Source organism: Microcebus murinus, chromosome 4 (genome assembly GCF_040939455.1).
Source record: "Microcebus murinus isolate Inina chromosome 4, M.murinus_Inina_mat1.0, whole genome shotgun sequence".
NCBI lineage: Eukaryota > Metazoa > Chordata > Mammalia > Primates > Cheirogaleidae > Microcebus > Microcebus murinus.
In genome coordinates this window covers 10969832-11032756 of record NC_134107.1, presented here as the reverse complement: position 1 = coordinate 11032756, position 62925 = coordinate 10969832, and the positions used below count along the sequence as shown (strand labels likewise).

The window sequence follows — 62925 nt, the reverse complement described above, 5'->3', positions numbered from 1 at the left end:
TCGGGAGGCTGAGGCAGGAGGATTGCTTGAGCCCAGGAGTTTGAGGTTGCTGTGAGCTAGGCTTACTCCATAGTACTCTAGCTTGGGCAACAAAGTGAGACTCTGTCTCAAAAAAAAAAAAAAAAAAAAAGATTGAAATGAAAAGGATAGGCATTGTATATGACAATGGGTCTAATGTGTTAAAAAAAGTTATGCTATCAAGGAGAAAAATTGGGTGTGTGTGAAAGCTGCCCAAGGTTTTGTTAGAGACAAAACAACTAAATATGAAAAGCAACTATAAAAGCAATTTGGGATAATTGGAAAATTTTGAATATGAACTGGGCATTCAAGAATATTAAGGAATTATTAATAAGTTGTGATAGTGGCATTGGGCTTATGTAAACACATTCCCTTATTTAAAAAAATAGATACAGATAAAGCAAATATGGCAAAATAATATGTTTTTAATTGAGGCAGTGGCTATATGGTAGGTGAGTAGTCATTGTACAGTCCTGGAGTTTTTAGTGCTTTATGTATGTTAAAACGTTTACATAGCAAACATCTTTAACAATATCTGAAGTTTGAACTTGAAAGTTTAAATAAAAGAAGACTTTTGAATCTACTTTAATAAATCATATGATATTTAAAAATCTGAAGAATAAAAAGATATGCTAGACAAATACGAACTCAAAATTGCTGTACTAAAAGTTGGTATAACCCTATTGATGTCAGAAACTACAGGCTTTAAAGCAAAAGTTATTGCTAGACAGAAAGAGAATAAAAGGGATCTGATAAAAGTTTTAACTCACTATAATATATAATAATTCCAAACTTGCTTTTATCTAATAATAGTCTCAAAATAGATAATGAAAATTTTGGCCAACTGCAAGGAGAAATTAATAAATTTACCATCTGTCTTAGTTTGTTTTCTGTTGCTTATAACAGAATACCTGAAAATGGGTAATTTCTAAGAAGTGAAATTTATTTCTTACAGTTCTGAGGCTGGGAAGTCCAAGGTCAAGGGAGTATTTCTGGTGAGAGTCTTCTTGTTGGTGGGGACTTTCTGAAGAGTTCTGAGTCAGCACAGCATCACGTGGTGAGGATACTGAGTATGCTAGCTCAGGCCTTCCTTTCTCTTCTCCTTTTTTTGAGACTGAGTCTCATGCTGTTGCCCAAGCTAGAGTGCAGTGGCATCATCATAGCTCACTGCAACCTGGAACTCCGGGGCTCCAGTGATCCTCTTGCCTCAGCCTTCTGAGTAGCTGGGACTACAGATGCGTGTCACCACGCCCAGCTAATTTTTTCTATTTTTAGTAGAGATAGGTTTAGCTATTGCTCAGACTGGTCTCAAACTCTGGGGCTCAAGTGATCCCCCTGCCCTTGACCTCACAGAATGCTAGGATTGCAGGCGTGAACCACCCACTTCACCTGGCCTTCCTCTTCTTATAAAGTCACCAGTCCCACTCCCATGATAACCTATGAATCCATTAATTCATGAGTGAATTAATCCATTTCTAAGGGCAGCACCCTCATGACCCAATCACCTGTTAGAGGTCCCACCTTTCAATACTGCCAAATTCAGATTAAGTTTCAACAAGAATTTTGCAGGGAACAAACATCATCATAGTGGGAATTCTAAATACACCTTTCTAAGAAACTGATGAATAGAGAGAATGGAAAAGTCATTAAAAATACAGAAAATTTGAAGAATACATCAACGAGCTTATTGAATGGACATACATAGTATAATTGTGGATACAGATTCTTTTCAAGCACACAAAGGAACATTTATGAAAATTGGCCATATCTTGGGCCTTAAAACAAGTCTCAAAAATTCAGGGGATTAGTAACATTCAGATTCTTTTCTTTTCTTTTTTTTTTTTTTTTTGAGACAGAGTCTCACTTTGTTGTCCAGGCTAGAGTGAGTGCCATGGCGTCAGCCTACCTCACAGCAACCTCAAACTCCTGGGCTCAAGCTATCCTCCTGCCTCAGCCTCCCGAGTAGCTGGGACTACAGGCATGCGCCACCATGCCCGGCTAATTTTTTATATATATATATCAGTTGGCCAATTAATTTCTTTCTATTTATAGTAGAGGCGGGGTCTTGCTCTTGCTCAGGCTGGTTTTGAACTCCTGACCTCGAGCAATCCACCCGCCTCGGCCTCCCAGAGAGCTAGGATTACAGGCGTGAGCCACCGCGCCCGGCCCTAGATTCTTTTCTTTAGCCATAATGCAATTAAGTCAGGAATCAACAACGAAGAGATAGGTAGAAAAACTTTATGCTTGCTGAAATTTTAGAATATACTTCTAGATAAGTTGAGTCAAAGAAGAAAGCATAATGGAAGTTAGAGAATATTTAGAACTGATGATAAAAATATTAGGTATCAATATTTGCACAATGTAGCTAAAGGGATACTTAGAAAGGAATCTGTAGCATAAATCTCTACATTAAGAAAGAAAAAGGTAAAAATTAATGAGTTAGTCATCCAATTTAAGAAGATGGAAAAAATAAAAGGAAAAAGATATGAGCAACAACAAACACATATAAGAGACTGCACAAGCAAAGATTTTAGGAATTAAAAAAAGAACATAACTACAGATGCCAAGGAGATTAAACAAAGAATAAGAAATATTCATAAATAATTTTATGACAAAAAATTGGAAATTTTTGATTTGATTTATACATCCTAAGAAAAATGTTATCAAAGTTGAACCAAGAATAAGTTAAAAAATCTAAGCAAAAAAAAAAAAAAAATCTAAGCAGTCCTGTAATCATTAAAGGAATTAAATCAATAGCTAAAAATCTTCCCACTAAGAAAAGGAATGACATGTCTAGATGGTTTTATAGTTGAATTTTACCAAACATTCAAGCCACAGATGAGAAGACCTCATATATAGAGTGAGATATATTATTCATGGATAGGAAACTTCAATATCATAAATATGTTAATTTTTCCCCCAAAATCCATCTATATATTCAGTGTGATTCCAAACCAAATCTCAACTAGGTCTTTCTTGGACATGGCCACCGGATTCTAAAATGTGTATGGAAAAAGAAAGAGGCAGTATTAGCTATTTCATTAGCAAAGAACACCAGGCAGGGAGACTTGCACTACTAAATATTAAGGCTTATTATAAATTATGATTGTGATCAAGATACTGTATTTTTGACCCTTATATGTGAGGCTCAAGGGAGCTCCCTTCTGCCACTTCTGCCATGTGATGACGCAGTAAGAAGGCACCACCTAGGACAGCAGGCCCCAATCCCTGGCTGCTGACCGTGACCTGTTAGGAACCCAACCAGTGAGCAATCAAAACTGCTTCTGTATTTACAGCTGCTGCCCACAGCTCGCATCACTGCCTGAGCTCCGTCTTTCCCCCCAACCTCTCCTACCCTGTCCGTGGAAAAGTTATCTTCCATGAAACTGGTCCCTGCTGCCAAAAACGTTGGGGACCACTGATCTAGGAAGAACAGGCCCTCACCAGACATGGAGTCTGCTGGCGCCTTGATCTTGGACTTCCTAGCCTCCAGAAATGCGAGACATAAATTTTTCTTGCATATAAATTATCCAAAGGTATTTCGTTATAGCAGCCTTAATGGACTAAGACATATAGTATATTGCTTATAAATGTTCTTTCATTGCCCAAAACCAGATTTGCAATGCCAAAGACAGCTGTTGATGTTGGGCACAATCTCCGAGAGATCATTATCAAAGATACTGGATCATTCCAGACTATGCTGAAAGGCAAAGATAATTAACTTTGATCAGTAATTCCAAACCTTTTCAAGTATAATGTGCTTTTTATAATGGCAAAAATATGGCGTTGGGCTGGGAGTGGTGGCTCATGCCTATAATCCCAGCACTTTGGGAGGCCGAGGCAGGAGGGTCCCACCGCCTGCTGTCTGCAAGCTGGAGACCCTAGAGACCTAGGGAAGCCAGTCGTGACATTCAGCCTGAGCCCAGAGAGCTGAGAGAACCAGGGGAGCAGATGGCGTAAGTCCCGGTCCGTGGGCAGGGGAACAGGGGATGAGATGTTCCAGGTCAAGCTGAGAGGCAGGAAAAAAGGGGCAAATTCCTCCTTCCTCTGCCCGCCGCACAGGGGAGGCACCTGCTCTGCTCAGTCCCCTCATGCATGCCCTAATCTCATGAGAAATACTCTCGAGGACACACCCAGAAATAATGTTTAATCTGGGTGCTCCACGGCCAGTCAAGTTGACACGTAAAATTAACCACCACAGCTGCTCTGAGCATGAGTGTGCAAGATTTTGTGTGACACAGGCTTATCTGAGATATTGGTTATTTTCTATTTCTTCAACAGCTTGTTGGTACATGGATTTTTTTTATTATAATTTCTTATATCTTACTCTTATACTACAAATATTCTTCTATAGAGATGTAGGATTTAACAAAACTGATTAAAAAGCACGTGTAGTCCAAGATATTCCTGGAGTATACCCAGAACTGACCATGGCGCCTCTGTGGGGACTGGATGGCCGTAGCTGGCAGTGGGGAGCATGGAGGCTTCTCTTTCGTCTTACGGCCTCTTGTGCAATGACACACAAGCGCGCGAGCACACACATGGCATATCTGGCCAAGCACATGGGCATTCCGGGCGGTCCCGGTGCTCTCCAGCGGGCCGTGTGTGTGGCCTGCCCTGCCCCATCCTCTGCCCAGGTAGGAGGCTTGGGCCCTCTGTCCAGCTCAGCGTGGACCGTAGGGACGCCGGCAAAATTCTCATGCTCTTCCTTCCGTGTGCTCCTGGGCCTGATTTCTGGCACTCTGGACAGACTGGCTTAGGCGAAAGCCTCAAGCTCCGGTGTGAGGACAATGACACTTCTCCCTGCACAGTCGAGTCAGTCACTGCGCCAGCCCCACCTGAGATGCCCTCTCGGACAAAGCCCAGAAGTCCTCCTGCTCGGGGAAGCAGGAACGTGAGGTCGTTGCGAGGGGATGGCACCAACAGGACGCACCCATGGGCAGGCCCTGGGAAGGTGTCAGCGTGCCTGAGGGGAGGCCAGCCCTAAGGGCTCCGGGGCAGCGGTCCAGAGCCAAGCCAACTCACTGTCCCCTCCAGAGTGGGGACTGAGGGTGGTCCTGCTGCAACCCGAGGAGGGAGTGGCGATGCAGAGAGAGGTGAGTCTCCGTGGGAGCGGCTGGCTGTGGTTCCAGAATAGTTTTCCAGGTCCAGTTCACCTGCGTCCTCACATGGAAGCTCTGTTTAATTTTTATTCCGCCCCCCGCCCCCCACCAGAGCCTGAAGAAAAGGTAAGTGACAGATTCTTGCTTCCCGCTCATTCCCCTCACAAAAGCATGCCAAGTGCCTCCCCCCTCTGGCCCCCTTCCCACCCACACCCCCACAAAAGCATGCCAAGTGCCTCCCCCTCCCCCCTCCCACCCCCTTCCCACCCACACCCCCACAAAAGCATGCCAAGTGCCTCCCCCCTCCCCCCTCCTGCCCCCTTCCCACCCACACCCCCACAAAAGCATGCCAAGTGCCTACCCCCTCCCACCCCCTTCCCACCCACACCCCCACAAAAGCATGCCAAGTGCCTCCCCCCTCCCGCCCCTTCCCACCCACACCCCCACAAAAGCATGCCAAGCGCCTCCCCTGTTGTGCCCCTTCCCGCCCACGCCCCCTCAGGGAGGCCGCTAAGCTCCTCCCGGCCCCTTTTTGTCTGTTTGCCCAGGATGTGACAGCTCTAAGTGATGTCAGAAGACAGATACTCATTTGGGGTCTGGGTGGGGCAACATGCAGCGGCTTCGAGCATGTCAGAGAGGCTGCACACCCAGGCAGTGGCGGATTTTGGTTTCCATTTGGTTCAGTGTTTCTGAACCATGTGTGGGAGGAGGAAAGTATGTGGTTTCCTTCTAGACCCCTGCCCGAGCAGGCCCGCTGTGTTCCAGTGTGGGCGAGTGTGCCTCCGATGCCATGTTGCACCCAGCTCCCTGGGGTTTGAACTTGGTGGCAATGTTCGCGTGGGCTGGCACCGGGCAGTCCCAGTTTGGGGACAGGGGTCTCGGTCTCTTGGGTCTCCTCCCTCCTTCACTTGCAGCTCTTCCCCCTGGCCTCGGTCTCCTCCTCCTGCCCCCCACCCACCGGATCTTTCCTGTCCCCTACCCTTTTCCTCTCCGCCTGAAACTGTGTCCCTTGCACACCTGCCACCAAGTCCTTCTGAATCTACAGCTTGAGCTTGGACTTCCTTCTCTCTGCTGATTTCCACACCTCATTGTATGTGCCCCGCCTCTGCTTGAAGATAGAGCACTTTTTCTTTTTTTTTTGAGACAAGAGTCTCACTGTGTTGCCCGGGCTAGAGTGACGTGGTGTCAGCTTAGCTCACAGCAACCTCAGACTCCTGGGCTCAAGCAATCCTTCTGCCTCAGCCTCCCGGGTAGCTGGGACTACAGGCATGCACCAGCATGCCAGGCTAATTTTTTCTATATATATTTTTAGTTGTGCAGATAATTTGTTTCCAGATTATTTTTAGTAGAGACGGTGTCTCACTGTTGCTCAGGCTGGTCTCGAACTCCTGAGCTCAAGTGATCCTCTTGCCTCGGCCTCCCAGAGTGCTAGGATTGCAGGCGTGAGCCACCGCCCCCGGCCTAGAGCACATTTTTAATGAACCTTGATTTCAGTCTTCAAATGTTTGCATGCCTTGGTGAAGTCACAGGGAAAACGAAACTCAGAGGTCATTTAAGGCGGGACACACAGGCAGCAGCGCAAGAGACATCATTGTGCTGGAAGGATGGCCTTGGTAAGTCCCCAGAAAGGGTTTTACAGCTTTTGCGTGAATGACAGCAGCCCTGTCCGTGGTGACTGTGTGCGTCTTCCTCGTTGGCCCACAGCTCCTGCACAGGGCAGCTCGGGCACACACCGAGGTCTCAGGGTCTGCCTCTCAGACGCAGCGGGAGGGGACCAGGATGGTGGCTGTGAGCCCAGACAAGTCCCAGCCTTGGCTGCTGCGTGGGCTCTGGTTTCACAGAGCCCAAAGGCCAAGGAGCGACACGCCCTGGGGTTTGGGTCTGTGCCTTTCCACGGCCTACTCAGGCCTCACCGGCAGCGGCCCTGCCGGGCCTCCCGGGGCAGGAGTGGCGGCTGCGGGCGGCAGCACCCGCTCCACCGCCCAGGCCTCCCTTGTCACACTGTCCTGGGTGGGTGGGCGAGCTGGGGAGCGGGTGCTCAGCAAAGTGACCCGTAGTGGTGTGTGTGGGGGGGCATCAGAAAGGCTTCTGTCCCCCTCACTTCCAAACAGGGCCGGTCCTACTTTCCCCTCCTTCCTCCACCCCTTTGTAGGCTCCTTCTTCCTTCAGGCCCGGTAGCAGACCCATGTCCCCAGTACCTGCCGCAGCGCGACACCACGCCAGAGGCTTTCGTTTCAGCAACTCCGGGTTGACATACAGCCCTGGGAAGTAGGAATAATGGCTCCCAACGTTACAGATGTGGGGAGAGATACTCTGGGAAATACCACAGAGGGGATTTGAACTTGGGTGGGTCTGGCTCCAAAGCCTTTATTAAAAAAAAAGAAAAGAAACGAATTTCTTTAATCCCACAAGGAATATGTGAATACATTCACCGAGTTTAAAAAACCAAAACCAAAACTATTAGCATGAAGGCTAAGCCCTCTTTCAGCATCCTCCCCACTGGCGACCCTTCCCCTCCGTGCAGCCTGCGTGTGCGATTCCAGACATTCGCTGTGCTTTCGCACACATGGATACAGCTGCCTTGCAAGTATTGGCCGGTGGCTTTGGGTTTTGTTGTAGTTTTTAATTCAGTTGCCTGAGTACAGCTCATTTAGGATATGCTTGAATCTTTTCCTTTATTTACCAGTTTCAAGGATGAGACGGAGGTTCCTTTCCATCCTCCGGAGATAACTAGTGAGTTTAAAAAATATCATTATGAGTTTTAACATATTTTATGTGTTTCACTCTGTGCAATTATTATTATTATTGATGCTGAAATTGTTCCCTCTTTGGTCAAATTGACTTTTGACTGCTGTAGTCAAAAAGGCTTCGTTTTTTTAACTAAAGCCCCCACCAGACTCGCAGTCAGCTGGCATCGTCACCTCTCTCGGCAGCAGCCCAGCTCCCTGCTTGGGGTGGCCTGGCCCCTTGTGGCCTGGCTCAGCTGAGGTAGGGCAAGGAGGAGTGCGGGCTGGCCTCGGAGGTTCCCAAAATAGAACTCCTATGGCCAGGACTATCTCTCATTCTAGGTGTGGCCAGGGCAACATGCCTCCTGCTCACGGAAACTCTGCAAAGGCCCTGCCCCGCCACCAACTCCAGCCACACCTGTCGTCCCTCGCCCAATTTGGCTTGGAGCATAGACTCCAGCAGCCCCAGGCTTGCCCGGCATGTTCCGGGACGGCTAAGGACATTAATGTTGGAAACATTCAAATCCATATTTCCATCTTGTCCTTCTGCTCACTGGGCAAGTCATCGGAATTCCTGAGACTCCATCTGCTTATCTGTCCAGCGGGGTAATGGAAATTGGATAACGTGGGTCAATGTCCAAGCGCAGCCTCTGCCACGTCAGGCTTTGGGAGGCGGAGCTCTATGAGTCACAAGAATCTCTTGGGCGTGGGCAGGAGGCAGGTGGCCCTCAAAGAGGCATTTTAGACTCCCCTGGAATCGTACAGTCACTTGCTGACACAAACATGCTCTGTGCATAGAGTGCACTCTCATCCAGCTTGTGCACACCCCTCCACCACATTCCTGTGCTCACACCACCCCCCCACACCCCTGCCTCCCCTCCTTGTCTCCTGAGCCTGTTTCCAGCCCGGCAACCCCAGCAAGTGGAGGGGCTTCCCACCGGTGTGAGGAAGGCGCCTGCCTCCTCGTTTGCTGTAGGTGATGAATAAAGAGAGTCTCCAGGCTGGGCTGGGGCTCCACGCGGGTCAGATTCTAGAATGTTCCCTGAGAGGGCTCACTCTGCCTCTCTCTGATTTTTCTGTTGCAGGCCAGACCAAAACTCGGAGACCTGATTGAGATTTTTCGCTTTGGCTATGAGCACTGGGCCATCTACGTGGGAGATGGCTATGTGGTCCACCTGGCTCCCCCAAGTAAGGACACGTTCTCTTTTTAAGCACAAGGGTTCAGATCAAGCCAGGGAACGGATGCACAATTATGTGCATCCTAGGAAGTAGGCCCTCAGTACGTGTCTGCTGAATGGATCATGCTCTTCCCTGCAGGTGTATCAGCTGCTCTTCCATAGCGGGAAGTTGGTGGAGAGACTGTTGACCTTTATTCCATGATAGAGTAGGGTTCAGTCCTAACAAACCCACTGGACTTGGTGAGCATCCCTCCACGGGTCCCATTGCGTATCTATTTGTTGTTCTGGAGGTAGGAATAAGAGTAGGAATCAGTTTTTCCTTTGAATGGTTTACAACTGGCTGCATGGTGCAATGGATGGAGCATGGGCCTCCCAGCTCAACAGAACCTGTTTGGAATCCTGGCTCCTCTGCTTACTGACCAGGTGGCCTGAACTTAGCGATTTGCACCCTCTGCAGAGCAGGGATAAGGACCCCTACCTTCCGGGTCGTGTAGGGAGGCAATGAAGACATACATGGGAAAGCCCAGGTGCAGGGCCTGGCCCAGGGCTGGAGCAACCTCCTTTTCTTCTGAAGCATCATGGCATCCAAGAAAATGCCCAAACGCTGGAAACCACTCAAGTGCACAGCAGCAGGGAATGGGTCAAATAAAATAGATGTATCTGCCTATAGCAGAATGCTACACATACAGTCACTAAAAGCAGTTGTACAGCAGGTGTATATAGACACATATATGTGTACATAAATGATATCAGATCAAGTTAGAGAAATTTAAAAGTTTTGTTGTGCACACAAAAGAACAGTTTACAAACTAAGGGACTTTGAACCAAAAATGGCAAGAAGCTTAGCTCATGGCAGTGACGGCTCAGCTTATAAAGCACGAGTGGGGAAGTACATTGTCTTCTGCTGCGGTTGGCTACTAGAGACCCACATTCCTTTGAGGTAGTCGTTCTGCAGACACTTGTTTGCAGCTGATTGGCGGGGAAGCTATAAGGTCGTGCTGATGTGAGCAAAGCTGGGAATATTCAAACTGGCCTCTGTTTTGGTTCCTCTTTCACAATTCCCCTCTTTTGGTCATTCTCTCAGTTGGACTGAGCGTTAATCTTGGGCATCAGGTGCTGTTCATCCTTTCATGGCCATCTTAAGATCACAAACCAAGATTTCAGTAGATTCTCCTGACAACTCAAGTGTATGTCATCTTTGTTGTTTAATTCTCATAGAGATCATCTGCTGAGTCAGTGCTGTTGACGGGCATGCAAGACTGTTGAAGGGCACAGTGCATAAGGGCTGTATCAATGTGACTAATAGAAGGATCATAACCAGTGTTTGAAAATTATTCCAAAGACAAGGTCTGCAAGAGCCAAGATTTAACCAACTAAATAGATCAACTGATTTTGTGTCCCTATCAGGTGAAATACGTGGATTTGATCCTTTAGATATTTAAGATTCTAGAATATTTAAGATTCTGGGCTACAATTCTTGATTTATTGACATAGAAGCAGCACTTGAGCACTAGCTCCTTCTCATTGAGCGGTGAGGGTATCAAGAATGCTTCTGTTTTGGAGGACTGTTGAAGCTAAACTGCTTATCCTGGCTCGGATCATTTGAGGAGTGTTTAAGGCATCATGAAAACTCTTTTCAAGAGTTGTAGAAATATTGAAAAGCGATTTTTCTAATTCAGAGACTCCCAGTTGAGGGATGAGGGCTCTCACAAAATAGTGAAATCCAGAGCTTCTTTGTGTAATTGGGGTCGGAAGCTTGCAAGAAACTCATTTATGGAGGGTTGTTTTATGTTTAAATGATCCCAGGTTAAGATTTTATTGGCATTTAGAAAGTTATACTTGCTTATTCGGGGTGAGAGATATCCCAGCCTGTATCTTCCAGACTGTTTGGATTGGAAAGCTTTGTGTATCTTATTACCACAAAGAATGAACAATCCAGTATTATGGAGGGAGAGAGTTGAGGTGAATCCCATCACCCATCAATCAGAAGTGATATAAATAATCATGATTATTTTTGTCACTTTGGCATCTGCACATTGCCAGTTTATTTAGTTTAATTTTAAAATTTCAGAATGTTATGGGGGTACAAACATTTTGGTTATATATATTGCCTTTGCACCCCCCCAAGCCAGAGCTGCAAACATGTCCATCCCCCAGACAGTGCACTCCTTATACATTAGTTGTGAATTTACCCATCCCCTCTACCCTCTCCCACTGGCCCAGCACCTGATGAATATTACTTCCATGTGTGCATCTAAGTGTCAATCAGTTAGTACCAATTTGATGGTGAGTGCATGTGTTGCTCGTTTTTCCATTCTTGTGATACTTCACTTCGGAGAATGGGTTCTAGCTCCATCTAGGATAATACAAGTGGTGCTAGTTCACCATTGTTTTTTGTGGCTGAGTAGTAATCCACAGTATACATATACCACATTTTATTAATCTATTCATGTATTGATGAGGACTTGGGTTATTTTCACATCTTTGCAGTTGTGAATTGTGCTGCTATAAACATTTGAGTGCAGATTGTCTTTATTATAGAATGACTTCTTTTCCTTTGGGTAGATGCCCAGTAGTGGGGTTGCTGGATCAAATGGTATTTCTATTTTTAGCTCTTTAAGTTATCTCCAAATTACTTTTGACAGGGCTTATACTAATTTGCAGATCTGCTAGCAGTGTAAGAATGTTCCTATCTTTCCACACCCACACCAGCATTTGTTGTTTTGGGACTTTTTGATAAAAGCCATTCTCACTGGAGTTAAGTGATATCTCATTGTGGCTTTGATTTGCATTTCCCTGATAATTAGAAATGTTGAGCAATTTTGTATATGTTTGTTGGCCATTGTTCTGTCTTTTTTTGAAAAGTGTCTGTTCATGTCCTTTGCCCACTTTTTAATGGGGTTGTTTGATTTTTTTCTTGTTAATTTTCCTAAGTTTTATATAGATTCTAGTTATCAGCCCTTTATCAGATGTGTAGCATGCAAATATTTTCCCCCATTCTGTATATTGTCTATTTGCTCTAATGATAGTTTCCTTGGCTGTGCAGAAGCTTTTTTTTTTATTTATTTTTTTTATTTTGGCATATTGTGGGGGCACAGATTTTAAGGTTTCAATAAATGCCCATTTTCCCCCCTCCCCCCAAAAGTCTGAGTCTCCATCATGACCATCCCCAGATGGTGCACATCTCACTCATTATGTATGTATATACCAGCCCCCTCCCCCCTCCCACCTACCCAATACCCTATTACTGTAGTACCTATGTGTCCACTTAGGTGCTACTCAGTTAATACCAGTTTGTTGGAGAATATATCTGGTGCTTGTTTCTCCATTCTTGGGATACTTCACTTAGTAGTATGGGTTCCATCTCTAACCAGGAAAATATAAGATGTGCTATATCGCCATTGTTTCTTAGAGCTGAATAGTACTCCATGGTATACATATACCACATTTTATTAATCCATTCTTGGATTGATGGGCACTTGGGCTGTTTCCACAGCCTTGCAATTATGAATTGTGCTGCTATAAACATTCGAGTGCAGGTGTCTTTTTTGTAGAGTGTCACTGGATCATTTGGGTAGATGCCCAGCAATGGGATTGCTGGATCAAATGGTAGATTCACTTGTATCGCTTTAAGGTATCTCCATATTGCTTTCCACAGAGGTTGAACTAGTTTGCAGTCCCACCAGCAGTGTAGGAGTGTTCCTCTCTCTCTGCAACCACGCCAGCATTTATTGTTTGGAGATTTTTTGATAAAGGCCATTTTCACTGGGGTTAAGTGATATCTCATTGTGGTTTTGATTTGCATTTCCCTGATGATTAGAGATGTTGAGCATTTCTTCATATGTTTGTTGGCCATTCTTCTGTCTTCTTTAGAAAAATTTCTGTTCAAGTCCTTTGCCCACTTTTTAATGGGGTTATTTGATTTTTTCTTCCTAATTTTCGTGAGTTCTAAGTATATTCTAGTTATCAGTCCCTTATCGGATGCATAGAATGCAAAAATTTTCTCCCATTCTGTAGGTTGTCTGTTTACTTTCATGACTATTTCTTTGGCTGTGCAGAAGCTTTGTAGTTTGATCATGTCCCATTTATTTATTTTTGTTGCTGCTGTGATTGCCTTTGGGGACTTCTTCATAAACTCTTTGCCCAGGCCGATGTCTAGGAGAGTGTTTCCAACTTTTTCCTCTAGAGTTCTAATAGTTTCATACCTTAGGTTTAAGTCTGTTATCCAGCGTGAGTTGGTTTTTGTGAGAGGTGAAAGGTGTGGGTCCTGTTTTAGCCTTCTACAGGTGGCTATCCAGTTTTCCCAGCACCATTTATTGAAGATGGATTCTTTTCCCCAGCGTATGTTTTTGTCTGCTTTGTCAAAGATTAGATGGCTATATGAGGATGGTTTTATATCAGGATTCTCACATCTGTTCCACTGGTCAATATTCCTATTTTTGTGCCAATACCATATTGTTTTAATGACTACAGCTTTGTAGTATAGTTTGATATCTGGCATATTAATGCCTCCCATTTTGTTTTTGTTGCCTAGAATTGCTCTTGATATTCGGGGTCTTCTTTGGTTCCATACGAAGCGTAAAATTATTTTTTCTATATCTGTGAAGAATGCTGATGGGATTTTAATAGGTATTGCATTGAATCTGTAGATCAGTTTGGGTAGTATAGACATTTTGATGATATTGAGTCTGCCGATCCATGAGCATGGTATGGATTTCCATCTGTTTACATCCTCTGCTATTTCCTTCCTCAGTGTTTCATAGTTCTCCCTGTAGAGGTCTTTTACGTCCTTGGTTAAGTATATTCCTAGGTACTTTAATTTCTTTGTTGCTATTGTGAAGGGAATTGAGTCTTTGATTTGGTTCTCAATTAGATTGTTGTTGGCGTATATGAATGCCTCTGATTTCTGTGTATTGATTTTGTATCCTGAGACTTTACTAAATTCATTGATCAGTTCCAGGAGTTTCTTGGTTGAATCCTTGGGGTTTTCTAGATACAATATCATATCATCAGCAAACAGTGAAAGTTTGATCTCTTCTGCCCCTATTTGGATACCTTTGATTCCATTTTCCTGTCTGATTGCTGTAGCCAAGACTTCCAGCACTATGTTGAACAGAAGTGGAGGTAGTGGGCAGCCTTGTCTGGTTCCAGTTCTAAGTGGGAATGATTTCAATTTTTCCCCATTCAGTATGATGTTGGCTATGGGTCTGTCATATATGGCTTGTATCATTTTTAGGTATGTCCCTTCTATGCCTATTTTCTTAAGTGTTCGTATCATGAAAGGGTGTTGAATTTTGTCAAAAGCTTTTTCTGCATCTATTGAAAGAATCATGTGGTCTTTGTTTTTGCTTCTGTTTATGTGGTGAATTGCATTTATAGATTTCCGTATGTTGAACCATCTCTGCATCCCTGGGATGAAGCCCACTTGGTCGTGGTGGATTATTTTTTTGATAAGTGTCTGGATTCGGTTAGCTAAGATTTTGTTGAAAATTTTTGCATCTATATTCATTAGGGATATTGGTCTGTAGTTTTCTTTTTTTGTTGCATCCTTTCCTGGTTTTGGTATCAGAGTAATATTCGCTTCATAAAAGGTGTCGGGAGGTTTCCATTCTTCTCGATGTTGTGGAATAGTTTCTGCAAGATAGGTACTAGTTCTTCTTTGTAAGTATGGTAAAATTCAGGTGTGAAGCCATCTGGACCGGGACTTTTCTTTTTAGGGAGATTTTTAATTGCTGTTTCTATTTCAGCTGTTGAGATTGGTCTGTTCAGGGAATCTATTTCTTCCTGGTTGAGCCTAGGGAGGCTGTGTGTTTCTAGCAATTTGTCCATTTCCTCCACATTTTCCAGTTTGTGTGCATAAAGATTTTTGTAGTATTCATAAACTGTATCTTGTATCTCTTTGGGATCAGTTGTGATATCTCCTTTTTTATTCCTGATGGAGCTTATTAGAGATTTCTCTTTTATGCTTTTCGTTAGCTTAGCCAATGGTGTGTCAATTTTGTTTATTTTTTCAAAGAACCAACTTTTTGTTTTATTAATCTCCTGAATAGCTTCCCTGTTTTCAATTTCATTTAGTTCTGATTTGATCTTGTTGATTTCACTTCTTCTGCTGGGTTTGGGGTTGGTCTGTTCTTCTTTTTCTAGCTCTTTGAGTCGTTTCATTAGATTGTCTATTTGTGATCTTCTTGTCTTTTGGTTATAGGCATTTATGGAGATAAACTTTCCTCTCAGAACTGCTTTAGCTGTGTCCCAGAGGAGTTGATAACTTGTCTCTCCATTGTCGTTTTCTTCATAGAACTTTTTTATTTCCGTCTTGATTTCTTCATTTACGAAGTAATCATTTAGTAGGAGGTTGTTTAATTTCCACGATTTTGTGTAGAAATGTGAGTTTCTGTAGGGGTTGATTTCTAGTTTTATTCCACTGTGATCTGAGAAGGTACATGGTATGATTTCTATTTTTTTAAATTTCTTGAGATTTTCTTTGTGTCCTAGGATATGGTCAATCTTAGAGAATGTCCCGTGAGCTGATGAGAAGAACGTATATTCAGTGGATTTTGGGTAGAATGTTCTGTAGATGTCTGTCAGACCCAATTGTTCTAGAGTTTTGTTTAAGTCCATTATTTCTTTATTAATTTTCTGTTTGGAGGATCTGTCTCGTGCCGTCAGTGGGGTGTTGAAATCTCCGGCGATTATGGAGTTGCTATTAATCCATTTGCTTAGCTCCAGTAAGGTTTGCTTTATGAATCTGGGTGCACCTAAGTTGGGTGCATATATATTTAAAATTGTTATCTCTTCTTGTTGGACTGTGCCCTTCACCATTATATAATGACCCTCTTTGTCTTTTACTACTTTTGTTGGTTTAAAAACTAAATCATCTGAAATTAGAACTGCCACACCAGCCTTCTTTTGGCTTCTATTTGCTTGGAATATTGATCTCCACCCTTTTATTTTTAGTCTATATGCATCCTTGCAGGTTAGATGTGTTTCCTGAAGACAGCATATACTTGGCCTGTATTTTCTTATCCATTCAGCCAGCCTATGTCTCTTGAGTGGAGAGTTTAAGCCATTCACATTTATTGAGAGAACTGATAGGTAAGGTAGATTACTGATCATTCTGTTGGGTTGGATGTTGTTGCTATGATTTCTGTCTTGAGCCATTGTAATATCTGGCCTTTAATATCTTTGGGTTTTGGTTGTTTTTATATCCGTGGATTATTATTATGATGTTCCGTGCATAATGCTGTTTTAAGTACTTCTTGTAGGGCTGGTCTTGTCTTGGTGAATTCTCTGAGCCTTTGCTTGTCTGAGAATGTTTTTATTTCTCCTTCATATACGAAACTTAGTTTTGCAGGGAACAATATTCTAGGCTGGGCATTGTTTTGTTTCAAAAGAGTGAGAATGGGGCCCCAGTCTCTCCTTGCTTGTAAAGTCTCATTAGAGAAGTCTGATGTTATTCGAATTGGCTTTCCCTTGTATGTTACTTGCTTCTTTTGTCTTACAGCTCTTAGAAGGGCCTCTTTAGTTGATACTTTGGTCAGTCTGATGACTGCATGTCGTGACGTCTTCCTGTTTGCATTGAATCTCCCAGGGGTCCTCTGGGCTTCTTGAACTTGTATATCGAGATTTTGAGCAAGGCCTGGGAAATTTTCCTCTATTATATCTTCAAAAAGCTTGTCCAGCCCTTGAGTGTTGTCTTCCTCCCCTTCGGCTAACCCTATGACCCTCACGTTAGGTTTTTTCACATAATCTCACAGCTCTTGTAGGCTTTGGTCTTTTCTCTTGTTTCTCTGCTGTATTTCTGTGACTGATTTATTTAATTGGAAGGTGTTATCTTCAAGCTCTGAGATTCTTTCTTCTGCTTGATCTACCCTGTTCTTGAGACTTTCCACAGTATTTTGTAGTTCCCTGAGTTGATTCTTCATCTCCAAGACTTCAGTTAAAGTTTTCTTCACTGTGTCAATCTCTTTGTTGAACCTTTGTTCCATTTCCTGGAGGCTTTTTGTGGTTTCTTGGTGTTGGTTATTGAGTTGTTGTTGCAGGTCAGTGAGTGTTCTTATGATCCACATACGAAATTCCTCTTCTGTCATATTGGTTGCCTGATTTTGGTTGGTGTCTGTTTCTAGGGGACTGGGGCTCCTCTTTGGGGGTGTGTTTTCCGTTTGGTTCTTCATATTTCCTGAGTTCTTTCGCTGATTTCTTCCCATGTCGATCAGTTGTTGTTTCTTTCCTTAGGTTATTGTTTGGGTATTCACACACCTTGTTTAGTTTCTGAGGTGTTAGGTGGTGTCTGTGGGTGAAATTGGACCACTCCCTGTATATTGAGTCGGTGGGTGCCGTGGAAAGGCTGTGCAAGATGCCGTCCCTGTCAGTAGGTGGCGTTTGCTTGGAGGGACAGGCTATACTGTTGATTTTGTGTCCTGTTAACAGCTCTTGTTCTGGGCGGAGCTGGGTTGGGTAAGCCTGCCCTCAGGCCGTTAGCAGGGGTCAAAGTTCTGTTCTCTGCTTCCAGGGAAAGCTGTCAGGGCGGGGCTGGAATGGTCCCGCTCAGCCAGAAAGTCTGTGTGTGGGAGTGGGGCTGTCTGAGACCCACAGTCTGGATCGGGCCTCGCTTCTTTCCACCCTCCCCAAGTCCGCAGCTACTCCTGGGCCTCTGCCAGCAGGCCAGACCACAAGCCACCAGGCCTCCCCGGACTGTGATGCCGGCGGGGAGGTTCCCTGCACAGGAACGCCACCTGGGTTGGGCGCACGGCCTCCTCCTGGGAGGAGGGTTGCTCTCTAGGACGCCGATCCGCCCCTGGAGGCACACACACCTCAGTAGGCTGTTCACGTATAACCTTTCTGTGCCCCGGGCAATGCTAGCCCTCGGTGCAGGGGATCTGGTCTGCAGGTCCGACCTCTGGGTCCCAGAGTTCAAACTGTATCCCCACCAGGGAGAGGATTTCCGGTCCCGATTCACCCACCGGGAGCCCAAGCTGGGTCTATGTCTCTCAGCCTCTGAGTCGGCACCGTTCTCCTGGGAACACGGTGCCAGCAGCACCTGGGAGGGCGGGCGGGGTCCCAAACGGGAAGGTCCCGTTCCCTGGAGGTGCCTCCGGCTGGTGGCTGTATTGTCTCTCTGGGCAGCCGCGGGTAGGGTCGGGGGAGGGGAGGAGGAGGCAATATGGCGCCTGCTGCGCGGCTCGGGTCTGTGCACCCGGAGGTGCCCGGAGGAACTTGGGAACCTGGTGCCACGTCTGCTACAGGCTCACCGTTGGCAGGCGGCGGCGGTCTCTGGGTTGGTGTCCGCAGGTCTCTCCACCCGCTGGGGAGCCCACCAGCAGTCCCGAATGCAGGGGAGGGGAAACAGCAAATCCACCTACCCTTGCCGCTGGTCTCCGGGCTGCTCCGGTGGTCTCAGCCTCCAGTTCTCCTCCGCAGCCTCCTCCCGTGGAGTCTCCCGGGGTCTCAGGTACCCCTCCTTCCGGCCCTTGTCGGCTGTATGCTCGTCTTCTTGCTTCTTTCCTCTAATTTCTGCTAGAATCTGTCTTTTCTGCAGAGACACTCTGTCTGGCGGTGTTATTCGTCCGCCATCTATGTGCAGAAGCTTTTTAATTTGATCAGGTCCTATTTATTAGTTTTTGTTGCTGCTGTGATTGCTTTGGGGTCTTATTAGTAAATTCTTTCCCTAGACTGATGTCTATAAGAGTTTTCCCAACATTTTCTTCTAGAATTCTTATGGTTTCCTATCTTAAATCAGACTTCCTGATTTAAGTCTGTTATCCATTGTAAGTTGATTTTTGTGAGAGGTGAGAGATATGAATCCAACTTCTTCTGCATGTGGCTATCCAAATTTTCCAGCACCATTTATTGAATAGGGATTCTTTTCCCCAATGTATATTTTTGTCTGCTTTGTCAAAGATTAGATGACAATTTGAGGATGGTTTTATGTCTGGGTTCTCAGTCCTGTTCCAAAAGGTCTATATCTCTGTTCTTGTACCAGTTTCATGCTGTTTTGGTTACTATAGCCCTGTAGTATAGCTTGAAGTCTGGTAGATTGATGCCTCCCAATTTGTTCTTTTTGCTTAAGATTGCTTTGGCTATAAGGGGTCTTCTCTGGTTCCATGTAATTATTTTTTCTAGATTTGTGAGAAATGATGCTGGTATTTTGATAGGAATTGCATTGATTCTGTAGATCACTTTGGGTAATATAGACATTTTAACAATATTGATTCTGCCGATCCATGAACATGGTAGGGTTTTCCATCTGTTTACATGCTCTGCAATTTTTTTTCTCAGTGTTTTGTAGTTATCCCTCTTTAGGTCTCTCACCTCCTTAGTTAAATAGATTTCTAAATATTTAATTTTTTTGATGCTATTGTGAATGGTGTTAAATCTTTGATTTGATTTTTGGCTTGGCTGTTATTGGCATATATGAATGCTACTGATTTATGTGCATTGATTTTGTATCCTGAGACTTTGCTGAATTCATTTATTAATTCCAGGAGTTTCTTGGTTGAATCTTTGTTTTGTTTTGTTTTGTTTTTTAAATAATATATAATCAGCAAAGAGTGAAAGTTTGACCTTTCTGCCCCCATTTTGATACCCTTGATTCCCCACTCTTGTTTGATTGCTCTGGCAAGGCTCTAGAATCCAGAATACATAAAGAACTCTTGGGCTGGGTATGGTGTCTCACACCTGTAATCCTAGCACTCTGGGAGGCCGAGGTGGGAGGATAGCTTGAGGTCAGGAGTTCGAGACCAGACAGAGCAAGAGTGAGATCTAGTCTCTATTAAAAACAGAAAAAATTATCCAGGTGTGGTGGCATGCACCTGTAGTCCCAGCTACTTGGGAGGCCAAGGCAAGAGGATTGCTTGAGCCCAGGAATTTGAGGTTGCTGTGAGCTAGGCTGACACCACAGCACTCTTCCCAGGGCAACAGAGTGAGACTGTCTCAGAAAAAAGAATTCTAGGTTGGCCATTATTCTGTTTTAGAAGACTGAGGATGGGCCCCCAATTCTTTCTTGCATGTAAAGTTTCAGTTGAGAAGTTTGCAGTTAGTCTGATAGGTTTTCCTTTGTAGGTTACCTGCTGTTTTTGCCTTACTGCTCAAAGGAGTACCTCTTTCATGTTTACTTTGGCCAGCCTAATAACTATGTGACGTGGTGATTGCCTTTTCTCATTCAGTCTCCCAGGAGTCCTGTGTGCTTCTCATACCTTGCTATCTAGATTTCTGGTTAGGCCAGGTATGTTTTCCTCCATTATTCCTAGAAATAGATTTTCCAGCCCTTGTGTATTTTCTTCTTCACACTCAGAGATCTCTATGATTCTTATATTTGGTCTCTTTACATAATCCCACATTTCTTGTATACATTTCTTGATTGTATACATACAAGCATACAAGCAAGATATGTAACATTTCTTGTTCCTGTCTCTTGCTTCTGTGTTCTTTTTTTTCATCAGATTTGTTTAGCACATAGGCGTTATCTTCAAGCTCTGAGATTCTTTCCTCTGTGTGATACAGCCTATTCTTAAGGCTTTCCACTGTATTTTATATTTCTTTGAATGCCTCTTTCATTTCCAGTATTTCTGTTTGGTTCTTTGTAATACTTCAATTTCTTTAGAGAATTTTTCATTCATTTCCTGCATTATTCTTGTGGCTTCTTTGTTTTGGGTTTCTATTTTCTCTTGAATTCCATTGAGCTTTCTTACAACCCATAGTCAAAATTCTTCATCTTTCATTTTAACCATTTTATTTAAGTTGGTTTCCATTGCTGAAGAGCTAATTATTTCTTTTGGGGTGTGACTTTTCACTCTGATTTTTCATATGTCCTGAGTACTTTCACTGATTCTTTCTTATCTGGCTTCTTGGTGGAGAACTGGGGGTGCTAAGGCTGATTTATGGCCCTGTCTCCACGTCCCTAAGGGTCGTTCAGTGACAGTGCCAGGGAGAGGAGCACTGGTCCTGTATTGCCTTAGGGATGTTTTAGCAAGTTTGGTGAATCTGTTGGGCTACCTCTGACCTGATGTCTTCACCTCTTCCCAGTGGACTGTAGTGAGTTTGGTCCCCCAGCTTAAGCTCCAAGCTGGTGGATTGTACTTGTGAATATGAATCTACTGCTCACTAATAGCTTGAGATGGAAGGCACTATGTTTAGCTATGGGGATGTAGCATCTGTCATTGATTATAGTTTGCACAGAGGATTCAGTTACTGAGGCAATCTGCTGTCCTTGTGGTAGGCTCTGGTTTCCTAGGTGGGGTATATGAATGCCTAGAGCTTTGGGAGGGGTATTGTAGCTCCCAGGTGTTGCTTGGACCCTGTTCCCCCACCAGGTGTGGTTAGGAACTAGATAGATGGCAGCTGGAGAGCAGAAGCCTGGGTGTAGGCTTCTGTGGTTGCTTATCCTGCGACTAGAGGGAGCCGCTGACAAGGATTTCATGGCTGTTGCTCCAAGCCTGGAGGGCTGCTCCTGATGGGCGGGACCAACCCTTGTGATTGCTGAGGTCTCTGGTCTTAGGCCAAAGTAATCCCATAGTTTTAGTTAATTTTGCCAATTTCAAATTTATTTCATTTCATTTTATTTTTTTGAGACAGAGTCTCGCTTTTGTTGCCCATGCTAGAGTGAGTGCTGTGGCATCAGCCTAGCTCACAGCAACCTCAAACTCCTGGGCTCAAGAAATCTTACTGCCTCAGCCTCCCGAGTAGCTGAGACTACAGGCATGCACCACCAGACCCGGCTATTTTTTTTAATATATATATTAGTTGGCCAATTAATTTCTTTCTATTTATAGTAGAGACAGGGCTCTTGCTCTTGCTCAGGTTGGTTTCAAACTCCTGACCTTGAGCAATGTGCCCGCCTCGGCCTCCCAGAGTGCTAGGATTACAGGTGTGAGCCACCAATTTCAATTTTAAAATGCTACTGATACATTCAACTTTTCCTGAAAACTGAGGATAAGAGGGACAGTGGTACTCTCCAAATGTTTGCATAATCTTGTTTAATTATTTTATAACTTGTCAATTAAAAGAATCTATCACCTGACATTTCAGTGGGATTCTCCAAATTAAAAAAAAGTTTTCCAACAACTTTTTGGCTACAGTAATTGAATTAGCCTTTCAGCCCAGAAAATCATCTGTCCATTTAGAAGACATACATACTATTCCAAGCATGTGTTGACGGTACCTACAGGTGAGTAACGGAAGGAAGGCCATCTGCAAGAGTTCAAATGGTCCTGATGGTGGGGGAACTGTTCCTGAGGCCACTTAAAATTCTGTTTGAAATAGAGTCTCACTGTGTCTCCCAGGTTGGACTGCAGTGGCCAGTATTTTATTAGTCTGATTGTTCCTCTTTTGTTCTAATGTTTTTTCAAAATATTCCCTTAGGTGATTTAGTTTTGTAAGGGGAGTTACCTCCAATTCCAATTTATGTTTCTTCAGTAAATCACTTATTTCTGTGTGTAGTCCATCAACAAAAGGGTTAGGGAGTTGTCTTCAGATCTCACTTCTGACACCAGAAACTGTTAAAAATAAAATTATATCAAGTCAGAGAAATTTAAAAGCTTTGTCGTGCATGTGAAAGAAGAGTTCACAAACCAGGGGGCTTCAAACTGAAAATGTCAAGAAGCTTGGCTCAAGCAGTTATGGCTCAGTTTATGCAGCATGAATGAGAAAGTATGTTGTTCTCTGTTGTCATTGGCCACTAGAGATGACATGTTCTTCAGGTAGTCGTGCTGCATGAGCTTACCTGTGTGTACCTGATTGGCTAGGAAGCTGTGAGGTCGTGTTGACATGAGGATAGCTTATGCCCCCAAACCATCCTGAGATGGGGCTAGTTAGGATTCCAAAGAAAGCAATACTACATGCCAAGCTGACCTGTCCAGAGCATTTATTAGGGGACTTAAATACAGAGGGTGGGAGTGTCTTCTTGATGGACAACAGGAGAGAAGACGTTCTACACAGGCATGTCTGCAATGAGCAGGGTGGGTTATGAAGTTTATATGAGGGTCTAAGCAATTTGGTTCAGGGCTGGGGCTAGTTTCTTTCTCCCCTTCCTCTCCTCTCCCCTCGCCTTCTCTTCCTTTTTCCTTTCCTTTCCTGTTGCGGTACTAAAGCAACCCAGGGCTAGTTTTTACATGTTTAGCAACATGTTGATCTTTCAGCGTTTCATGCAACAACCTAAACAACTTTATCAGAGCCTGGGAATGTTCAAGGCTCCTGTGGTGTCACACCTGCAGGGGAAAACATGCAGCCGGCTAGCTCACACAGTGGTCGAGGCATTCTGTGTTTCTTAGGACAAAGAAAAAAAAAGTAGGGGAACCAGGGGCCCCTACACCTCATCCCCTAAAGTTCCCCTATGCTCCTTTGATGTCAACTTCCTCACACCACTGACACCTCCGGCTCTTGGCAACCTACGATCTTTCTTCTGACTCTACAGATTTGTCTTTTAGATAATGTCATACAAATGGAACCCTACAGAATGTAGTCTTTTGTGCCTAGTTGCCTTAACTTAGCACAATGCCTTTGAGGGTCATTTTTGTTGTAGCATGTGTCAGTACTTTGTTCCTTTTAGTTGCTGAATAGTATTCCATTGCATGGGTGTGCCACCATCTGTTTATCCATTCACCAGCTGAAGGACATTGTGGGTGATTTTCACTTTTTAACAATAATGATTAGATCTACTGTAAATATTCCCATACAGGGTATTTTTTTTTTTGTACACGTGAACATAGATTTTCATTTCTTTTTGGTAAATGCCTAGGAGTGGGATTGTGGGGCTACATGGTAAGTGAATATTTAATTTAATAAGAAACTGCCGAACTGTTGTCCAAAGTACGTCACCAGCAATATAGGAAAGGGCACCTTCTACTGGGGGACAGGAGGAAACCGTCCCCGAGCTGGGAGACCGAGGGGCAGAGATGGGAGAGTGAGAGGAAAAGAGATGGGGAGAACGGCTGGGGGATGGGGCAGAGACAGGAAGACTAGAAGTCCAGAAGGAGAGACATTGGTTTGGGGATGGAGGGGGAGAGGTGGAGGGACAATGTCTTTTCCTCACGGAAGAGAATAAATTCCTGGTGACATGGTTTTATGCTGATGTGAATCCTGTTTCCTCCAGCCTCCCTTCTTTGGGATCTGTAGCCCGGCGAGCCTGGGCGCCGACTCTCCCGTGTTTCTCCTGCCCCGTTCTTGCTCCTGCAGCGGGAGGAGCAAGAAATGAGAAGACCGGGGCCCCAAGAGGAGAAGGGACTTGCCTGAGTGAGGCCAGGACCTGGGCCCTGGAATCCGGGGTCAGGCTTTTGTCTGGCTGGTTCCTTTCCTACTGTTCCAAAAAACCAGCCTAGCCCCCGAGGCTCCCACAGTGCTGGCTCAGGGAGGTTGAGTGGCTTTTCCTAAGCCACGAGCCGGTGAGGGGCAGCTGGGACTAGGACCTGGGGACCTTCTGCCTCCTCTCTTTGCCCAGCACACTCTGCCTCCACCTCGACTCTTTCAGGAACACCTGTACTCACCTGGTCCTTTAGAGCAGGGGTCCCCATCCCAGGGTGAGTTGTGTAATTATTTCATTATATATTACAATGTGATCATAAAGAAATAAACTGGACAATAAATGTAATGCACTTGAATCATCCCCAAACCATCCCTTCTGCCCCTCCCCGTCCATGGAAAAATTGTCTTCCATGAAAATGGTCCCTGGTGCCAAAAAGGTTGGGGACAGGCTGCTTTAGAGCTCAGGTTCTTTACTTTAGAAACGAGGAAACCAGAGCCCAGGGACCCCGGGTAACTCCTCCTCCAGGCTTAGGTCTGACCCGTGTTCGAGCCTGAGGCCAGGCGGGACGCGCAGGTCCTCCCGCCGCTCATCCTTCTTGGTGGTGCCAAGGGCAGTGAGGCTGCCGGCCCGGGCCAGCTCTGGGCCTCGGTGGCCCTGCCCAGGACGGAACTCCCTCTTCCCACAGGTGAAATTGCTGGAGTTGGTGCGGCCAGTGTCCTGTCCGCCCTGGCCGACAAAGCCAAAGTGAAGAAGGAACTGCTGTCCGTGGTGGCCGGGGGAGACAGGTACCGGGTGAATAACAAACACGATGACAAGTATCCGCCACTGCCTTCCAACAAAATCGTCCGGCGGGCGGAAGAGGCGGTGGGGAAGGAGTTGCGCTATTCGCTGACCGGAGATAACTGCGAGCACTTTGTGAACGAGCTGCGCTACGGGGTGTCCCGCAGCGACCAGGTGCGTGCTCAGCCGGGGGCCCTTCCCCAGGAACCCACAGTCCCCTCAGCCGACTGCGGCTGGGCATCAGTGTGGGTGGAGACAGAGGCAGGAACAGGCAAAAAAGCAGAGACAGAATTCCTGCCTGGAGGACGCTGCCGTGGGGGTGGGACGAGGGCGGGGGACAGACAGCAGGTGGGCAGCGCAGATCCGCGCAGTCGGGGCGGTGGCCAACGGAGGGGCCTCGGCCCTGAGGGTCGCCCTGCTGCCGAGCCCTCCCTGGCCCCCGCCCCGAGGTGGCCCCTGACAGCCCTAGAGGTAGATTTTATGATCCCCACCTTACACATAGGGAAACTGAGGCTCACAGAGCTTAAGTAACTTGTTCAAACTCATTCAGCTGCTACCATGTTTCCCTGAAAATAAGACCTACCCATAAAATAAGCCCTAGCAGGATTTCTAAGCATTTGTGAAATATAAGCCCCACCCCTGAAAATAAGACCTAGTGATGGGCGTGGCCATGCACAACCCATGCATTTCCTCCTGGAAGGGTAAAGAAGACAAGCAGCCCTTCTCATCTGCCTCATGAGAGCTCTATTGCTCCACATGAGAGATTGAGGCCAACGGTTCTAAAGGAAATAGAGTTGCAAGAAACTCAGGATGACATTCGGGATGTGGAGAGTTAGGATGATGTTCCAGAAGAAGACGACTTAACTATATTTGAATAAATGTAGATTGTTGTACTGTACTTAATAAAAATAACACATCCCCTCAAAATAAGCCCTAGGGGGTCTTCTTGAGGAAAAATAAATATAAGACCCTGTCTTATTTTTGGGGAAACATGGTAGGCATTGAGTGTCTAGTTCACATCAGCCACCGTGCTGAGGTGGGAGTTGACCCTGGGGCGATCTGTTCAAGGGAGGTTCACACCTGAGCTGAGCCTTGTTTTACTATTTTGATTAATCTGAAAGTAGAACATGAGCTGGAGATGACCAGGGAATCGGACGATGGGAAGTACAGGCAGAGGGAACCGGGAGCCAGGAGGGGGAAAAGCCTGGGCCATGCTGGGCAAATTTGCTCTGAAAAAGGCCACATAGTAAATATTTTAGATTTTGTGGGCCAGGTGGTCTCTCCCTTGTAACTCTTCGGCTGGAACTTTGTAGCATGAGAGCACAGACTGCATGTAAGCAAACAGGCAGAGCTGTGTTTAAATACAAGTTTATTTTAAATTTATTTATTCATTTTTTACAAAGATAGGTTGCAGGCTGGATTTGACCCAAGAAGCATAGTTTGCCTTTTTTAAAAAAACAAGCTTGAGAAACCACATACCCCCTCATATATTTTTAGGTGACATCAAACATTTTAAAAAATCATAAATGTAAAAAATGTTCAAAGGATGGAATTTTTGGTATATCGCATACTGCATATGTGATTTATGTACATATTTTATTCACAATTTGGGAACTGCACATTTAATTCATTCTGTTAATGAAAAATGTCTTCCATGTAATGTAAATAGCCAAGCCAGGTGTTTTTGTCAAACCAATCAGTCAAATCAGACTTAATTTTGACTTTCAGGAAAACACTGACAATTTTTTAATTCAAATATCTGTGTACCATTTTAGAACGTTCGTTCTAAAATAGTAGACAGATCAGGCAGGGAGCCTCCCTCAACATGGTTGCATGCGTATTTTGCACCGTTAGGAGCAAGGCACTCTCAAATCCTTTCTTACCGGTGTCCAGAGGCGCGTAGACGTTAGCTTATGCACCAGAGATTCAGGGTGGGGAGGATTCAACTCTTCTGTTGTTAGACAGGAGAAGGGGAGGTGGTGAGAAGGGGAGGTGGGCAAGCAGGATCCACACCTTCTGGAATTGAGAACGCCCAAGGATGGAGCCAGGGAACCTGCCCGCACTGCCAGGAAGTGCTCTGTGGTGCCCAGTAGGGGTCCTGGTGATGGAGTCTCCCCTCCTTTTTTTTTTTTTTTTTTTTTTTTTGAGATAGAGTCTCATTCTGTTGCCGGGGCTAGAGTGCCATGGCGTCAGCCTAGCTCACAGTAACCTCAAACTCCTGGGCTCAGGTGATCCTCCTGCCTCAGCCTCCTGAGTAGCTGGGACTACAGGCATTCGCCACCATGCCCGGCTAATTTTTCCTATATATTTTTAGTTGTCCAATTAATTTCTTTCTATTTTTAGTAGAGACGGGGTCTTGCTCTTGCTCAGGCTGGTTTCGACCTTGAGCGATCCTCCCTCCTCGGCCTCCCAGAAAGCTAAGATTACAGGTGTGAGCCACAGCACCCGGCCTGAGTGTCTCCTCCTTTGAGGGCAGTCAGGCAGAGGGTGGAGTGGGCTGCCTTATCATGCATCTAAGAGCACTTCTAAAGGCCATCCGGAAGCCACAAGGACCAATCTGGGAGACCCCAATGTTAGGGGCTGGTTGGCTTCTGCTGTGCTTCTGAGGGGTCAGAACTCAAGCGAGCAGGGAAGAGGCTTCTATTAGTTTGTCCCTTGCCCTGGAGCCTTTCGTCTTGCACCTTGTCTCCTGCAGGTAACCCATTAAGTTGCTTTCCTTTCTCCCTCTAGCTCCTTCCTTCCCTTCTGACTCTGTCTCTCTAGAAAGACCCTCCCCCCGTCTGTCTGTAGCTCTGTCTCTCTCTCTGTAAGAAAGTGGGCTTGTGAGGACCGCAGAACTCTCTGCACACAAAGACTCCATCCACACTGCCTGCACCAACAGGTGGCCAAACTCTAGTGCAGCTTTTAGGAACAAAAGGCTGTGTCCCTGGGATGACCCCAGCTGCCCATGAAATGCTTGCTGAGAAATCTCTACGCTGCCAGGAGAATTTACTATATGTTCTATCCAACACCTAACATACAGCCCTGGCCTCCTTTTCTTAGAGTATTTACTAAAAAGGTATTAGAATTATGAACCACTCCCCTGTATTTGCATGTAACCTGTGCACAGCCTCCTGGACACTATAAATTATTTCTCGATGACTTATAATACCCAGTACGAAGTAAATACTATGCAAACAGGTGTCATGCAATATTTTTCAAATTTGTGTTTTGTATTGTTGTATTGTTCTATTTTTTTTTCTGAATATTTTTGATCCATGGTTGGTTGAATCCATGTATGTGAAATCCATGGAAATCAACCAGGTGCAATGGCTCACACCTGTAATTCTAGCACTCTGGGAGGTCGAGGTGGGAGGATCACTTGAGCTCAGGAGTTCAAGACCAGCCTGAGCAAGAGCGAGACCCCGTGTCTACTAAAAATAGAAAGACATTAATTGACCAACTAAAAAATATATATAGAAAAAGTTAGCCAGGCATGGTGGTGCATGCCTGTAGTCCCAGCTACTCGGGAGGCTGAGGCAGAAGGATCGCTTGAGCCCAAGAGTTTGAGGTTGCTGTGAGCTAGGCTGACGCCACGGCACTCTGGCCGGGGCAACAGATTGAGACTCTGTCTCAAAAAAAAAAAAAAAAAAGAAAAAAGAAAAAATAAATTCATGGAAATAAAGGGCGGGTTATATATCTCTTATAACCCAGAAGCATCTTTCTCAAGGACCTGAAGCCTTGAAATGCCATCAGCAGGAAGGAAGGGCCTCTAGTCTCTGTGAGGGCAGAGTCCTAACTCTGACAGTTGCCAGCTAGCAGACACAGCTGGCCTTGTCACATGGACACTGACCAGCCCTCTGTCATTGTTCACCTCCCTGACTCTACTGAGCCCCACTCACCCCTCCCTACCCTCTCATCTCCCTTAAAACGCTCAGTCACCTCCGCACGAATCAGAATGGAGCTCAGCTCTGTCCCCCAGTGTCATCTGTTTTCACCCTTAACTAATGTCATGCTCTGTTTATTTTTGACTCTGGAAACAGTTCTGAGTGTCTTTGAATAAAACAGTGTGTTTTTTTCCTTCTCTTCCGCTGCCACTCCCATGGTTCAAGTTCACTGATACTCCACAGAAATCTGCTCTTTCGTCCCTGTTTTAAATATTTGCTTCCCTGGCTGTGAAGGGCTTCGGCGCATCTACTGGAAGTCAGGCAGATCTGAGGCTACAAGCCTCCTGTGTGGCTTTGTGTGAGTTCTCCACACTGTCCATCCTCAGTCTTCTCTGGACAGCGGGAATGACAGTGCCTACTCCCAGGGTTGCCAGGCGGAGGAAGCACAGTGCTGACACCCGGGAGGCAGCCGTCCTCCGCCTCCAGTCCCTCCTCCCCTGGTCTCTCAAACACAGTGGCGCAGGCAGGGCTGGGCCCACGGGATCACAGTGGGTCGTCTCGGGGGGCTCACACCAGCTCTGCCGAGTACGCCAACCCTCAGGGGTCAGCCTCGCAGCTCTACCGCTTTTTCGGAGTATCCGCTTCCTTTTGAGGAACCTCTATCCCATCAGCGCACGGCCAGGCACTCGGTCCGCAGGTACTCACGAGCGCCTGCTCTGTGCCCGGCAGTGGCTGAGCACCCGGGACACTGAGAACAATCCAGATGAGGTCCAAGCCCTGGAGCCCTGGGCAGTGAGAGTTCCCGGGGGCCATCTCCCCAACTTTACATCTGCTTCGAGGCTCCCAGTGGCCAGCCCTGAGCTAGCACATCCTGGCACTGCCCCTCTGTGCTTTCCACAGCCACCCCGTGGGGCTTTGTTTTGCTTTAAATACCCACAGGATGTATCTAGTTTCCCTCCAGGTGAGTCACCGTATTTCACACCTGTGGCTCTGTTCTTTCGGTCTTTTCTTAACAGGCACCTCCTCTTCTCTTTCCTCGCTGGCCTGACCTGGGATCCCGTCCCTCCGTGAAGGAGGCTGGAGTGGACAGGGCCACGTGGGTCTGTCCTGAGCTGCAGGTTCCTGGTGTATGTCTCTGTCTCTGCTCCAACCCCTGATGTTGAGTGTGACCCTCCTTGTCTTCTGCTGCAGGTCACTGATGCGGTCATGACAGCAGGTGTGACAGTAGGTGTCCTGGGAATCCTGGCTGTCGCAGGCGTCACGTGGGCGCTGGTGCCCAAAAGCAAGCAGGAAAAAGAATAATCCAAGGAACTGGCCTGATGGCAGTTAGTGAGGATGGGTGTTGCTTAGCCAGGGGGAATGGGGGTTGGCTTACCGATTTTGTGATCAGGAATGCTTATTTCAGTGGAGTCAAATAACAGCATAGAAGATTTTATTTGGGATAAATGTATCTTGGAGTGACTTCTATTAAAGACATGATTGGGTTCTGCTATGGACTGAATGTTTGTGTCCTCTCCACCCCAAACTCATAAGTTGAAGCTTAACCCACCTGTGTGATGGTTCTTGGAGGTGGGGCCACTGGGAGGTAACTAGGTTCAGATGAGGTTGTGAGATTAGGGCTCCTATGATGGGATTAGTGTCCAGATAGGAAGAGGAAGAGAGACCAGAGCTCTCTCCCTGCACCATGTGAGGACGTAGTGAGAAGAGGCCAGCTGTCAGGCAGGAAGAGTGACCTCACCAGACAGCTAATCTGTCCCCACTTTGATCTTGGACTTCCCAGCCTCTGGAAGTGCCAGAAATTAAGGCCTGTTGTTTGGGCCGTCCCGGCTAGGCTTGTCGTGGAGCTGACTCACACAGGCTCCTCCCAGGGACACGGACTTCTGTCCGGCTGTTGACTGTGCCTCTCCGTTTTCTCCTGGAGGGCCATGTTGCTTTACGGTGTGAGGATACAGGAAGGGCAGAGGGGCGTCCATCAGACCTGGACCGGAGCCATCGGTCTGCTAGCGCCTTGCGGCTGAAATCATGTGGACGGTCTCGGCCGTGAACGTCACCAGGGCTCCCGGTTCCTTTTGCCACTCCCTGCTCCCCTTGATGCCAGTAACAATGAGTATCATTCTTTCCCTCTGCTCTCCACGTCTCCTCTGCCATGTCACTTCCACCCGCCAGCACCCCTGCCTCCTCACCACTTCTGCTTGCTGGAACCCCGGGTCTCTGAGCTCACATAGTCATCTGCTCTTCTCTTCCCGCCACCATCAAGCCCACCGAGGGCCTGGAGCTACACTCTCTGCTCAAGTGCACAGGAGAAAATCTGATTGGCTTAGCTCACACAGAGCTCTGCCTAACGATTGGCTGCTCTGGGGTCACATGATCCCACCAGGCCAATCAGCTCTGCCTGATGGGGTCCTGGTCACGTGATTTCAACATGCCTGCAGAGGCAGTTCCACTTGTAGGGCATAATGGATGTGCCCAGCTCCGTGATTGACACCCCTGGGACAGGGTCAGCCCAGGAGGGGACAGGGGTGAAGCTAGCTCCATCCTTTGGACCCTGAAGAGCTGTGAGGAGCCTGGAGCTTGTCCAAGGGCAGATTCATTGACTGGAATTAGAGGCTGGAGCTCACATATCGCATTAGATCTGATTTTCCAATCTACCACTACTGTTTGTAAAATAAAATGTTTGAAGCCAAACCTTTATTTATTTTTTCATTTCTCAAGTGCCCATTTCATTGGAAGGCATCGGGGTGGTAGGAGAGAAGCAAGAGTGCTCTGTCCCTTCCAGCCCTCCCCTCTCCTGGCCAGACCCCCTTGTCTGTGCTGAGGGCCCATGGTATGAAGAGGAAGAAGGCCAGTACTTGTGAGGGGCCCACTGTGGTTACAACACCGTTTCTGTGCCCCAGAGCCTGTCACCCACTGTGGCAAGTTGAGCTATGGCAGGGTCATACCCAGCTCCTGAGTTTCTGTTTGGCAAATAAACATAACCACTGACAAGTTAGAATGAATTCACTTTAGCGGTTCCGCCAAACCTACCCTCAGATTATATTGAAAGCAAATCTCAGAGCCGATTCCATCACACACTGAGATATGTGTGAAGCATGAGTTTACCGAGCTGGCACAGAGTTACTCATCCATCCTGTTCTGAAAGCTGAATGAGGACGCAATCCTCCACCAAACCTTGCCTCAGAGGTTCGCTAAAGTCCGGCTTTCATTGTTCGACTGTCAGCATCAGGCAAGCAGAAATCCATCCCAGAGGCTGGCCATGCCAGGGACACTCAGGCTACATCCGTGACGACACAGGCTCCAGGCCGCTTTCTCATACTCTGTCCGGGCAGGGGTGGGGAGGGGCTCCACATTTCAGCCCATTCACATGTCAAGAATGGCATTAGTTTCACCTGTGAGAGATCATTTCTAACCTCCAGTTATAAGTTTTGGAAAGAAAATCAGTATGCTAATTAGGAAGATATCTGGTGAGTGGAAGTGACAAGTGTTTATGGCAGCCACTTCTTGCAGATACAGCGCCAGGTGACTGCCCCTGAGGTGTGTTTTCCTGACTGGAAAGCTGCCAGAGCTGGGGAGCTTGCGGGGCCTGAGCTGAGCCTCTATCCCTTTTGTTTTTCGGGCACCAGGGTGAAAGGATAGTTTTACTAACTGGCTAACAAGACAAAAATAAATTTCTAACTGGCAGGCTCTTAGAGTGGTATGAACTCTGTTCTAAGATTAGTAACATGAATGTCTGTCCTCCAGAGATGTTTCCCTAGCGATGAAAATAACACAGGAAAGAGGAAATCCTGCCTAACATTCCCCAGAGCTGCTCAGTTCCCATTCCGAAGGGGAAAGCCCACTGCAGGGGAGGCAGGAGGAAAGGGGAAACAGTCTGAGCCACTGTCACTTTAGAGTCACTACCTAGAGACAAGAAGTTTCTCTGAGTTTGCTTAGACAGCCTTGGTGAGTGCTGGGGGACAGCCCAGGCAAGAGCTCCCCCGCCTCTTCAAGGAGACACGGCCCAGCTGTCTCCCGCCAGCAAGAAGAAAGAAGAAACCGATTCCCGAGATCCACCTGCCATGTGAGAGAAGGCAAAGGAGGAACTCAGCAGTTTGCCAGCTGCCCTCTCCCAATGGGGCTGGTCACAGGTCTCCCCTCCCCCCCCAGCTGCCCTGGTGAGGAGTGAAGGATCTTTGGCCTCAGGGCCAGCGCCTCTCGTTATTTCAGTGCTGTGTCCTCTTGCTCTTCCCAGAAAGAGTAAAATAAACATGGTCTTTCCTTCTATCCTAAACTCTGAGAATTGTCTGTCGCCCACGTAGGGACTTCACACCCTAACCAGGTGGCTGTGTGCAGGGACTGAGCATGCTCTGTTCTGGAACAGTCCAGGGAGAGAAACCTGCGGGAGCCGCCCAGGGAGCAAAGCAAACGGGGAGGGTGCACAGTTTGCTGGTGCCAGCGCCAGCCCTGAGGGGCGGGCCACGAGGAAAGGTGAGGGGCTCCCCACGACCCTGGCCTCTTGTCTCCACTGTGGGCCGGCCCCTCCGTGAGGTGGTCATGGCGCCCCTGCCTCCTTTGCCTTCCCAGAGCTCCCAGGTCCTGGCTGTCACCCAGTGCTGCTGGGGACCATGCAGGGGCTCCCATGGGAACGGTGGCTGGGCTTGGTCTTCAGGTCCCCCCACCCGTCAGTTCGGCCTCCCTCTTTCCTGACTGCCTGCTGCCTCCCTCACTCCTTCACCCTGACCACCTGCCTCAGCCCCCCCACCCGGCGACACGGTTCTGCCCTACACACACCCTCACGCACACACGCTCACCGAGACTTCACCTTCCCAGGCCCATCCTGCCATGTCCTACCAGGGAGCTGAGGCCATGACACGACTAACGTCTACTAAAATACCAATGGCTGAAAAGAGATTCAATGCCAACATGTGTGGGAAGGCACACAAAATGCTAAAACCCAAAGATCAAATTCAATATGGCAAATTTCTGGCACCAGAGTAGGGAGATAGCACTGGACTAGGATTAGGGGGTCATGTCCTCAAAGCCTGCAGGGACTGATGAGAGTATGCAGTGGTGACCCTGGTGGGTCTCCAGGTGACCCATACACAGGGGATGGAATAATGGCCCCTTCTCTGCAGTGGGGGGACTGCCAAAAGTCTCCAGGTACTCTGAGCACTACTGTCACCCTGGCAAGTGGCTGTCCTGCTCACTTGCACCCTCCCTCCCCCTCTGCCCTGGCAGCACAGGTTTCCGGCCTGGGCAAGGCTGTGCAGCAGCTCCGTCTGTGCCTGGCCACGCTGTTCCTTCACAGTCCTCCTCGCCCTCTGCCCTGGTCTCCATCTTGCACCCTGTGATGGCTCTCCAAGGCCTCACAAAGCCTGCAGGGGCATCAGAGGAACCGTCTCAGCATGGCAGGGGGTGGCTGGTGCCCAAAGAGGGCTCATCTGAGTGTAAGATACTGGGCTATTAGGACAACGGACACCTTCCAGCTTCTGTTTACTGCTTGCTTGCTAACCGCAAGGCATTATGGGTACATTATGGGATGCAGAGGAGAAAGACAAAGAACTCGGAAACCGGAGTCTCTCAGCTAGGACCCGGAACAGGTTGGAGCCTATCAGGGGCAGGATGAAGTAAGAATCACTGTGGGGGCGGATGCATGATCAGTGTGTAAACAGCTTAGGTATAAAAGGCTCACTAGCACACAAGGGGGGTCCCTGCCCAAAAAATAGGCCACTGCACTGGCACTCTGGGGGCTCGGACCCTAGCTTGAGCTAGACAATAAAACTCCTTTTAATAATTACAGCCTCGGTGACTCTGTCTCTCTGTCCCGTGGCCATGCGAATCTAGACTATAACATGAGAACACTCCAGGGGCCTGGGCTACAGAACTGACTTTTGGGTCAAATAGACTCGCAGGGGATCCAGAGCCTCTGCTTAGTGTCTGTGGGACCTGGGGTCAATGGGTTAGACATTATGAGCCTAGTTTCCCTTTCTGTCAACACATTATTGTTATTTTAGGAACAAGGCTTGCTGTGTCGCCCAGGCTGGAGTGCAGTGGCACAGTCATAGCTCGCTGTGGCCTCTGACTCCTCCGTTCAAGCGATCTTCCAGCCTCAGCCTCTGGAGTACTAGGAGTCCAGCTCTAGCCGCCACGCTTGGCTAAATTCACTTTTTCTTTTTGTATAGACAGAGTCTCGCTGGTTTCTACCCAGGGACCATCTGCCCAGGCTCATCTTGAACTCCTCGTCTCAATGACCCTCCTGCCTCTGCCTCCCAATCTGCTGGGATTGCAGGTGTGAGCCGCGCGCCGGCCTTGACAGGTTATTAAAACTGTCCCGCTTCCAGGGGCTGCGGAGATTATGCAGTGTGAGGATGCGGCTGGTGGTTCCGTCTTCAGCGTGTGTGCACGCTGCGCAGCTGTTGTCCTTCAGTTTGGGCGCTTTGGCCAAAAGAGAGGCAGCAGGAACGCTGCGTGTGACATTCTGCTGTGCAGAGCCTGCGTTCCTGTCCCTGGTCCTCGTCCCTCCACGTGGCACTCACCGCGGCCCCCGCTCCTGCAGCGTCTGAGGCCGGGGCTGCGCAGGAGGGCAGGGCCACTCCAAAAGGTGCGGGTGGATTCAGGCAGGAACTCAGACTCGCCCCACCAATGCCTCAGGTGAACTTTATTTTCTCTTACTCCAAAAGGAGACTTTCAGCCACCGAGAGAGGGAAAGAGGAGGAAGGGGAGAGACGGATCCAGCTGGCGGCACTGAGCGCTCCCCTCCTTCTACGTCCCGGTCGTCCCAGGTCCCAGCCTCCTTCAGAGCATCTGGGGACCCTGGTGGAGGCGCACAGGGACACCCCAATGTCCACGGTGCAGGAGGCCAGTGCTGGGGCTTCCCTGTGTCCTGCCAGCTGTCCCACAGCTCTTGGGGGGGGGATGCCATCTTACAAGAGTGACAGACAACGTCATAAGGAAGTCCTGACCCCACGTGACCCAGGATTCCTGAGTCTCCAGCACCAATCATTCCTCTTAAATTTTTCTTGGGTTGAGAAACAGCCTGTGGAAAGCATGCACACCTGCTCAGCAACCTGTGATCCTAACACAAGGTTTTGCCGAGACCAAGGATTGTCCAGAAGTGGTGCAACCATTTTATGAGCTTATTATGAAAAAATAAAGGATAGTTCTGTTACCCACTTATTTTTTTCCTGCATTTTAGTGGGATCTAGTTCATGGAAGTCAATCTGCAGGGGCCTGGAATTGGTTCCCTGTCTCTTTAAATGTTGCAGAAAGCCACCCCCTGCTGGGTGTCACCCTTCACAGTGGTGGCTACAGCCCTTCTCTGTATCAAAGTCCTTTTCACAAGCAGAGGAAAGACTGGTCATGTTTTCCTATATATTAGTTAATAACTTTATTAACTAAGGAAACCACTATCTACTGAGTGTTTACAGTAAGGTAGGCACTGTGCTAGACACCAGGGTCCCAGTGGTACCCAAAGTGGACTGTCCCTGCAATTCTGTTGAGAAGATACATGATAGGAAAGTATTAATAACCCCCTGGTCAGTGTTCAATTGCAACTGTGAAAATCACCCCTAAGAGAAGGTAGGTGGACCCCTGAGACTCCCAAGAGGGATTTGCCCTGGTTAGGGGGTCAAGGTCACCCTGGAAGGGCCCCGGTGGCCCCAGTGTCCATCATGCTGGATCAGTTGATCCTGAACAGGAAACGAGGCCTGGCGAGGCGAGCCCGAGTCGCCAGAAGTGAGGCGGCCCCCTCCCCTCGCTGGGCTTCTGGCTATTGGGCCTGGACTCCGGGTGGGGCGGCGGGGCCTTCTGACCCGCAGGCAGCCCTGGCAGGGCGGGCAGGGGCGCTCTGCTGCCCCCAGTGGAGCTTGGCATTTCAGCCTGGGAATTTGAACACTTAAAACTTAGAATTGCTGACTGCGCCAGTGATGAGTTATAATTGCTGATTGTGGCAGTTACAGTGGTTCTCTTTGTTCTTCAGTCTTCTGATAGCGCTGAGCTTCTAGGGAAGTCTTGTTTCTACTGTGCTGGGGAGTCAAGGGACCAATCGGAGTTGCCAGGTGTGGGAAAACACAGGGGACCGTGACGTTCCCGCTCCTGCAGCCATCGTGGTGGTGACTGCGCTGACCCCCAGACAACGGTCAAATGCGGTGGCCATTCAGGAGGGTCCTTGGTGGCAGCGGCCGGGGTGAGGAAGCACAAAGACATGGGACCTGGGCACTTGTGGGGCCTCCCCCGGGCAAGCCCCAGGGAATGGCGAGGTCTCCAGGGCGGCTGATGCTCAGCGTGTGATTCGGGGCGGCGCGGGCCGTGGCGGCTGGGCGTGGAAAGAGAGTGTTGCTCCATCCGGCAGTCACAGCGGGGCTGACCGGACCTTTGAGTTAAGGAGAAAAACTTTCTAAACAGGAGGGAAACGGGAGGGTGACTGGAAAGTGTTGGAGGTGTGATGTGTTGTCAGGGGAGGCGGGGACCCCATGGTGTGACCACACTGGGAGGTAGTTAAGGGTTTTCACCTCCCGAGAGGGAGAGTGACGATGCGCAGCTGTGCCAACGTGACATCTGTGTAACGTGATGGGGTTGATGCGCTGGGCACCTGCCGTGTTCCAGACGTGGTGCCGGGTGTCCTACGTGCACTGTCACATGTGAGGCTTCCGACGTCACCCGATGAGGGTCGTCACCCCATCCTGCAGATGAGGGAACCGAGTCTCGGAGAGTCAAGGGCTTCCTCCAAGGTCACACAGCCAGAAATGGCTGGAACTACCGGCCCGTGTCCCACCAATGTGACTTTCCTGCTCTCAGGTTCAGAATCTACAAAACATTGTAGAGGTCCCTTCTGAAGCGACAGGTAGGCACGTTTATTGATTCTCGAGTCTTGTGACAGTGAGACCATCCTTTAGCCCATGAGAGGGGACAGTGAGAGGGGAAAGGCAATAGAGAGAGGATGACACAGAGACTGATGTCTCGTCCCTCTCCTGGGGACCCTCACAGCTGCTTCTTGTAAGTTTTGTGGTGTCAGAAGAAGAGTAATGAGGCCGAATAGATGCTAACAAACACAGCATTTATTGAAAGCGCTCCCGGGCGAGGTTCAAGGGTCCCAGAGCAGGGGCCCCAAAAGTCGCTCCGCCCAGGATTGCAAGTTAGCTTTTATAGGGGGCTAGCTGTTGTTGTCTGTCTCCCGGGGTCAAGGCAGGATGTTTTGCACCTGGGGCTTCTTCCTGCTTTGCCTTGACAGGGGGTCCGGGCCAGGCGAGATGTTCTGTCGTTAGCGGGATGCAGTTAGGGCAGCTGTAGTGCAAGGTCTGCAGGCTTTGCAATGCCGTGAGGATGGGGGAACAGGGCAGGGGGACCCAGCCACCAGCCTTACACGGCTAACATGGATTCTGTGGCTGCTTCAGGCTGTCACAGGTGTAGGATTATCTTAGTCAAAGCACTGAACCCAGCCACAGCAAGTGCTCCAAAGAAGACAGTACTGCTTGTTTCCTCCAAGTCCTGCTTGGCTCTTTCCACCTGCAAAGCAAGCAGCGCTTGTTGAGACGTCACAGCACGCCCAGGCCGGCTCTTTCTCAATCCCCGGATCTGGAACTCCCCTCTCTGTCTCCTCTGTCCCTTGCCCTCCCCTGTGGTCTGGCCTCTTCTCCTCGTCCCTCCCAGGGGCCAGCCCTGAGTCCTCTCCCAGGGGGACTGCTGGCTGTGTCCCCAGGGACCCCGTTTCCGGGATGTGACTACTTCTTAGTGGTGGGCTTGTCCTGACAAGGGGCTGATGGGGTCCTTTTGAGAGAGCGTCCTGGGTGGGTGGGCAGGAAGAGGGTTTGTGCCCGGGTTCCTGGGGTCAGAGCTCAGGGTCCAGACTGGGTGTGCATGGGGTCTGGATTCTCGCTGAGCTACATCCTTGCGCGGGGTGGTGGGGCCATGGCAGAAGCTGTGGGGGACATGGGGAGGCCCTGACCACAGGCAGAGCCCTTCGGGTCTCTGTGCCCTGCTCGCCGGTGCAGGCGGGAACCTCCATCCCAGCCCCCCTCAGCCTGAGCCCCAACTCTGCTCCTCATCTCCCCAGGGACCCTCACACATCACAGACTCACCAGACTCCCGCCTCCCTGCTGCGACCTGTCCCCACTGCCGGCCCCCAGCCGTGCCACTGCGCAGGCCAGGGCCACAGGTGCTGCAGGTCGCCTAACAGGCAGAGACTCTAGAAAGGATGGTGGGGTTGTGTTTTTTTGAGACAGGGTCTCGCTCTGTCACCTAGGCTACAGTGCAGTGGTGTCATCGTAGCTCACTGCAGTCTCCAACCCCTGGGCTCCAGCGACCCCCTGTATCAGCTTCCCGAGTAGCTGGGACTGCAGGTGCGCACCACGACGCCCAGCTAAGATTTTCTACTTTTTCTAGAGGCAGAGTCTCACTCTTGCTCAGGCTGGTGGTGAACTCCTGGCTTCAAGCCATCTTGCTGCCTTGGCCTCCCAGAGTACTTGGATCACAGGCGTGAGCCAGTGTGCGCGGATTTGATCTGGTTCTGTCACTAATTCACTGTGTGTTTGGGGGCAACAAACCCGGAAGACCGTGAGCGGACACGGGGTGGGGGCTGTGCCCAGACCTCAGGGACAAACACCCTGAGCTCTCACGGAGGCCCAGAGGCCCTCAGCGTCCCTGCCTGAGAGCTCTTCAGCAGGGCAGGGGACCTGTCATGGCCTGGCTGGCCCAGGCTGTCCTGATGGCCCAGGGCTGCAGGAACTGTCGTCAGGTGGGTCTCGAGGTGAAGGATCCCGGCAGAGCTGGCCAAGGCCCCGGAGGTCCCTCGTCCTCGCCCTCTGTGTGCAGGGGAGAGCGGGCTCCCAGCCAGCGGGGCTGGGACAGGCTGCACTCGCGACCTTCACAGAGATTCCCCCTCGGGCCGCACAGCCCGCTGGCCGTGCCCCGAGCAGCCCTCCCCCAGGCCAGGGACCCTCCAGAGACCCCTCACCTGCAGGCAGCGGGCCTCGCCGTATCTCAAATTGGTGACAAAGTGCTCACAGTTGTTTGTCACAAGACTATACTTCATTTCCTTGCCCACCATCTCCCTCGCAGACTTGATGATGTCCCGCACAGGCCGAGGTCTGTACGTGCGGTCCAGTTGGTTGTTGACCCGGTAGTCACAGCCCTCCACCACGTGCTCCAGGCGCTCCAGCTTCACCACCGCCCTCCTGGTCAGGAGCGAGAGGGAGCTGGAGCTGCCAGTCCCGGCGTACTCGCCTGCAAGGGAGACACTGTCACCGGGGCTGACGGGGGTGGGTGGGGCGAGGACAGGAGGAGAGGAGGCCGAGTGGAGCTGTCGTGTGGACCTTTCACGCGCGTTCGCAGGGGTCGCCCATCTGCTCTTGTTTCACGGGTGTGAGTGTTCCAGTCCGAGAGCGTCACGCGTAGCAACGGCTGCCACCATTCCGCTCTAGGCGCGGACATCGGGTGTTGGCCGATCCCCTATGGTCAGTCATTTAAAGGTATTCGAAATTTTCTCCTTGATAAACAAGGACAGTGAAGCCTACGTGTTCCTTGTCCCACTCTGCACCCCTGCGTGTTCCAGAAAGATCCCATTCGCTTTCGCACCCTGTGTCTCAGCGACTTCGTTGTGCTCCTTCGTGTGTCGCCTCATCTCATCTCCTTTGTAACTGTCCAGGCAAACGTTCTGCTCCCCATGTCACAGGCGACGCTGGGCAGAGAGCCGTCAGCACACGCCTCCGTGCTGTGAGAAGTGCTAGCGGTGGAAGTCTAGCGTAACCGCAGGCCCTTCCGCCCCTGAGCCAAACCCTCGGGAATCCTTCACGGAAGATTCCTCTGTCCCCTGACCTGGCACAGTGCTAGGCACACGGACAGGGGCTCAGAAGAGCTCACAACCAGCGGTCCAAATTCATTGCATCGCGAGTGCGGGAGTTATCCTTATTTTTACTAAAAGACACAGTAGGGAGTGAGCACTAGTGTTAGGTATGTCTTCTCCGGTCCTCCCATTTCTAATCTCAAGGGTGATGTTTGCAATTAGCTCCCTCTTAAGAAAGTCGTCTTAGGATAACAGTGCACACCTTGGGAGCTAGGCACAAGGGGGACCGGGTGTCCTCACTGTCACGGGCTGTCTGGATTAAGTGGGCTTGGTTTGCTATTTATGGTCAGTTCAGACTTTTTTTTTTTCTTTTTTTTTTTAACTCTGCCAAGGGACCTGATAGTCTGTAGAAAACTGCCAAGATGCAGACGCATTTTTCTGATACTGGTGAAAATGATTTCTGTCCAGGTGCATGCAAACGCTGAGCCACAAGAGAACATCAAAAGCTCCGGTGGCATTGCTCTGGAGGACACACACCTGTGGCATTGCTCTGGAGGACACACACCGGTGGCATTGCTCTGGAGGACACACACCGGTGGCATTGCTCTGGAGGACACACACCTGTGGCATTGCTCTGGAGGACACACACCTGTGGGCATCTAATCTGTCAGTCCTGTTCCAGCGTCCCTTTCACTGACTATCCACACACCTGTTTCCTGCAATCTCCTTCCTACTGGCTTTGTCATCTTGCTGGTTCTGTCATTAATTAAATAAATCATTGACTTGTGCTCACTGTGCATTTGTATGACAGCTTTTAAAAATGTGTAAACCTGTGGGGACTGCTTCTGTTAAGGAACCTAAAGCACATGATGTGAGGACACCTTGTTCTGTGCAACCGTGTGACACAAAGGACACAGCGGGGAGCAACATTCTTCTGTATGAGACGCCTTCTTTAGGACCGTAGACCTTGAGAAGCACAGTCCTATCAGACTCTGCACGGCAGGGCACTGGCTGTGAGCGGGACAGACCCCAGTGCCGCAGCAGCCAGCGTCCCTGTGGGGTCAGGGCCTCTCCTGCTCTGGGATGCAGGGACCCAGGGGACACTCATGTATACGACCTCCTGGAGCTTTCTCCATGCAGAGTGTGTCTCCCAACTCCAGCGTCCCTTGCTCAACTCTCTTTCAGTGGTTCTCACTGTCTTATTAACAAATATTTTGAACATTGAATTTTCAATAGTCCTTACTTGGAGGAGCCAGGTGGACCACGTAACCGCCGCCCACATAGATGGCCCAGTGCTCGTACACTTTGCGAAAAATCTCGATCAGGTCTCCAGGCTCGGGCTCTTGGCGTGACTGCAACAGAAAAACCAGAGACGGTGTAGCTGGCCTTCTAGGCACCAGCAGAACCCTTGGCTGGGGGGCTGCAGCCTGGCCTGGGACCCCTTACTGATGGTCGTCACCTGGTGAGACCCTGGGGGGAGAGAGCTTCTGTCCCCGTGAGACCCCAGACCTGCTGCCACTTTTAGAGGCTCCCTCAGAGGGGCACGGGGAGCTGGGAGCCTGGACAGGGACCTCGTGCATGGGAGGGAGGGGGTTCGTCCGGGCGAGTGTGGGGTGTGCGTGCGTGGGTGTGCGTGCAGGCTGAGGGTGCAGGGGTGCACGCACAAGCGCGGGCTGCACGTGCTCCGGAGCAGGCCGACGCCAGCCCTGCACCTACACGCGCCTTCACGGAGGTGAGAGCAGCGCCTGGAAGGCCAGTCTGGGGCCCTCTGCCCTTGGCAGGCTGCCCTCAGCGCCTCATGTCGCCCCCTGCCGGCTGCCCGTCCCCAAGAGGGACCTCCTCCTCACACCCTGCGCCATCCAGCCTTGGACACCCGTGCCTTGCAGATGACGACCTGCAAGATGCGGGTGACAGCACCCTGATGGGGCCTGAGCCTCAGGGTGGGACTGGTGGAGCCCCTGGCCCCCAGCCCCGAGGGGCAGCTGCACTCACAGGGTGCCTCTGCTGGCCCTCGCTCGCCCTGCGATGACACAGCCCCAGACGTGGGCAGCGCGGCCATCGCCCCCGTGGGGACACTAGGTCAGCAGAGGTGGAGGGACTTGCCCGAGAACACTCGGCCGCGGGAGACCGAGGTGGACTCCTCTGCCCACTCCTCCCTGCGCCTCGACTGGCCCTGTTCCCCTCCCTCTTCCTCCCCCACAGGCAGCGATCTGAGGGTTGGAGCGTTTCCCAGTTTTCTCGTCTTTGTGCCTGTCCTCCGTGGGTGACAAGCTTCCCCCACCCTCATCCCAGCAGAGACCAGGGCTCAGCCCACCTTTGCCCTCTTCCCACCAACGCCAGTCCAGAAGTTTCTCCTGGTGGCTTCCTGGTCCATCTCCCAGCACTGACTTGGCCGGGCAGCCCCGTCCCTGCCTGCGTGAGCCCCACGGCCCCTGGCCGGCCCTGCCTCCCATCCCTGCCACTCCACACGCAGCCCAGGACCCACGGAGGCCTCCCCGGCACCTCTGGCCGGGACCTTCCTCTGGACTCGGGGTGCAGGACACACCTGCGGGCAGCGGCAGGCCCTTCCTGACCGGCTTCCCTCCCCCTCCTCGCCTTCCGTGGGCTCTGCCCCCAAGGCCGACTGAGCCACTGGGGCACCCACCGCAGCGCTGGCCCTGGCCTCTGCTGCCCTCTCGCCCAGGGTCTCTCTGTCCCCAGCCCCCCACACCCACTCCTCCCCTCATCCCAGACACCCCACACCTGAGGGGCTGCCAGGACGGCCCCAGCTTGGCTCAGCGGCCCCTCCCTGAGCCCCAGATCCCCAGGACACCCCTCCCTGCAGGACCAGGCTGTGCTGCAGTTCCCTGGGCCCGGGCTGTGCGCTCCACACGGGCAGGGTGCTGTGCGCTCCCTCCCTCCCGGCATCCAGGGTCCAGCAGGGCCTGGCTGGGAAGGGGCAGAGGAAACAGACAAGGAAGAGGGATGGGCTCTCAGCCCCGCCAGCAAGTGAAAGTGCCCTTCATAAATAAAGGGGTGCAAGTGAGAACTAGGCCAAGGGCTGGCTAAAAATAATCTTAATGATTGGCCGCTGTCCCCTTGTTTGCTTCTCCATAATCGCCACTCTGAAGCCACAGACCTGGTGGTCATAGAGACTGGCAGCCTGCTCCATAGGTAAGGACCCTAAAGCTAGTGTTGCAGGTACCTCCAGGGCCTGCATTCCAGTGGACTGCCCACCCTCCCAGGCGGGCCCCAAACCAAAGACTGATGGTTCAGCCCAAACCCAGCCCATTAGCAATCCTAGTGGCCTACTCCTTTGCCTGCCAGCCAAACTACTCTAACACCCTGTCTTCCAGATTCTCAGGGAGGTGGATTCCAGACGTCCCTCCCTGCTTAGAGCTATCTGGGATTTAACTCTTTGTGCTGCTGGCTCAGCAATGGCCTCCCCTTGGGCAGTGGGCAAGGGACCTGGCTGGGTGGCAACAGCCGCCTGCCCAGCTCCTCCTCTGTCCTGCCACAGGCCCGCACAGCCGCCGGCGCCCGCAGGGCAGAGATGGTCTCTGTCTGGGGATAACCAGGACTTTTCATTCTAATGCCAGATGTCTACTAGCAAGGTCAAGGCAGCGTTGCCAGCAGCTGTGGCTAATGCAATGTGAGCCTCAGCCCCTGCCTGAATAAGGACATGGTCTCAGGTTAACAGAGCCCTGACTGCTGTGGCAGGGATGAGGCCCCTCCCAGAGTCAGGGGGTGCTGGGAGTGGACCCCCCCCTTTGGCACTTGCAGGACCTTCCCGGAATTGCTTCGTTTCTAGCAAGAGCCTGAGTGAGCTGCACACCAGGGAGCTCAGCCAGCTCCGGCCACTCTGCACATCTGCGCCGGTGCCAGCCCGGCGGGGCGGGTTTCAGAGTTCGGATCCCGTGAGTCTGCCTCCCAAGGGGGCCCTGGCGTCCCCCCACTGTGCCACACTCGCCCAGACACCAGCAGGACAGGTGGATTTTAAAAGACATAATATAGGCCCACCATGGTGTCTCACGCCTGTAATCCTAACACTCTGCGAGGCCGCTGGGGGGGGTGGAGGGCTCAAGGTCAGGAGTTCAAAACCAGCCTGTGCAAGAGCCAGTCCCCATCTCTACTAAAAATAGAAAGAAATTAGTTGGACAACTAAAAATATGTTGAAAAAATTAGCCGGGCATGGTTGTGCATGCCCGTAGTCTTAGCTACTCTGGAGGCTGTGGCAGGAGGATCGCTAGACCCCAGGAATTTGAGGTTGCTGTGAGCTAGGCTGACTCCAGGGCACTCTAGCCCGGGCAACAGAGTCAGACTCTGTCTCAAAAACCAAAAAACTAAATAAATAAAGATAAGCTCTGGAGTTCAGTGTGCCCAAGGTCAGGAAGCCAGAATGAGGCCTTGGCAAGGGGGGAGCTGCCCACCCTCCATAGACTCAGCAGGGAAGTTCCCGGGGACTCACCGAAGCCATCTGGACAGCAAGGCAGGGGCTGGTGCTCTGCTGCTTCCTGGGGACACAGGTTTTATACACAAGTTTAGAGTTCCCTTTCACTTTCCTTCTCACAGTTTTAATATAGTGCTTAAATACTAAATATAGTTTAATTGAAACTGAGATGACTATAATCTTTAAAAATTAGGTATTTTCTCTAATTGGAAAGGCTAATGATTTCTTGCACAAAAACATGGAAACATCGATGCTTTATCTTTGTCATTTAAACATTTAAAAAAAATTTTTTTTAGCATGTATTCCTGGGGTCAAGTGCAATGTGGCGGCATGGACATGTTGCACTGCCGTGAGGTCGGGCCGGCAGTGCACCCGTCCCGAGCAGTGCACGTCGTTCCCGCCTAGCAACTGTCCGTCATCCAACGCCCCAGCCCCTCCTCCCCACCTAGTAGTGTCTTGTCTGCCTTTTTCTTTCCATCTGGCAATTTCTGTCGTGTGAATCTGAGTCCTCCTACGTTGGGTGCATTTGTATTTAGGGTTGTTATACCCTCCTGCTGAACTCATGCCTTTATCATGACATAAAGCCCTTCTTCGTTTTTCTTTCTTTCTTTCTTCTGTTTCTTTTTTATTTTCTTTTTTTTTTTTTTACTGTTTTTTATGTAAAGTCTGTTTTTATCTGACATAAGTATAGCTACTGCTTTTTGGTTCCTGTGTGCGTGGAATGTCTTTCTCCATCCCTTTACTTTCAGGCTGTGTTTCTACAGGTAAGGGGAGTTTCTCGTGAACTGCATGTACTAGGAGGATTTTTTTGATCCATTCTACCAGTCTATACTTTTAAACTTATATACTTTTAACCCATTTACATGGGTTAGCATTGACAAGGTTGCAAGGTTAGCATTGACATGTGAGTCTTTATTCCTGTCATATTGCTAATTGTTTCTAGTTGTATCAATCCTTTCTTTCTTTTTCTCTGTCTTTTTGTCTTTGTGGTTTGGTGAAATTCTGTCATGTTGCCATTTGAGTCCTTTTCTTCCTCTTCAAGGTGATTGTTGTCAACGGAAGAAAAAGTCAAACTCTGCAAAATAATTTTAAAGAGATTTACTTTGAGCCCAATTTGAGGACCATGACACAGAGCCACTCCCAAGAAGCCTTGAGCAAGTCGACTCTATGTGGCTGGGTTACAGTTTGGTTTTATACATTTCAGGGAGACAGGGGTTACGGGTAAAGTCATAAATCAATACGCGGGAGGCATGCATTGGTTTGGCCCAAAAAGGAGGATCATCTTGAAGGGGGGGAGGGAAGGCTTACAGGTTATAGATGGGTTTAAAGATTCTTTGGCTTGTAATTGGTTAAAGACATGAAGCTTTGTCTAAACTTTAGACTCTAAAGGCTCAGAATGTTTGAACATAAGGAGCTCTTGGTAGGCATAAGCCAGGGGACATAGATTTGTTGTGTAGATTGAGGACCTGCAGGTTTGTCTTGCATACCCTTAGGCCTGTTAATGGGTTACAAAGGAAGTCTCCAAGAAGGGAGGGTGGCATGAAAAAGCATGTGTGACACCTTTCTCCAGGCAGGAAGATTCGTTTTAGGATATTCCTTTGTCCATGAGGGGGTCCATTTAGTCAGCTGGTGTGGGGAGGTGAGCCTTAAAATTTTATTTTGGTTCACATTGTTTTATAAGACCCGTGAGTTTTGCGTTTTCCTGTGTTTTCTTGATGGTGAATGTGGACCTGTCATTCCCATGGGTAGGATCTCTTTGAGCATTTCCTGCAGGGCCACGCTAGGGGTGACCAGTTCCCTCAGTGTTTGCTTGTCTGGGAAAGACTTTATTTCTCCCTCATTTGTGAAGCTCATTCAGGCAGGATGTACAATCCTTGGCTTACCGTTTTGTTTTGTTTTTTTCTGCACTTTGAAAATGGCATCCATTCTCTTGGGGCCTGTGAGCTTTCTGAGTTGAAGTGTCTGTTAGTCTGATGAGTTTCCCTTTATAACCTTTCGTCTTGCTAATTTAAGAATTCCCCTTTTCACTTTCACTTTAGATGTCCTGAATCTAATATGCCATGGTGATGTCCCTAGTAATTTCCCTGGGAATTACGGGGCCCTTTGTTTTGAGATATCTAAATCTCTTGCTATGTTTGGGAAGTTTTCATTGATTATTTCCTTAAATAGCTTTTCTAAACTTTTTAATCGCTCTTCCCCCTCAGGAATATTAATACTTAATTTATGTAGACCAAGAAGTTTCAAAGCCTTTGTTCACTCTTTTTTATTCTTTCTTTCTTATTGTTGTTAGATGTTTTTTTTTTAAGGTGATACCTATTTCCTTTGTAAATTTCTCATTCATATCCTGAATTCATTTTTTCAATGTCTTTGTAATAGATTTAGGATTTCTCTTGCATCTACCGAGCTTCTTAATAAGCCATATGTTGAATGCTTCATGTGGCATTTTGGGGAGTTCGTTTTGTTTGGCACCTGTTGCCGGACAATTGCTGTTGTCCTTTGTGGTGTCCTATTTCTTTGTGCATTTTCACGTTTCCTGTGTCCTTCTGTTGATATTTGTGCACCTGGTGTAGCAATCACGTCTTCCAATGTTTTGAAATTACTTTCAGAGGAGAGAATTTTTTCCTGAAGGAGTATATACACCGTTGATTCAACAGGAAACTTTGGCTTCGATTTTGGTGCGTGCGGTGGTGTGATGTTCACGTGATTTCTCCAGCAGCTCACGGGTCAGGGATGTCTGTGATCTCTTCGGTGGCTTAGCGTGGGGTCTGCAGGTGAGGCTGTGGTGAAGCTGTGCTGGGGTCTTAGGTGCCAGCTGAGCTGCTCTCTGGGCCCTGTGGAGGCAGCAGTGGGCTGGAGTCCCTGGTTTTAGGCCCCAGAGCAGCTTACATGGCACTGGGGTTGGGGGGTCCTGGAGGGCCCTTCTCGGGCTTTCACGTGGCTTTCTCTAAGCTAGTGGTGGCAGCAGTGGGCTGGGCGTGTGGGCCGGTTCTCAGTCCCCGGAGGGGCTGGCGGGACGAGGGTGGCGGCAGGAGCAGTGGGGAGCAGCACCCGGGACGTGAATGGTGGGTGTCGGTGCTGCTGATGCCCGTGACGGGTCGGGCGTGCCCTTCTCCCGTCCCACGGCCACCTGGAGCACTAGGGTGGGTTGACGCTAGTGTGCGTAGGAAAGCTGGCTGTCCCCGTCCCTCCCACATCAGGTGGCTGCAGACGGCCATCTTCTCCTGGTGTCTTCACCTGGTTGTCCCTCCATGCGCATCTTGTCCAAATGTCCTCTTCTCGTAAGAACAACAGTCACGTTGGTTAAGGACTCACCCTAATGACCTGGTTTTAGCATCATTACGTCTTTAAGGCCCTGTCACCAAACACAGTCACATTCTGAGGTTCTAGAGATCAGAAGTTCAACGTATGAGTTGACGTTGGGAGGACAGAGTTCACCCATAACACGGAGCCCCAGGCTCCCTGTGAGACTGACTAGGGAGACAGAAGTGAAGAAGGAGCAGGTTTTTGCTTTGAGCAATGGCAGGAAGGGGCTGAGATGCAGATGCCGAGGCTGGAAGAGGTTTGGGAAGATCAGGAGTCCAGTTTGGAAGAGCTGGGTTTGACAGACCTATCAGACACACTATAGGGATATGGCGGGGGGTGGGGGGGAGCAGTGCAGCTGGTCTTGAGGTCTGGGGTTCAGGAGGGAGGTCAGGCTGGGGACGGATAAGCCATGAGCCTGCATGAGGCCAGCAAGGGAGCCGTGAAGCCAGAAGCTCTGAGGGGTCTGAGATGCTGCTTTCGAGCTCGTGTAGCAGCCGTGGCACCTTGACACTGGTCCCCAGCCCGGTACCCAGCCCAGTCCCCACGCGGCAGTGGGGTGAGAACCAGATGTCACCTGGGCATGTGGGGAGGATGCGTCTCAGGGGAGGAAACTCCAAATCCTGATGCTGAAAGCTTTGTTAGGGAGACTGGGGCATTGCCCACTCCCACCCTCTGCAGAGAAAGAAAGAGACCTTGTGTTTACTCTGGAATGGAAACAATCTTCTTGGGAGGTGTGTTGGGGTCCCCGAGACCAGCCCCAGGTTTGATGACTCAGTATGAGGACTCCCAGGACTCAGCAGAAATGCCCACTGACTCTGTGGTCTCAGGCCTGCCCCGAGGCGAGATGTTCTTTTCTCAAATTACATAGATGAAGATTCTCGCCAAGACTCCCTGAAAGAGGGTGTGCTGTGCACTGTTTTGTGAAATGTCGTCAGGAGGGTCTGAAGTGCAGCCAGGTGAGGACCTCTGCTTCGGGTCACTCAGAACCCGGGGTGTGCCCGGGCCCCTCCACATGGGTCACTGTCCCTGGGCAGTCCCCACCCACAGCTAGCTCCGCCCCTGGGGAGGATACAGGCCAGCCCGCTGAGAGCTGGGGTCTGAACAGCCGGGTCCACATAGGAGTGGACAGAGGACAGGATGAGGTGCTGGGGTCACCCCAAATTAGGGAGCAGGAACCTGGTGCATCCCGGGGCAGGTGGCCAGTGCCGACTGTGCAGGATGCATGGTGATAGGAGCTATGCTGATGAGCCTTGAGAATATCACACACCCTCTCTGAGCTCCTGTAGCACTAGGTGAGAGATACTTGCTCTCATCTCCCTGCCAGAGTTGAGGGAGGGGCGACTGTGAAAACAGCAGCTCAGGTGTGAACAGAGCTCCCCAGTGTCCACCCCACCCTCCCTCCCATGAGATTACCAGGGTATGTAGACCAGACGGGGCCACCTGCCCCATTTTCCTGGTGGGGGAAACAGTCTCAGCAGGGTGCACTGGTGTGGAGAGGGTCTCTCAGCTGCCATGGTCACTGTGGGAACCCGACTGGACGTGTGGCCTTCAGAGCAACAGGTCCCCACCCGTGTCCCACTCTGATGTTGCCTTGGAATGGTTTTGCAGACTGAGACGTGCTCTACAAGGACGTGACACGCCTGGGTTCACTCCTGACGTGACGCTGGACAAGTTGGACAAGTTCCCTCAACTCTGCGGGCCCAGGTCCCCACGTGCAGATGGGGGATCAATCAGGCTCCCTGTCAGGAGGTAAAGAGCGAGGCCCTCTGACATGCTGGGTGCTGCAGTATTAATATGAGAATGCTATTAATACTCTAGTATTGATACTGTGGCATTAACATGGAGTATTGCTGTGAGAAATGCCATGGCAGCTCCACTGCTGGGTCCCCAAGCCCCACCTGTGCCTGTCCCTCAGTCACTGCAGCCAGAAACTGTGGCCTTGTCCTCATTTCCCTTCCTCAGGTCCCCTGTGCAGGCTCTACCCCCGACCCCAGAGCTCTCACCTGCAATCCCTGTCCCTAGTCAGCCTAGGTGTTCCCACTGTCACCACCTGGAGGGGACATTAAACAGCTCTGTGCTGGGCACCCACATCCCTGTCCCCAATCTGCCTAGGTGTTCCCACTGTCACCACCTGGTGGGGACATTAAACAGCTCTGTGCTGGGCACCAACATCCCTGGCCCCAATCTGCCTAGGTGTTCCCACTGTCACCACCTGGAGGGGACATTAAACAGCTCTGTGCTGGTCACCCACATCCCTGACCCCAATCTGCCTAGGTGTTCCCACTGTCACCGCCTGGAGGGGACATTAAACAGCTCTGTGCTGGGCACCCACATCCCTGTCCCCAGTCAGCCTTGGTGTTCCCACTGTCACCACCTGGAGGGGACATTAAACAGCTCTGTGCTGGGCACCCACATCCCTGTCCCCAATCTGCCTAGGTGTTCCCACTGTCACCACCTGGTGGGGACATTAAATAGCTCTGTGCTGGGCACCCACATCCCTGGCCCCAATCAGCCTAGGTGTTCCCACTGTCACCACCTGGAGGGGACATTAAACAGCTCTGTGCTGGTCACCCACATCCCTGTCCTCAATCAGCCTAGGTGTTCCCACTGTCACCACCTGGAGGGGACATTAAACAGCTCTGTGCTGGGCACCCACATCCCTGTCCCCAATCTGCCTAGGTGTTCCCACTGTCACCACCTGGAGGGGACATTAAACAGCTCTGTGCTGGGCACCCACATCCCTGTCCCCAATCTGCCTAGGTGTTCCCACTGTCACCACCTGGAGGGGACACTAAACAGCTCTGTGCTGGGCACCCACATCCCTGTCCCCAATCTGCCTAGGTGTTCCCACTGTCACCACCTGGAGGGGACATTAAACAGCTCTGTGCTGGGCACCCACATCCCTGTCCCCAATCTGCCTAGGTGTTCCCACTGTCACCACCTGGTGGGGACATTAAATAGCTCTGTGCTGGGCACCCACATCCCTGGCCCCAATCAGCCTAGGTGTTCCCACTGTCACCACCTGGAGGGGACATTAAACAGCTCTGTGCTGGTCACCCACATCCCTGTCCTCAATCAGCCTAGGTGTTCCCACTGTCACCACCTGGAGGGGACATTAAACAGCTCTGTGCTGGGCACCCACATCCCTGTCCCCAATCTGCCTAGGTGTTCCCACTGTCACCACCTGGAGGGGACATTAAACAGCTCTGTGCTGGGCACCCACATCCCTGTCCCCAATCTGCCTAGGTGTTCCCACTGTCACCACCTGGAGGGGACACTAAACAGCTCTGTGCTGGGCACCCACATCCCTGTCCCCAGTCAGCCTTGGTGTTCCCACTGTCACCACCTGGTGGGGACATTAAACAGCTCTGTGCTGGGCACCCACATCCCTGTCCCCAATCAGCCTAGGTGTTCCCACTGTCACCACCTGGTGGGGACATTAAACAGCTCTGTGCTGGGCACCCACATCCCTGTCCCCAATCAGCCTAGGTGTTCCCACTGTCACCACCTGGAGGGGACATTAAACAGCTCTGTGCTGGGCACCCACATCCCTGTGCACTTCCCCAACCCTGACCGTGTCCGTACAGAAACCGCTGTGGCTGACATAGGACAGTGACACCCTATGCTGGGAGCCGCTGTAAGTCCCAGTGGTCGTTGGATTCGCACAGGAAGGAACTCAGGAGCAGCTGCCCGCGCAGAGTGAAGTGAGACGTTAGCCTCGGAGCCCAGACGGAGACTCACGAAGCCTCCCGTGAGGCCAAATGCTGTTTATTTCCCAGCTCTGGGTGTGGATGTGGGAGCCTGAAAAAGGCGTCCACATGAGAAAAGGGAAGAGCCTTGGGTTTCATAGAAGGCTTTCCTGGGAGGAGAAAGTACATTCTTTTCAAACAACCAGGAGGGATGAGCGTCCTACTTTCAGGGGGGCGGAGGAAGTGAGCGCCCTTAGCTCCCTGGGGTCCGGCAAACGCTCCCTGCCTAGCACAGCCCTGGCACGGGGACAGCGGTGGGCTTGAGAGGAGGTTTGGGTGGAAGACGGGGAGGGGGGGTTCTGTAAGCCCAGCAGAGATCTGCTCAGAAACGCGGGGAGCCTGCTCCGCAGCAGAGCAGAAGTGCCGCTCCCTGCAGAGGAGGCCTGAGCCGGGTTCCTCCAGGGCCTCTATTGGATCAGCTTGACCACAGGCTAAACAAGGGGAGAAATATTCATGCCATTTCTTGGAAAGGGCAGGTGTTCCTGGAATCAGTGTGACTGTGTCCTTTCAGTGGAACAGGAAGTGTCCTGGGGTCAGGCAGGAAGTGGCTGGTTTTGCTAAAAAGCTTAAGGAAGCTGTGAGGGCCAGAGCCGGCCCATTTCTCTAGATTTTCATTGTAAACAGTTGGAATTTGTCCTGCCTCGAGCTGTCTGGTTTTCATCAGGAAGCTCAAGCTTTGTTTTGAAACATCCTGAATCACTTATAGCCTGCACAGTTAGCAATGCCCAGAGCAGTGTCTGCCAGTTCCCAGCTCATCACCAGGGGACCCTCTGATTATGGGTGTGTGAGAGGGGTCACCGTTAGATCCCCCTGTGAGCAGGTGACTAGGAACATCACGATGCTGGTGCACAAGGACAGTGACTTTATCACCATCATTATCATGAATGCCCAGGGTGGGGAACTCTTTCTGGAATGTGGAATATTTCCAGATAGGAAATATTTTAGGCGCTGCAGGCTGCCTGGGAAGCTTAGCACGTTCAGCCCCACCCCCCCACATCCTCCAGAAAGGGCAGAGGGGCTGGAGCCTGGGTTGGTAAGTCAGGCCTATGTCAGGAAACCTCCAGAAAAGCCCTGAACTACTCAGTTCACAGAGCTTTTGGGCTGCTGAGCAGGTGGGGGTGCCTGGAGGAGGCAGGGTGGCCTCCAGCCTTCCACACTGCCGGCCCGTGCGTCTCGTCCGACTGCTGCTCCCTGCACCCTCGGTCGTGCGCTTTCTGATAGACCAGGACATGGAAGGAAACCGTTTCCTGAGTGCCGGGACCACCGGAGAAGGGGTGTGGGAAGCCCTGATTTATAGCTACGTGGTCAGCAGTTCCAGGGACCCAGACTTGTCATTGGCATTTGAAGCAGGGACAGTGTTGTGGGACTCAACCTTTTACCTGTGGGATCTGATGCCAACGCAGTGAGGGTGAGTCCTGAGCAGAGGACAGTATGAGTGTCACTAAGCTGGGGGACAAGATCCGCCTTCAGCGTGGTCGGGACCACCCAATCCCCTTGAGGAGTGGGGAGAACACAGAGAAACGCAGACGTGTCCATGTCCCTGCTGGAGCTGGGACATTCCCTTTGTCCCTTGTCCTGGGACAACAGTGCCAGGCTCCCCAGCCTGCGGACTCCAGGGCACACACCAGTGGTCCCCTGTGTGCTCAGGGTTTGGCCACAGACTGGGGACAGCACGGGCTTCCCTCGCTCTGAGCCAGTGGACTTGGACAGAGCCCTGCTGCCAGTATCCCAGGGTCTGTGGCTCGAAGACGGCCTGTCCTGATAGTTGTCATCCTCCCTCAGCTGAGAGCCCTTCCCCCTCACATACATCCCTCTCCTGTCTCTGCCTGTCCCTGTCCCCACCTGTCCAGCTTGTTGCTTGTGTCTCTGCAGAGCCCCGACTCACATGGGCAGCAGAGGTGCCAATGAGGAGGGACGTTGGGACAGGGGGACTCGCTCTGCCCGCCCAGCCCACAGAGGGTGGTCCACAGGGCTCAGCCCACCCAGGGATTTGGACTCACTCACATCCCGGCTACAAACAGACACGGACAGGGCTGCCCCAGAACCGGAGTATTGCCAGTCCCGTGTCGATTTGTCACACCCAGTTTGATTGTGAGCGGTTCTAGGGCCTGTCTAGCTCTAGCAAATGAAAAGCCACCTGCAGCTGTGGAACCTAGCGTTTTCCTGAGCAGGTGACAGGCTTCAGAGGACCCTGGTCAAAGAGATGAGGTGCAGGAGGGGACAGACCTGTGACTACAAGCCTTTGGGAAGAAACCTGTGAAATAAACTGGGAGGACAAAAATATTTGCAACAGTGAAATCATGTTGTGTATTTATTAACCAAATATCCCAATCGAATAAAAACCGCAGACACCTTCGCAGTCCTTCTGGAGCTAAGGAAAGCAAGACAGCACCAGCACGTGACAGGTGATGCTGTGACCTGTCACAGTGTGACCGTGGATGCCAGGTGATCTCCGTGGATAACCTTATTTACACTCTCCTCTGTAAACACACAAGTCATAGACGCAGCCGTCTCTCTCTGGAGTGAGACCTTATATTTTTCAAGTAGCGCTGTGCAACACTAGCCTCACGCCTGGAGATGTCTGATCCGGACACCCTGGACCTTCCTGAGTTCTGTCCCAGCCGTGGCAGCAGCACATGTAAGGACTGATCGTCTGGGGGGTGGCCCACTGTCCCCATAACTCCTGCACACAGTGTGGGGCCTCGTGACACAGAGGAACCCGTCACTGTCCTCTAATGCCCCACTCGGATGTCACCTCCCCAGCCAGGCCTGGTCCCCTCTGTCCCCTTCCCTGCCGCGCCACTGCCAGAGTGACTCTCACGCAGCTCCGTGCTCCTCCTGTGTGTCCCTCATGCTGCCCCGTGTGCGGGAACCTCCGCCCATGGCGTCCTCTCTCCTGACCCAGGACTTCCTTGAGGGGACAGACTGTGTCACGCTCCCCATTGTCCCCCTCCTGCCAGCAAGAGAGTCTTGAACACATGAAATGCTCACTCGTGTTTATTAAATGCAGCAGTGACTGAAGAGTTAGGGTTAAGCGTCTAGATATTTGTTCCTCCAACCCACGAGCTCACGTGCAGGGGGGTACAGGGAGGGTGTCCCCCAAGGCCCCAGGCATGGGTGCCCCCACACAGACGCATGTGCCCTAGGCAGGCCTCTCTGTTAACATCCATCTCAAATTCCCATGTTCTGTTGACTAGAGGAGCAGCAGATCCAGCGGGCTCAGTTGCAGAGCGCAGGCTGAAGCGGAGAGCAGACTGGAAGCTGCAAATCTTCGATGACATTTCCCTTGCCTGTTACCACAGGGACAATCAGGGTTATGGAAGCCCAAAGAGGAATGATTTCTTTTGGTGTCCTTAGACATGCTTTAAGAATTTTCATTTTACTCTGTTATACATAACGACTTACCATTTGAGGTGTCCTCATCTCTTTGTCTTCTCTTCTTTCCAAAGTAGACACACCTCTTCCTGGAAAACAGACACAGAGGAAGGGCGCTAATAAGGGTGAAGAAAGGTCTGGCTCCAAGTTGCTGAGACGCTTCAGGGCTCCTCCCGCTCCTGGGCAGGGATTGGGAACCATGAGACCCGCCAGTCTCCACCTGCCAGGGGGCAGGCTCAGGACTCACCTGTGGAGCTCACCATCCTCACGGTAGATGTGGCATTCTGTGCACTCATAGCCGCAGTAGAACTCTTCCTCGTGTGAGCTTGGCCTCAGCCTATTGATAACCCCCCGAAGAAACCTGCCAACAGCCGCCACCCCATGGATCTAGAAGCAGAGCAGAGGGTTAGGATGTGGGGCCATGAGCACTGAACCAGGAGGCTTTGTCTGTGATTCAAGTGTGCCTGCGAAGGACCATCTCTGACTTCGAGGGTTGGGGTCCCCTGTCCTCTTTCAGCCTCACAGGGCAATATGCCATCCGCTGTCTGTGAGGGTCACGTGTGGGGTGAGAGCCTGGTGGTTTCAACACTCCCTGCCAGCGCTCCCTGAGGGAGAGATCATCGAGTTTGGGGAAACCCCTTGACAGGTGGCTTCAGGTGCGGGAGGCCTGAGGTGGGGTCTGGAGTCACACAGGGAAATGGAGCTGTGCTGTGCAGGACGGGAATGGGAATGTGAGGGTTCAGACAGGCCATAGAGGGAAAAGCCAGATGGCAGCAGGGGACAGATGGTCTCGAGCGCCATGGCGACAGGTGCAGCCTGCAGGGAGAGGCTCCTGCCTGAGACCCAGACTCGCCAAGCAGGGCTGGCGACGCCCCAGGGATGGGTGGTTTGCGGCTGTGATGTGAATCTACCCCCTCCCGCTGACCCTCTGCAGAGAGCCAGCCACTGAGAGGACCTTCTTCTCAGTGGGACACTCAATGTGACAGTGACATTTTGTGGAGGGGAGGAATGGGGGCTGCCCCTTTGTCTTGGGAAAAAGAGTAAGTGAAATGATGCCCACATTGGACTAACTGAGCAGCAGGAGGGACCCAGGAGCAATGCAGGCCTCTGCTTGTTGTCCCCAAGAACACCCAGGGGTGGGGGGTCTCCCAGAGCAGCTGGGAGGAGAGTTTCCAGAGAATCCATTTGCATCTGAGGGACAAGGGAAGACCCAGGTGCCATTTGGGTTGCATTTATGTGAGATGAAACATGACAGCATTAATCTTATCAATATTAATAAGGTGCACGGCACCTGGTAGGTAACAAAGAAAACTTTCTCAATTTTCATTTTTAAAACTGGCCTTGTGGAGGGGAAGGGCATACCTCTAACCCTTCGTAGGGAGAGGCAAAGATATAAAATGTAACCAAAATGTCAAAAAAAATTTCTCGGGTGTCAGGCAGGTGGGAGTGGGGACGGGCTAAGGGTGTATACTCGCATAATGAGTGTGATGCGCACCTGGAGGGTGGAGACGCTAGGAGCTGTGACTCGGGGAGGGGAAGGTGTGACAAGGGTAATATGTGTAACTCTAACAACATTTGAACCCCCATAATATGATGAAAAAATGGCCTTGGGGGGAGCCAGCTGCTCAGGGACTTGTCCCTTTGGAGAGGCGTCTCCTAGCCCTTTCCTTCTCCCCCCTCAACTGGGCAGCGGTTGTCACACGTCCACTCGGTACCCGAGGCTGAGAGCAGCACCCTGACAGGCACAAGCTGGGAGGGGACAGGTGCAGACCAGCTGAGTGTCACTCACAGCAGAGGGGTAAGAGCCACAAAAGAGCAAAAAGAGGGTCCCAGGGCCCTGAGGGGAGGGAGGTTTGCTTCTTCCCAGGGCTTTAGCGAGGGTGGGGTGGGAGCGGCCTCCCGGGCAAAGGGGGGGCAGGATGAAGGAGCCGGAGTCAGTGAGTCCTGGGAGCTCAGAGGAGAAGCTGGGCCTTCTGCACTGATATGCGGTGCTTTTCCATGGTGTTTTTTAAAGAAAATTCTCCATATGTAGAAGCTTCCAAGAAAAAAAGTTCCCTCAAGCAGCTGAGATTGTTGCTGTTTGATGGGACATAATTCCAGCTGTCAGACCCTGGAGCCCCTGCGTCCCCCGGGTCATGGTGTCCAAAGCAGTGACTCAATGTCGCCCTTCAGGCTAAAAAGGAGCAGCTGAGGCTAGAAGGTGGGGTGCCCATGGGCATGGGGGGAGGTCTCCGCCCGAGATCCGACCTCGGCAAATTGAGATCACAAGCTGAGTTTCCTGACTACGGCTCTGTCTGCTGCAGGGCTTTCGCTGTGGTGCTGGGGTCAGTCTTTCCTGAACCTGCCCAGCTTCCTGTCCCTTAGCTGCCCACTCAGCTCTCTCATGTGGGACACTGGCCAGTCCCTGCATGCTTGGTTGGTTCTCCCAGTAGGAAAAGTCCCAGGTTCTTCCTCCCTCCTCCCTTCCTGCCCACGTCCCCAGGGCCCTCCCTGGCACAGAGCTCATCACTGGGTAGTTTCTCAGTTTCCCTGCTTGTGCCTGGCCTCAGAGGACACTAACCCGTCCACCCGCATCCCAGCTGCCTGTCCTAGTGTTCAGCAACCGTCACCCCCTCTTAGAGCCAACCATTAACTCTCCCCAGAGGCCTGACTGTGCGCTTCCCTAAGAATTCCCGGGAACTGGCCTTGAGCAACTGACTCTGACCCCAAAGGCAGCAGCACGCAGGGCCCGGCGGTTCCTCTGCCATCCCGCTGCGGTCCCCTCTGCCCGCCAGCCCACGGAGAACGCGCTGCCCAGGGGCCCTGGGAGGACGGGCTGACCTGCACACAGCGGTCCCCGCACGTCCTTTGTCACAGCTGCTTCCCTGTCCAGTCCCGCAGTCGCCTCAGGAGCTGAGATGGCCTTTGGGACCCGAGTCCCCACGTCCTCAGCTGCTCAGCTCCTGAATACACCTGCTGTGCCTGACACCCACCCCCTCTCCAGGGGGCTCCACCGTGTGGCCAGCAGCCCACCCTGCTTTGGGCAGCCATTGACCAGGGTCAGCCGACCTTTGCCCTCATCCTCATGACAATATCCAGTCACTAAACCAACCAACATGGATTCCAGTAGTTTCTATTGGTTGTTTCATTTCCTGCTCCATCTCACAGCCCTGTCCCTGCCTCTGGTGACCTCCATGGCCCCCTTAAGACCCCCAGCTCCCATCCCTACCATGCGACATCCAGCCCAGGACTCATGGTGGCCTTCCCATGGGCACATCTGTCCATGAACTTCCTCTGGACTCAGGGTGCAGGACACACCTGCTGGTAGCTGCAGACCCTTCCTGACCCGCCTCCCTCGCCACCTCCCTGCCCCGGGCTCTGCCGTCCAGGCCATCTCAGCAACATCGCTCTCATCTTCCCAGTGCTGGCTCTGGTTATGCAGCCCTGACGTCTGGGTCTCTCTACCCCAGCACCTCCACACACCCTCTCCTCCTCTCCCCCTGGGCACCCCACGCCTGAGGGGCTGCCCTGATGGCCCCAGTCTGGCTCAGCCACCCCTTCCTGGATGCCCACATCTCTGCCAGCACCTCTCTTCCTTTCATGGCAGACCCAGGGCAGCCCTCTGGACACAGAATGGACATAGCCACTCTGACCACCATAAACTCAAATCTCTCACAGAAAACAGACTTTTGGACAATAACAGAATTTTTATACAAGCTTCAAAATGGAAGCTGGCACTCACACTTCACCAGACTGAGTCCTTGCCAGGGGTGGTCAAACCCCTGTGGATTTTCCCTGAAAAATTAGGAAGCACTTACCACTGCAGACATCCTGAAGCCACAGCCCACTGCGACAGGTGTATTCTGCCCCCTGCCTGCAGGGCGTTCTCTTAAACTCTGGGCACTTCACTTTCAATTTCATGTTCCACTGCTCCCAGCCAATCATTTTCTAACTGAACTTTGAGAACAAGAACAAAAAACACCTGACAGGTGCATGATACAGTGTAATCAGTGGACCACACACACCCAGAAACAGGAGGGGAAATAGTGCCACCGGAGTCGCCAACCACATACCGGCCAGTCCTCCCTGACCAAGAGAGGGCTGCTTTGAAGCCAGCTCACTGTCTCCCAATTGTTACCGTGGTTACTGAGTCAGATATTGCTCTGGAAACAAGCAAACCCAGCATCTCGACGAGTCAGGACAGAGATTTCTTATCCACTCACGGAGCATGAGGGCTGGGGCAGTGGAGAGGCCTCTGGGCTCAGCAGCATTTGGCTTCAGGCAGAGGGGGAAGGTCAGGTCCCCACCTCCTGGGTTACACTCTGGGCCCTGGTGAAAGGAGTGGCCCCAACCAGGGATGTCTCCTCCTTGCAAAGTGCACGGGAGCCCAAGGAGCTGACACCAGCCACGAAAGTCCCCCCTATAAAGTCCTGCTTAGAGACGGCGTGCTCACTCCCTTCCACTGGCCAAAGAGATCGCACGACCAAGCCACAGGCAATGAGGAACCCTGGTAGGCCCCCAGATGATGGCAGGGACACGTCCTGTATCACCTTGAGGGGCACAGCAGCAGGGGGTCGGCAGGGGAACCAGTCTGAAGCCAGAGACACTCCCCACAGCCATTCAGAACTGAAGCCCCAGAAAATGCTGGGCTGAGGGACGAGGGACGGTGGCTGGGTGTGGACACTGCATCCACAGGCACAGGCACAGCAGGTGCGCGTCTAGTGAGGCTCTGGGGGTGTCAGGGGATGCGCCGCCTTCACTGGAAGCCCGTGGCTGCAGGTCACACACTGCACTAGCTGGGGCTCTCCAGAGAAGCAGAACTGTTGGGAGACACGTGCATACATGTGGGGATTAACTGTGCAGAGTGGCTCATGGGACGCAAGCGTCATCCAGGAAAGCCAGGCTGGATTGACACTGAGACTGAACCCACCACAACCAGGAGAGCCCTGGGGTCACTCCCCGTCCATGGGCAGAAGAGGAGATGGGAGGTCCCAGCCTTAGCAGTGAGGCAGGAAGAAGGGGTGAAGCCCTCCTTCCTCCACCTCGTGTCCTCTTCAGGCCCTGCAGGGGTGGGTGATGCTGGCACATTGCTGGGGGCACAGAGAGCACCACGTCCCCTACTCAAATGCTCGTCTCTCCCGCAAACGCCTGGCAGACGCAGACGCTCCCAGAGCGATGTGGAATCTGAGCCCTCCTTGGCCCGGTCAGGTGACACACAAACTACACCAGGACAGCTACTAAATACAATGGATGCGACGGCAGGAAATCCTCTATTCACATAAGGAGATGTCAAGATCCCGTGTGGCCGGGCACCGGGAGATTTTAGTGCCTGGCATCAGTCAATCTGATGACCAGACGACGTGCACTGTGCCGAGGCCCTGCTCACTCGCACAGGTGAGCCGCTCCCCTGCCCAGCACCCCTCGCTCCCACGGCACCTGCCAGTGCTGCTGTGCTTTGTGTTCCTGTCACACAGGAAGTGGTGACTGCAGGGTCGTGAGGAAACTGTGGGATTGTCCTGCAGAAGGAATAAATGTCTTGAAAAACTTGCAAATAGCTCCTGATGCTCAGAGTGTGGTGACTCAGGTGCCATCAGACACCAGAACCCCACAGACCCCTCCCCCTTGCTCCCCACGCCATGAAGCCTCCAGCCCCAGTCCTAAGAAGATGTGCTGGGGAGATTTTGTTCTCTCGTCTTCTCACTTTGGTGAAATCAAATAAACCTTTCTCTGTCTCTGAGCACTAGTGACTCCGTGTGTGACTTTAGCTGCACATCGGGGACGCAAGCCTGCATTGGTGTCAGCAACGGTGGGAGGGAGGAGAGGATTCTCACCATAAGGGGTAGCATGAGAGAGAGAGCTGGTTGTCAGGGACGGTCTGTCTCTTCACAGTGCTGGTGGCTGCACAAATGTACACGTTGGATAAAAAGGACACGTATCGACACGTAACAATGTCACTACACTTATCTTGCTATTTTACTCTCGTTCTCTTAGATGAAACCCCGGAGGGAAACTGAGAGAAGGTACAGGAAACTTCTCTGTACCACCTCTGCACCACCCCGTGTATGTGTGAACTGTTTGCAAAAGCACGTGCGGGCACCGGACAGCAGCATGATGCTTGATAGAAAAGTTGCCATGGAGGCGAGTGTCGCGTGCATTCTCACTGCTCCCTGAGAGCATTTTTCAAACCGCGGTGCAGGAAAATAGAGACAAACACAGACTGGCAGCTGCATTAAGTGCAGGAAGCAGATCACACTTCAGGATGGTCTAAGACGTCTGGGTAAGGGTACCAGAGAGGAAGGACCTTTGAGAAAAGACCCTTACATTTCTGTAAAAATGTCCCTCGGGTTCTTGGGCAAAGGCTGAGATGCACAAATATCGGAGAAGGTATTCCAGGAGGACCAGCAGAGACATCTCCTAAGGAGCTAAAAGCTTAACACACCAGGGACTCTGCTGAAACAAGCAAACCAGAAAGATACGCCCTGGCAGTAATTGCTATGCTTTAGAAGCAAAGTGCCAAGTGAAGTAGTCCTGACCTAGCAAAGTCTAAAATCAAGGTTGCATGGGCCCCAGGTGATTGACTGTAATTTAACTCCCTTATCAAAGTTTATTATTATTTAGAGAAAAATAACAATCTAGTATATCACACAATGTCCAGCACAGAATAAAATTTCTAGATAAGCAAAGAAGGAAAAGGTGACTGATCAGCAAGGAATAAAACGGCCCAACCACAGAAACGCACTCAGACATGACCCAGATACTTGGTTAAGCAAAGACTTGAAAAGTTTGATTTATACATTTCAAAAATATGAATGGAAAAAAGTGAAGAAATACCCAATGTATTTAAAAAAGTCCAAAGAGTTGAGCAGGTATTTTTCAAATAATGATACTCACATGGTCAATAATCATATTGCAAGTATTGATAATTTTGTATGATTCTAATGATTTCATGTAAAATGATATGAAGAGGTGTCAACATCATCACTGATCAACTGAATGCTATTTAAGATCACAAACTTCTACCTCTGCCCTTTCTCCAGAGGGACAAGAATGAAAAAGAATGTCAGTTATAAGTGTCATCAGGAAAGTGAATCAGCTGGAAATTCCCGGTAAGACTATAAATTGGCTTATCCAGTTTGGAAGGTGGTTTGGGCACATATACGACAGCTGAACATACATCACCCTACTAATGCCTGTAAATGGCGATTTATTTTTATTATTATTGTTATTGAGTTGTTCGGGTTCCTCGTACATTCTGGATATTAGGACCCTGTCAGGTGTACAGTGTGTAAACCTTGTTTGCAGTTCTGCAGGTTGTCTGTTCACTCTAGTGACTATTTCTTTTGCTGTGCAGAGGCTCTGTAGTTTAATTAAGTTCCATTCGTCTCTTTTTGTTTTAGTTGCTTGTGCTTCTGAGGTCTTAGTCATGAATT

The 62925-nt window shown here is 50.4% G+C and overlaps 2 protein-coding genes across 5 annotated transcripts; one reads left to right on the top strand and one right to left on the bottom strand.

The window, feature by feature from the left end:
- The first annotated feature begins 6275 nt into the window (after positions 1–6275).
- On the top strand, positions 6276–41456 carry PLAAT2 (phospholipase A and acyltransferase 2). 4 transcript variants are annotated; one of them, XM_076001731.1, is made up of 4 exons: positions 6276–6733; positions 8932–9034; positions 24945–25213; positions 41129–41456. In XM_076001731.1, the coding sequence occupies exons 1-4, from the start codon at positions 6725–6727 to the stop codon at positions 41321–41323; spliced, it is 576 nt and encodes a 191-aa protein (XP_075857846.1). In that variant the 5' UTR covers positions 6276–6724; the 3' UTR covers positions 41324–41456. The 4 variants fall into 4 exon arrangements, with proteins under 4 accessions (XP_075857846.1, XP_075857847.1, XP_075857848.1 ...); XM_076001732.1 differs by lacking the exon at positions 41129–41456 and adding an exon at positions 29922–30090; XM_076001733.1 differs by lacking the exon at positions 41129–41456 and adding an exon at positions 25740–25988 and having other exon boundaries at positions 6277–6733.
- PLAAT4 (phospholipase A and acyltransferase 4) lies at positions 37915–45168 on the bottom strand. Its single transcript, XM_076001734.1, has 4 exons — positions 45108–45168; positions 41904–42012; positions 39833–40101; positions 37915–38385 (listed from the first exon to the last, which is right to left on the bottom strand). The coding sequence occupies exons 1-4, from the start codon at positions 45114–45116 to the stop codon at positions 38278–38280; spliced, it is 495 nt and encodes a 164-aa protein (XP_075857849.1). The 5' UTR covers positions 45117–45168; the 3' UTR covers positions 37915–38277.
- Positions 45169–62925: the final 17757 nt, after the last annotated feature.

Excerpts from the sequence above, each read along its gene's own strand:
- PLAAT2 (XM_076001731.1), top strand. Across the intron at positions 9,035-24,944 it reads GGTCCACCTGGCTCCCCCAA|GTGAAATTGCTGGAGTTGGT; the intron begins GTAAGGACACGT and ends CTCTTCCCACAG. Across the intron at positions 25,214-41,128 it reads GGGTGTCCCGCAGCGACCAG|GTGCATGCAAACGCTGAGCC; the intron begins GTGCGTGCTCAG and ends ATTTCTGTCCAG.
- PLAAT4 (XM_076001734.1), bottom strand. Across the intron at positions 40,102-41,903 it reads GGTCCACCTGGCTCCTCCAA|GCGAGTACGCCGGGACTGGC; the intron begins GTAAGGACTATT and ends TCTCCCTTGCAG. Across the intron at positions 38,386-39,832 it reads GCGAGGCCCGCTGCCTGCAG|GTGGAAAGAGCCAAGCAGGA; the intron begins GTGAGGGGTCTC and ends CTTGCTTTGCAG.